This window comes from Salminus brasiliensis, chromosome 1 (genome assembly GCF_030463535.1).
Source record: "Salminus brasiliensis chromosome 1, fSalBra1.hap2, whole genome shotgun sequence".
NCBI classification, from domain to species: Eukaryota; Metazoa; Chordata; class Actinopteri; order Characiformes; family Bryconidae; genus Salminus; species Salminus brasiliensis.
Genome location: NC_132878.1, coordinates 13,327,680 through 13,399,768, shown reverse-complemented (window position 1 = coordinate 13,399,768; position 72,089 = coordinate 13,327,680). Strand labels below are relative to the sequence as shown.

Sequence of the window (72,089 nt, the reverse complement as noted above, 5' to 3'; positions counted from 1 at the left end):
GGCGTCAACACTGAAGAATAAGTGTTTGCGTACATTTATAAGACAAGAATTAATGGAACCATTGTAAAGCCTGAAATGCTGAATGGTGGTTCCATTAGTGCACATTAGTGGTGATGATGCACAGCTGCATTACAAATGGTCATACCATATGTGTGTGTGTGTGTGTGTGTGTGTGTGTGTGTGTGTGTGTGTGTGTTCTCACCACTTTGCACGCATTGGTCTCTGAGTCACACAGTGAAACGTCACAGTGCAGATGAACCTCATCATAGTCCCCAATAAACTTAAACACAGTGACATGAAAGCGGCAGGTCAGGGACACTCCGTTTTCGGCCATGCCGATAGTGTTATCTTTAATGTTTGGACACCTGAAACACACACAGAAGACCAGAGTAGTGACGCCTAATCACATAAGGCAATAAATATGTCTGATATATGAGCTTACAGTAACTTACAGTAACTCATTAAAAAAAACATTTGCATTTATAAAATAATGCTATCAGCCATAACATTAAAACCACCAGCCTAACATTGTGAATGTCCTCCTCATGCTACCAAACCAGCTCTGACCCATTGAAGCATAGACTGCACAAGACATCTGACGGCTTCTTGTGGTATCTGACACCAGGACGTTAGCAGCAGATCCTTTGAGTCCTGTACGTTGTAAGGTGGAGCCTCCATGGATCACATCAATGAGCCTTGGGTGTCAATGCCTTTCCTTGGAGCACATTTGGTAGATACTGACCACTGAATACCAGGAGCACTCCACAAGACCTGCCTGATGTTTTGGAGATGTTCTGACCCAGTCGTCGAGACATCACAATTTGTTGTTTGTCAAAGTGGCTCAGATTCTTATGCTTTGCCATTTTTCATCATCTTTAAGAACAGACTGTTCCCTTGCTGTCTAATATATCCAAAGTAACCAGACAATCAAAGTTATTTTCTTCATCTCTGAGTGGTTTTAATATTATGGCTGATCTGATAATCATTCAATTAAAAAATACAGACCGTTTTCATGTTACTGTTGGTCTTTATATATTCATAATATGAATATGTAACTTGATACTTTTTTAGGCCTTGCACTAGTGTCTGATTACCACTGGTTAGTTACTTTTTTTTTATTTTTTTACTGCTGACAGTTTCTATGACTGCAGTTGTGATATAGGTAGCTGTGTGTATTTGTATGGGTGAGGTTAGATTGATTACTTCCACATATCAAGCCAGGGATGCACAATTGTAATCATCATCTAGGATATTGTCACTGTGATATCCAGCAGCTTTCTCATTCATTTTCAGATGGAAAGGTATTTAGCCAAACGTGTCATGCCAATATTATTATTATTATTATTATTATTATTATTACTTACATAAAATGTAAATGGGGCATGTTATTATGTTATTATGCCCCCCCCCCCATACATATATTATTATTATTATTATTATTATTATTATATGTAATACATGGGGGGCACACATGACCTCATTTTCTGAGTGTATAAAACAGCGTACGTGTGTTTGATAGAAGAAGAAAAAAGAGATTGTGAATGTGTGTGTGTGTGTGTGTGTGTGTATGTGTGTGTGTGCTGTGATCTCCTCACCCTCTCTCTATGATAATGTAGCGGAGGCGGTCGCTGCTGTAGCGGGACGGCGTGGCCCAGCACATGTTTACTATGAGGATGAGCTGGCTGTCGTCAGCCCCTTCCACAAACACGCCCACAAACAGGACGTCCCGAGTGCTGAGCACCACCTCACCCTCGCGGTACGGCTGCCGGTAGGATGCATTCTTGTACAGGGCCATCTTAGTGATGAAGTTCCCCTCCTGGGTGGGGAGCGTCAGGTTTATAACACTGCAGAATGAGAGAGAACATGAGACATGTTTAGACAGGTTTAGGCATGTTTAATGACCTGTAATCTGCAGTGAATTGCTCTCCTAAGGACGTCATTAAGCATTCACAGGCATACAGCATTCTTCTATTCTCTCAATCATTCGTAGGATTTTTTTTTTTTCATTTAAAGGTACATTGAATTTTTTACATTTTAATTAAAGTTGGTGCTGTGTTTAAGCAGCACTTAATAGCAACAAGCAAATTAACAAAAGAAAACATTGTCTGTATATTAGAGGTTAAGGAAAACCTTCATCTGGTTGAAAATTAGTTCACCATGTCTACCCATTCATTTTACATACTGTACAAATGCTAGAACTGGTTTGGTTCTATGCTAAGAAAATGGATATTTGACTTTATATGATTGATTTATATGAACTGCTTGCCATATTTATTCTTTCATTCATTCTGCTTATCTGCTTCTTCCTGGTCAGGGCCCGGAGACTTCCCGGAATCACTGGCCACAAGCCAAGAATACCCCCAGGACGGGGCGTCAGTCCATTGCAGGTATTACACACACTCACATTCATGCACTCACAAACTGAAGTTTTTTTAATACTGAAGGTGCTGCAAAGGGTTATTTGAGCGATGCCACTGAAGAATCATTTTGTAAATGAGCTGTGAGGAACCTTTAAGTTGGTAAAGAACCTCTACATTTTTAAAAATCCTTGAACACAATGAACCTTAGATGTGTTATTCAGTTATTAATCCTAATGCATAAACCATTATGAATTATTTAGTAATCGTTTAGTTTCACAAATGTTATGGAGACCCACAGGGTTCTGTTGTAGGGTTTATAAGAAATGCATGCTATTTTTGGCAAGTCAAGAGTGAAGAACGGAAGTGTGGATATACGCACAGGGTTTAAGGTGTTAAAAAAAGTTCTATATATTTTTATATATATATATTTAGTAATCTATATATATTTATTTTACAAAAATAGTTCTTAAAGAAATTAGAAATGGTTCTTCTATGGCATTGCTTAAAAACACCTTTATTTTTAAGAGATAACTCCTGGTTAGGGTCATGGTGGGTACGGAGCCTACATGGAATTATTAAGTGCAAGGCAGGAACACCCCCTGGACAGGGTGTCAGTCCATCGCAGGCTACCTACCACACTCTCACAAACAGTGGGCAAGTTAGCCAGAGTGCCTATAGACAACTCACATGGACACAAGAGACGGAAGAACACACCAAACTCCCCTCACACAGCGACCGTCCTGAAACCACAAACCCCTGGAACTGTGCAGCACACCAACTACCTGCAACGGCACTGCGCTGCCCGCTGCCACATTTAAATAATGCAAATTTAAAGTTTATATAACCTAACTCATAAAGTATTCCTGTTGTATGGAATATACCAAGCATCCATCACTGTAATCTCTGCATTAGTCACTAAAACCTGTATTGACTGAATGACAGAATGAAAAATATTATTGGCACAAGTGCAGTATTAAAAATACAACAATAAGCACAAATTCCATTCAGCCCCTCAGAGATTGTGAACAGATTGCCTCTCCCGAGCAATGAAGCCCTCAGTATTGACGTCAGAACGCTGAATGAATAAGGACTTATATACTTCTATATGAATAAGGACCGTGTGCATTCATGGAGTCGCTGTAAGCCCTGGGATGTGGTTTAATGACACGCTCTAAATGGTAACTAGCTTGACCTCTGACCTCAGCATGGGCTTGAGCACGGTCTCCAGGGAGATCTTGATGTCCAGTTCATATGCACAGGAGAACTCCACGTTGATGGTCTTATCACGTGTCACCACGTTCCCCGTGTTGTTCACGCTCTCGATCCACACTGTGTTCTTGTACATGATGTGTGTTCCGTTCGACTAGATGTACAAAAACACACACACACACACACACACACACACACACAGTCTAAGTGGTTTTGAATTGAATTACTTTTGTTACAGTAGATGATTTGGCTCAGACAGACGCAGAATGAGAACACAATGAAGAGTGCATTATGAGCAACAGTCGCCCAAGTCATTACAGACAAAAAGCTGGAAAACAAATTACTGTCAAATCTGTAGGAAATGTACCGAGCAGACGTTATTCGCCAGATTTCCTGTCATCCTTTAGAGAACCTGATCATCGTAAGCCTACTAGTTTCACTACATTCAGATACGTTCAAATGTATCTCAGCTTCAGAAGTACAATTTTGCCCCTCATTCAGTACTGTGCAAAAGTCAAAGACCACCCCTTATTTATTAATTAAAAAAAGTCTCAACAAGTCAATATTTAAAGTTAAACAAGGTTCATCAGGAATATGCAAAATACTTAAGTAAACAGATTTTGCACACAGTGCTTTGACAGTGCTGTTAATCTAGACCAGTGAACCTAACATAGGTCTACGTGTCTGCCATTTCCCTCAGACCTGATAAAAAGTATTATATTCCGTTGCAGGTTTATCAATTGTTATCAATTAAATATTAAAGTTGTGTGTTATATAACAACAAATGATTAAGAAAAAGCTGAATTGCCCATTTACGTTCAATGTCTTGGAGAGCCTTAAGGCTGGAACCTTGGCACTGCTAAAAGAAAAAACAATGGCTAAATTAGCCCAGCTGACTGGCTATAATTTCCTTATAAAATTAACTTATAAAATTCACAGTAAACGTTGGATTTTCCATCATTTTGTCAGAAATTTATAATCACATAAGAACCACTTTGAATTTCATATTTAACTTTAGCTATTAGCATATAACTTACTGGTTTCATCAGGGTTACTAACGTATTTAAAAAGGTCACATAGTGTGTTGAAGAAAACTCCTATGACATATTAACCGAAATATTAATAATCCATCTTCTTATCTGCTTTCTCTACTCATGGTGGGTCTGGTGCCTGCCTGATATCACCAGACTAAGGCAGGAATACCCCCTTGATTAGTAGAACACACTCACCTAGGGGGCAGATTACAAGGGCCAGTTGGGATGTGTGAAGAAAATAAAGTACACAGAGGACACCTATGCAAAGAGGACACACCAAACTCCTCACAGACAGTGACTGGAGCAAGAATTGAGCCCACAACCTCAGGCTCCTGGAGCTGTATGGCACACACTACCTGCTGTGCTACTGTATCACCCAACTGAAATATCAGTTAATATTAAAAAGTGGTCTGCATGTGAGACATGGGCAGCTTACTCATTTAAGTCAAAGGGTAGAAGGTGCTTCACCTGCACTATGGAGCCACAGTGTCCCTTTGTGTTGTTGATGTGGAAGGAGATGAAATCTTCACCCTCAATGCCGGGACAGCGCTGGTCATTAATGCGCACGTCCTCCCTCTCAAAGCCCAGCTGGAAGAGACGACACTTAGAGATGGAGACCTCCATCTGCGCGTGTTTGCATGTCACCTCGGCCTGGATGATGTCATCCTCGCCTTGACGACAGAAAAGAAAAAGATGTGTCTAAATAAAAGACTATAGGAAGAAGAACTTGAGCAGCAGCTGTTATGTACCGTCACCTTTACTGGGTTTGTAAGTATTCTTAGTATCAGAGGGTGGACGTGTTTGCATCCTGACTCATTCATTCAGCATAATGACTAAAGCTTTTAATGTCTTGAGTATTTTCAAAGTCACAGCATGCTTTTTATTGGTCAAATATAGCCACAATGCCAACATTTAACTGCTGGAGATCAACACCCTCAATCCTTGAGACCCTAATTAAACAGAGCATCTCCACCGTTGCTGTATTGAGTGCATTTGTTTTCTTTGTCAAATCTCTTTTACTGTTACTGTTCGGACAGACATTATAAGGGACGTTTAAAAGGGTTGTATTGAGGGCTGTATCCAGTATTGAGGCTAGATAACTGTATATATAATGAAGTAAAATATATTATCAAAACGCATTTGGCACAAATTAATATGAGAGTAGGTCCTGCATTCCCTGACCTGTATGTCGTTTTGAAAGTTCCCAGCCTTTGCCAATCAGCACACATCTTAAAAAATAGACTATATAAAAATAGGCTTCATTTGTTCATTAATTTAGTAGTGTAGTGTCATTTTAGTCTGGATTTGGATATGATGGCAATAGCAGGAAGCGATTAGCCTACTAAGATTATAAGATTATTAAGATATTTTTACAGTGCTGGGTTTTTGGGTAGTTTCATGTGGCCCAGAAGCTAAGTACCTGACTATGGCACAGTAACAACCAGGCCAATGGGTCAGTTGTCAGCATTGACTAAAAGGACCGAGCAGTTGGGTAAACAGCTTTTAAGTAACTAAACCTTTTTAAAAATATAGACATTTTATTACGTACTACTTAATTAACCAATGTGTTTTATTTCAGGTGAAATTATAAACTGTATTTTCCAGGTTTTTAACAGTATGTGTTAATGTGGCACTAAAAAGATTTACAAATGGAGGAGCGGAGGGTCACTTGTGGTTAAAGCCCATTTTACTGTATTTTTCAAAGAAGTAACTAATATTTTGGGTAAACATTAATGTTATCTGTGTAATATGTAACATGTTAATGTAGTTGGCTAACATTAGCCTACTGGCTGTGTTTCTGAGCATTTTTGCAAGCTAATCAAACTAATCAAGCTAACCAAACAAACTAGACTTTGTAGGACTAGTCTTCACTTAATGTTTGGTATATTTTTTTGGGGTAAGGTGGTGGTTGAGTGTAATGTTGTCTAATGGTTTCTAATGTGTTTTGTTTTGAGTGTAAACACTTTATATTGTAGATCTAATGTATCTATCATACATTTCTACATTTATCTGTTTCAGGCTGTGGACATGTTTGCCAAAGGTGTAGCGGAGCGGCTGGACACATGAAAACACACAATTTGTCTTCTAACGACTTACTAATGTCTGTGTTGGGCAGTTCTGGGCAGCCACACAGGTCTCCTCCATTCTCCTGCTCACATGTGTTGTTTGTGCAGATCTCTCCTGCACAGGGGTCATAGATCCATTCTGCTAAAGACAGGTCCAGGCACAAAGTTAGCACACACACACATAACATATTTTGCTACAATTTCAGATGCACATGTGACATGCAGATACAGTACACTTACATTTAAAAGTATGGAAACCCTTGTTATATATACTGTTCTTTAGTAACTGATGTTCTAAAGGTATTTATTGATATTGGTCATTATTTATTGGTATTTATTTGGTAGTTTTATTCAGTATTTCAAGCATTTTGGGAACACTAAGATGTGACTGAATGATAGAAAGGACTGTTTTGATCCAATTTGATGCGCTTTGTAAATATTCTTGTGTTCGTATTTTATTAGATATTAGAGGTAGATGCTACAAATAAATTTTGTTATAAAAAAACATATTTCCAACTTTTAAATGGTTGCATATAGTCAACCCCCCTGTCTAAGCTTTAGACCCTTTCATCATTTTCTTTATCCCTTCTCACCCCTCCCTGCACTTGTTCTACACCTCCTGCCCTCTAGGTGGCAGCGTGCCCTTACAGCAGTTCTCCTGTGCAATCCACTTTGTGGTGAGTGTCCCGAAAGAGCGACAGGCCTCGGCGTAGGCGGCCATGGAGCCACACACTTGAGCCTTGCGGTGGTTATAGCAGCCGTCCAGGTAGCAGGACTGGTAGAAGGGCCCAGGGTCCAGCAGACCATGGCATGGTTGGAAGAAGCCCTTCAGCTGGGTGAGTTTCAGACAGCTGTCCTCCCCCTGCAGGTCCAGGACGGCCGTATTGTCGCAGGACTGGGCCAGGGCCACATACTGAGTCTCATCACAGCTAAAAGCAGGAGAAACAAGAATAACACAAAAAGAATAAGTGAGACTGAGGCAGTGGGAGAGAGACTGGCAGAAAAAGGCAGACCAGTAAAAACATGTTTCCTTACACACCTGTTCTGCATGCCATTAGTCTTCCAGCTCTGGGCAAGCTCCAGGGCGCTAACGGCCGGCTTGCCACGGGAGGTGATGTAATCGTCAGTGGGGTCGCCATTGAAATTCCCACACAGACCACACACCTTGTTCTGCAGTCGTGGCCCCATGGTGATGCTGAGTGTGTTGAAGCGGTTATACCGTACCTGTATGTCCTGTGGCGTGTCAATCACCAGAAAGCCTTCAGACGTGGAGACTCGGGTCATAAGACCCGTTACGAAGGGCACAGATACAGGTGTTCCATTTACCTGAAGAGAGGGCAAAGGAGAGTTCAGCAGCATAATGGACATAATGTGTCTAGTTGTTTTCCTGACGTAAGTGCAAAAGCAGTATCCTTTCTCTACCCTTTTATGTGACTGCAGTTATGACCTCTCAAAGCCAACCAGAGATCACCATAAATGGTCTTACATCATAGCCGAGAGTGTTAAGTGTAAGAGGATAGGTGTACATTTTTTTGCAGACCTTGACAGTGCTGCCGGAGATGAGGATGTTCTCTTCGTTTATGTAGAGGTAAGCGTGGGAGATAGTGGTGAGGTTGGGCGTGCTCCACTTGTCAAAGTTGGCAATAAGCTGGAAGGAGAGCTCAGGCAGCTTGTGGCAGATGGTAGACAGGACAAATGAGCAGGAAGCGGGCAGGCGGAGGGAGGCACCGTCAAAGGTGCGGAAAACCCCTCCGCCTGAGGCTACGCAGTGCTGGTTGCGTCGGGCAAAGCAGCCGCGGACACCGTGGCGCAGTGCACACTCTTCTTCGGCCTTGCAGCGGCGTGGGTCACACTGGATCAGGTTCCGGCCTATGCATTGGCAACGCTTGGTGCAGTCACTGTTCCAGAACAACTGCTTGGGCTTCGATGAAGAAAGAAATAAGGATAAGAAAGAGAGATGGAACTGCAGTACTTTACCTGGTATTTTTCATGTGTATTGAGCCTTCTTAGGGGAGGCAATGCTACACTGCTACACTGAGGTTGGGTAACACCAACACCGAGCTGCATCCACTATGCTGCTAGGCCACTCTGCCAAGACTACTGTTTTGTTAGGCAGCTAAACTGGGGCTATGCTGCTGCTAGGGCCCTACACTACTGGAAGGCTACTATCCTGAGGATATGGTGCTGCTACGCTTAGGCTCCACTGATGCCAACCCCCTTATACTGAAGCTATGCTGCTGGTAGACTGCTGCCCTGAAGCTACAGTGCTGCAAGTCAAAGGCACCGTGGATGTGCTTTTGCCAGCTAATTAGGCAGCCTATAGTCACAAGTTAGAATCATGCAAATGACATTTCTGAATTTGTACACTTGCCTCAATTCAAACCACAAGGAGATGCATCATACCAAGTAAGGCCTGCTTATGTGGTTTTTGATACTCTATGGAAACTGATATGCTGACCACCAGCAATCGTATGCTGGCCAACCAGCAGCCAACATGTCTTGGCCAGTTGACTATATGTAAGGTATGGAAAATCTGTAAATTGAATATTCTGCTTCAGTGGAATGTCTAATAAAGTGTGATCACAAGTCTTCCTTTAAATATGTCATGTGAAATTATGAAGACCTCTACAACCTCCATGTCCAAGACCTTCTCTCACCTCATAGTATTTGCCATCAGTGTAGCAGCCACAGTTCTGGTTAAGGATGCAGCTCTTGCCATTGAGCACGTAGCCTTGGTCACACTGGCAGCCCTCCACACATTGCTGGTTGCAGTCCCGCTGGCCCCTCGCTGGTGCACACTGGGGCTGGCAAGCCATCATACAGCTGGAATAGTGACTGTTCACTGGGCATGACAGCACTAGACACATATGCAGAGGGCAGGAGGGGTTTAGTGTATGGTCAAAGCCTTCCAGAGATGGGGGACAGATTGTTCGGTACAGCAAGCCCTTACACATGCATTGAATGTGAAGGAGGATTAAGAAAAGGTCAAGGAAAGTGCTTTGAAAGATTCAGCAGATGAATCATGCAAATCATGTTTTATTGCATATTTTAAAACGTGGTTTTGGATGGTAGGTCATAAAGTGACCAGTGAATGGAAGTACATGGCAGGTGGTTTTAGTAAAGCAGAGGTGTGTAGTCTGTAAACTGTGTTATGAGAGTAAGTAGATAATGTAACTCACCACAAGGAGTGGAGGTCCTCCAGCCAATCACAGGCACTCCCTGCGTCTGACACGTACTGGAGTAGATCTGCAACCAGTTACAGATAGTCTCTCGAGCCCCCTGGTCCACACACGTATCCTGCAGGCAGCTCTGGTAGAAGTACGCCGGAGCCACTTTGCTGTGACACCGGGCGAAGACACCTCCGCGATCAATAATAAGTCCACACAGCCTCACTGCCTCTGGTTCCACATAGACGTACAAGCCCTCGGCCAGGTGGAAACGGTTGCTTGGGTTACCGTTATCAACATCTGTACTGCCCACAGCTTCTATCGTCTGAGCAGGTGCAGGAACATCAGCTGCTAGGCCTCTTTCCACCAATCCACAACGAGGACAGGAGTCCCCACACCCCACCTGACAGAAAGTGTCACGGTCTGCCCAAGTCATACCCCATTCACTGACACTGAGTGCAGGGCCGGAGACGGGCATTCCTTGGCACAGCCCACAGGTGGCATTAAAGAGGCTCCTGGGCAGAGATAGCAGCAGTAGGGTATTCCAGTCAAAGGCCACCTAGGGAGGACAGGGGATTAGGTTTAAACTGTGATCACAGTAGCAAGACATGAAGTTGAACATCGACCCCCTGGGTATGACCATGTTTTGTAAGTTTGTGATACTACTCCACCTTCAGTCCAAAGTCAGTCTCCACGAGTAACTGCAATCCCAAGGTGTAAATGTTGACTTTGCCTGGGCCCAACTTCAGAGGAAGGTATAAACGCTCTTTATTTACCTTGAAGAAAGAGAGACAGAGGCAGACTTACATTTTACTTTATATTACTTTCATTTTCATTTCCTGGTTGTTAACATAAATGGGAAGTTGTCCTTTTCTCAGTTTCCAGCAGTGTTTGCTAAAAGGGCAGGGGTTTTCATACTGCATCTCAGTTTCTGCATCTCTTTCTTTCTCTCTCTCTCTCCATCTCCTTCTCTTTCCTCTGATCTTGCATTACAGAGAGGGTCCCAAAAACAGCCTTTTCCATCTTTCCACTCTTCTCTCTATCTTTATTTGATCTAAAGTTCTTCAGATCTTTAGATGTTGTTGTGAACCTTTTCCAACCATCACTCAAGTGTGTGCTTTTCTCTGACTCCACTCCAACTTGCTAACAGACAGGGACTGAAATCAGATATTCCTCATGTTCTCAAAGTGGAATGTGTTCATTTGTCTCCAGCCCCTGTCTGGTTGATTAAAAATAACTTTGTGTCATAAGCATGAAGTGCTTGACCTTCATAAAATGTGAATCATTTGTAAATGATAATTACAGATGAATTTTTGTGATTATGAAATATCTATCTCTCAGCAGAATCTGTCCCACAAACACTCAGTATTTCATCAGTGGCAATGTGTTCTTTCACAGGTGTGCGGGTTTGTAGTAACAAGGTTTTTTTTTTGTTTGCTAAAGTTACACTGAGTACTGAGTAAAGATTATAATTAGTGATTTTGGATAAAGATTAGAATTTAAATCCTGTCATAATACAAAGGCAACAAAGTACAAAAAGCATTGCATTGCATGTACAAAATATTTACATCAGCAGCCCTGCTTCCCCTCACCGTGACTGTATGTTTGAAGCTTCTAGACACCTCGATCTCATAACCATACACCTCCAATACGAAGCCTCGTACCCAGATGGCCTGCCCTGTGTCCCTCTCTTCATTTCTGACTGACAGCTGAAACCGAGGCAGGCCCCCTGGACCCATCTCCACACTGAAGCCCCCGTCAAACCCAACGTCTCCATCTCCTTCCTCCTCAAACCCCCCACACTCTGTGGTGACCAAGCGAAGTGTACAGCTGCTCTGGAGGTCAAATGGAACGCCTCCAAAAGGCAAGAAGTGACCATATCCAGCCACTACGCACATAGCCTCAGTCCGAGGCTGGCAGAAGAACAGACCCTCGTTTTCTTGGCAGTATTCCTCTGGTTGGCATGGAGAGAAGTTGCAGTACACAGTGTTGTCGGTCCCATTGCAGTAGCAGCGCTCTTGGCATTCCCAGTCAGTCCAGAAGGTCTCGTTTGTGGCCAGTTGTCGGCCTAGGTAAAAGCAGCCACAGTCACTGCGGGCCACGCAGAGCCCATCACGAAGGGCAAAGCCTTCTTCACATTGGCAGCCTTCAGAGCAAGGGAATGGGCACGGTTCCTCTGGCTCGTCCAGGTTCTCACAGGTCAGTGGGCACGCAGTGGTGCACTCGTCAAAGTGACTGTTGTCTGGGCATGGTAGAGCTAGAGAGGAGAGACAGAAAAGAATATCAGACTGAGAACATCGCTGAGACATCGCTGATCAATGAATGACTTTGTAGTTCTTACGGCAGTTGGTGGAACTCCTCCAGGGCCCCAGGTTGATCTGGGCATCTAGACACGCAGAAGCATAGGCCTGCAGTGAAGAACACAGGGCAGAACGATTGCCTTCCTTCACACACATATTATACAGACAGTTTCTGAAGAAGGGTGACGGGTTGACGGCAGAGTGGCAGGCAAGGAAAGAGCTGTTCCCGGGATCATTGATGTTGCCACAAAGCCAAGGGCTTTGGTACAACCGCAGATCCGTACACATGCGGTACAGGTCATCACAGTCACCATTGCATGTCAGGTCGTCAGCAATGGCCCTCCAGCCTTCAATGAACTGGTCAGCTGTGTCAGCCTGCCTGCCGCTTGGCAGACGGAAGTCATCAGAAGGGTCTCCATTGAAGAAGCCACAGAGGCCACAGGTGGAGTTGTAGAAGACAGTGGAGAGAGTGATGTTGATGAAGCCTTGGCGGGAGTAACGAGCACGAATTAGACCAGTCCACTCTACAACCGTAGCATTACCAGGCGCACGGAACACCATTAGAGGTTCTACTGGATGGACGTATGGAAGGACCACTGGCTCACCATTTAACTAAGGGAGAGAAGGGAGAGATGTCATTATTATGTAAACCAATGTGCAGAGCTAATTTAATGCATAAGGTCAAATTTATTAGACATGAGCTAAAGATAAAGGCTTCCAGAAATTCATATCTGACTCTTCATGATGTTGCTTATTGCTAATAGCTAAGAAGTTTGTTGTGTGTTTCAATGCTGTACAAACCTTTACAAGGTCAAAATCAGAGCCACCTATCTGTGCTTCCAGGTGTGCGACCCTGATGACCACAGGCCTCTTCCAGCTAGGACCCTTATTCACCAGCTTCCTGCCAATCTTCACCTCCACTGCTGATGTGTTGACTGGCAGTCGCCCGAAAGTCTTCACCAGGTAGAAAGAGCTCTCGTCTGGGAACAGCATGGATGAACCATCGAACGTAGCGAAGACGTGCGTCTGAGACAGTGAACACACAGCGTCCCTACGAGGGTAACACCCTAGCAGCCCTACTTCTGCTGTGCATACCTCGCCCTCTCGGCAGGAGTCATTAAAGCAGGTGACCTCGCCTGCTGGGCCACATACACAGCGCTGGAAACATTCACTGCCCACCTCTCCCCCCTCACCTGCCCAGAAAGTCTCATTGAGGGCATAGTAGAGGCCATCACGCTCACAGCCACATTCATAGCGGCGTACACATCGACTGCCACTCAGCACAAAGCCCTGGTCACATTGGCATCCCTCAGTGCACGGATGTGTGCAGTATAGATGAGCAGTCAGTTCTGAGCAGGAGGCCGGGCAAGCGCTGGTGCAGACCTGGTAGTGGCTGTTCTCTGGGCAGGTCAAAGCTGAGAACCAACAGAGGTGTAGAGAGTTTTCACAAATCTGGGGTATTGCTGTAGACAGACCAATATTAAAATCAAATTTCTATATCTACATGATACATAATGACTTACCACAGAAGGAACGTGACCTCCAGGGTCTGATGGTGACCCCCAGTGCCTGACAAGCGAGAGCATAGGCCTGTATTGCCTGACAGAGAGTCGTAATGTTGTCCCGATTGCTGCACATATCATACACGCAGCTGTAAACAAATGCAGTTGGGTCCACCACAGCTCGACAATCTCGGAAAGGACCGTCAGTCTTGTTAATGAGACCACAGTAGTCAGGCCGAAAGTAGAAGGCTTCAGCCGCGGGTTCACACAAGCTGCAGTTCTGGGCACAGCCGTCTGTACAGCGGAAATCAGTGTCCTCTGCTCGCCAGCTACCACCCAACTCCACAACACTCTCTGCTAGTGAACCATCTGGCAACACAGGGTCATCAGCAGGGTCATCATTGTAGTTACCACACAAGCCACAAGTGTTGTTGAAGTAGGAACTGGGAAGGGAGATGGAAGCGTAGTGCTGCCCATCATACGTTACTAAGAGACCAAAGTCAGTTTCCAAAGCAACCGCAACACCAGATTGGTACACCTTGATTGCACCTAGCTGGAGTTGGACAGGTAGAGTCTTCAAGAGGCTGTCCACCTGAAACCATGAAGATGAATGCAAGTCATGAACTCATGAGCTCTAAACATGACAGATTAAAGCTATTCTCAGGAGAATAAAGACACAATGCTCTGCTGTAAATGTCATCATTTTGTCAGCCTTTCCTATTGCAGCACATGCCAGGCATAGGAACAGGAAGGACCCTTACTTGTACAGTGCCCAGAGACCCTTTGGGCAGTGTGACCCGATGGCCATAGACCTCCACAGTAACATCTCTGAGCCAGGACACAGAAGCCATGCCTCGGTTTTCATTCTTGGCCTCAACACTGAAAGATGGGAGACCAGGCACCTCCCAGCATGGACGAGCCAATAGGTAAGAACATGTACCCTGTAAAATGAAAATGGTTGAGTAAAATAAAAATGGAGAGTAAATCAGAAACACTTTAGTTTATTATATAGACAGGCATACCAAAGAACAAGACATAAACTAAGACAATACTTGCATATTGTATGTGCAGGTTCTGGAAACAGAAAATCTATTAATTTCTATTATGTACAGTATATTACAGAATGAAATTAACATTTGTAGAATTGTGCATAGATGCATTTATAGAACAGAATACATATCTGGGCCATGATAAGGGTTTTTTATTTAAAGCGCGAGGGTGTCCATTGTAATTGATGATATCAGCTCACAATATGTGTGTATTCAAGATTGCAGATATAATCTGCCTCTGGTGTAGGGCTGGGCAATTGTTCGAAAATTAATCAAGTTCAGAACCTCTAATCTTGATCATGTTGACTATGTTGACTTTAGATTTTCTTTATTCTGTTAATATTTGCCACATTTTGTATGTTTGTGTAATCACGTCACACTATCCAGTCCGCAACATGGAAGCAACATATAATTTTCCAATTTTCAATTAATCGTAGTACTGGTTTGAGGTCATATCGCCCAGCCGTAGATTTGCCATGGAAAACAAGAATAGTGCTGATTTTCCTTTTGTATCAAGCTGCAAAATGTTGTAGCATGACATGACATTTTGATGGCGATTCAGAAACAATATTTTGTGCAGCCCTAATACATGCATATTTTATAATCATCATTATGTCTAACCACAAGTATCAAAAGATCAAGCCAGGACATGACAAACAGGAAAGGCCAGCAGTATTTAAATAGCTGTGTCACTCAATTAGTTGCTTTCGGCCTTACTTGGAAGTGGTAAAGGAAACCGTCAAAGGTGTGGTAATGGGGGTCTCCAAACACAACACAGGTGCTGGTTCGGGTGGGTTGGCAGTAGTAGGCACCCTCCTGCTGCTCACATGTCTCCAGCTGGCCACACGGAGCTTCGTGGCAGATGACCTCATTGTCCAAATCCAAACACCTACAGCGCTGAGAACATTGGTCTGACAGCCAGAACACCTCCCCACGTCGATAAAACCGCCCTACACATCAAAGAAGACTAGGTTCCATTATTTAAAGTACTTCAGGGTTATGGTTATGATTAGGACTAGAAGAAATAAGAAAAGGACAGAAGGAACTACAGTTTTCCACATCCAGGTCATCAGTACAGTAGATGTTTATAACAGTGAGACACTCAAGAATCAGAGGAAAAGAACATTCAATATTTAGACTTGTTTTCTGTACCATTATAGCTACAGCCGTTGGCTGGGTCTATCTGGTCCGTGTCAACACGGAAGAACCAGCGACCAGGCATGTTGACATTTGTTGTCTGCTCAATGTTGACCACCTCATTTGAGCGGGAGCCAGGCAGGTTAAAGAAGTGGCTGACATCTCCACCATTGAAACCTGACTACAGAGGTGAAAAACAGGCAAGATATCAGAGCCAAGAAACTGTATTATGGTTCATTAGAGGCCGCGAAATTACATGGGACACTGGGATACCTGTGCAGTTGTTCCGCCCAGGCCTGTAAGAGGGTCTCCCCCACTTGCCGTCCCTGTGCTCCATGTGATTTCTCCATAGTTGAACATGGCAAAGTATGACACACCATCTGAGATTAACACTGACTGGAATGTGTTCACCTGTGAAGAGAGCGGACATTATCAAATGTAATTTTGAATGAATCATAAAACGTCCATTAATGGAGAATCAGATCTACAGATCTCTCAATCAGTGCTTACTATCAGTACTATCAGGTAACAACGTGCTGTATCTGTGGACATCTTGTTTTATGGCACCAGATCTGTATCTAAGTGTCACTGTCAAACAAAAGGTTATGCAAAGACTCTTTTCTTTACCGGTGTTGTCTGGCTGCCTCCATAGAAGGTGACCTGGCTCCAGGTGGAGATGAAGACCCAGGTGGCAGTGAAGGATGCCATGCTCTTGAAATATTTCCTGACGTCCTGAGTGGATCTCTCCAAGATCTCTGGCTCTGTCGTCTCGCGGTAGTACACGTCCCCACGGATGCCATTGTGCACATCGGCCCATAAGGGTGCGATAAAGGAGCGGCTGTCACTGAGGGGGAACGCCTCAGGAGTGAATTGGCTCACCTGAATGTTGAAGGAGATCACTCCGTTGTTGTTTACCTGTGGGGACAGAGGCAGTGTTGGCTAGTGGGTTTCTTATACTATGTCGAAGTCAAGCTGAAGCGTGATAGAAAGTGGTAAACAGAGGATGTTTAAGTAGACTCACATATAGAGAACGGTAGGGGACATTGAAGAAGATAAATGGAATAAGTAGAGGAATTTCTGATGAACTGCCATCATCCATCTTTGGGGTTTCTAAGTCCCTAAAGGCTGGTCCGTAGGGGTAGAGGGTATCCTGAGCGAAAGCTATGCAGAGAGGACAGTGAACAGTTAGTCATGGCGTGCCTGACCTTAGTTTCTAGATCCGTTACAGACGGCAGGATCTATGGAAAATGTGAAGCTTTTCCTGGCTAATCTGTGAGAGCAGTTCAAGATTTCCATGTCTAAAATGAATAACAGTAGACTGTCTATTAAGCAGCTTGTTTTCCTCGGTGTTGACAATGAGGACATTAAAGGGTCCATATGTTGACTGGCTGGCTTTTATGGTGCTTTAAAATTCAAAGGGTCCAGGATGAAACACTACCTGGAACTTCTGCGTGAATGGACAGCACTAAACTTCTGTAGACTGAACAGGCCCATGTTAGGGTTGTTACAGTGTTAGATAGTCATGGTGTATAGTTAGACTGTTGCTTACTGATGACCAAAGTAGACTTTAATGTATTAGTAACTGATAATGAGCTAATCATCATACAATATATGGGCAAAAGTATTGGGACACTCATTCGTACTCATTCATTCTTTCTTCAAAAGGATCGTGGGTATTAAAGGAAGGCTTTCTACTACATTTACATTTATAGCATTTAGCTGACGCTCTTATCCAGAGCGACTTACAAAGTTACTCGTATTACAGAGGTGGGCCAATGCAGTGTTAGGAGTCTTGCCCAAGGACTCGTATTGGTGTAGCACACCCAGACTGGGAATTGAACCCCGTCTCCCACATGATGTAATAGCTCACTGGCAGGTAGTGGTGTTAATTGTTGCACCACATCAACCACTGACTAATTTTGGACATTTGGGAGCATTGCTGTGAGGATTTGATTGCATTCAGCGACAAAAGCGTTAGTTAGATCAGGATGTTAGATGATCACCACTCCAACTCATCCTAAAAGTATTGGATGGAGCACCATCATTCCAGAGAACACAGTTGCACTGGTCTACAGCTCAATGCTGGGAGGCCTTATACCTCTCTAGCCCATGCCTGGTATTAGGCATGGTGCCAATAGGTTCAAGTTTTTCTGCTCCAGAGAGTTTGTTTCTATTGGCAGTACTTCTCTACAGTGACTAGACAAAATGTGTGTGTGTCAAAGGGTTTCCACAAATATTTGGACATATAGTATATCATACAAATGTGTATAAAGTTATCAAAGGTAATGGCTTACCTCAGAGCTGTATGCTGCCTGCTAGCAGTGCCGGAAGAAGGCAATATTTTTGCTCAGTGTGAGCATGCTTTCACCCAGGCACTCTCTGTTTAGCTTATAATGACAGTGGGATAGCATGAGCCTCTAGTATCTGTGATGTGTTGTTTTTTGTGAAGTCACAAAAACATTATATTTAAAAATTCCTAAATGTGATGTGAAGACAGAATGGACTAGGAGTTGAACTGTATGTTTTGAAAGTTTACTTATATTTACCGCACCAAATTCCTGAGCCTGAACTTTTAGAGCTAGCTTTATCCAATTACGCAGCTACACATAGATCTTTTGCTTTCTACACACATTATGACAGCACTAATGTTGTCAGTAAATGGTGCTAAGTAGTTCATTTATTAACAGTTAGTGGCATGACTATGATGACTTACCTCCTCCAGGAGCAAGAGTGCTGAGAAGCTGGAGTAGAGAGACTAAAGTGCTTGTTTTGACCATCCTAAAGACCTAGAGCACAGAAACATGAAATTTAGAGTAGTCTTAACCACAATGCCAACAGTAAACCCCTACATGAACACAGCCCGTGCTATACATGTAAACTGACCTATCAGACACTTATAAAAGGACATTAAAATTTTAAATGGACCAAGTACAACCCCCCTCAATCTTCCCTGGTTTTAAGAGCAGTCTCCCAGGTCTCCCATGGGGCTTTCTCCCTCACCATGGTGGGCCTGTTGGACCTTTCCTGAAAAGGTCCCATTATGTGATAGGGAACAATGTGTGGGGATCACATTCACCAGCACTACTGTGTGAGTGGGCTATGGCGGAGCAGTACTAGGCCTCTACAGTGAGCCGGTGGCTGGAGCTCAAACCGCCTGCTCTACATCATCTGGAGGGGTCCATTACCATGTGTTTGTGTGCAATGTCTCGTTGGCTTCAGAGAAGGGGCGTGAGCAGTTCAGCTAATGGGTCTAATTGAGAAGGCTTGAGTTGCTTGAGTCTTTTTGGCAACCCTGAGGGGCTGTAGTTTGAGTTTCACTCCCCTTGAATTCGCTTTCCCTAAAACTACCATTTTCCACATTTCCATCAGTCCTTTGATGAAGTTGCTTTTTAGGACTGAATGTAAAGCAGTAACCACATTTCTGGTGCACACAGAGTTGGTGGAGAGCTGCTGTAGAGAGCTAAATGCCTAAAAAGGAAATAGCTAGGATAATTGTAAACTACACTCATGTCTCAGGTGTTGATGAATATTACACCACTATTACACTCACTATTATTTTACCACCTAGACAGTAGAAAGTTAGAGGTGATCTCCACAAAAAAGCACCCTTCACCTTCACCTTTAACCCCGTGATGAACATATGGAGAGCATCACAACTGCAATCTACAGTTAAAATGAATGTGCATTTTCACCATATTAGTATATGCATTAGGCTATCCTGTTTTTAGGCTACCCTGATTTTATTGTAGCTTTCCGGAAATTATTCTTTTATTCTTAAAGCTTTCAGCAGCCATCTCCGTAAACAACTGTAGTTATACCATAATATGAAATGTGAAATCTTGTTCAACATCTTTTCCACTCTAAGAAATATAAAATATTAAATGTAGATGTAGAAAAGATTAGACACCTCTGTTTAAATAACATGTTCCGTTGATTTTGATAAGTGCATTAAGTTCACATTTCCTACAGTAAAAAAAATAAGGTGGCATTTTCTGCTCATTTTAGATTTAAATTGATGAATCGATGTATTTGATGAATTTATGGTGTTAAAAAACAGACAACACAACAAATTCACCCTAAACCCTTGTAGGTGTCCGCCCAGTACGTTTAATGAAGCAATTAAACATTAGTAGTGCATTAAAATATGCAAATATTTAGGATTGTGTTCTCTGTTTGTGACTTATCACTTAAAAAATCAACAAATAAAAACATTTCACTGTATATATAAATATACGTATGTGCAATATAAAAAAAAATACCTCTCATCAGAAACTTGTGTCATTTAGTTGTATATCATCACTGTAATGCAAACACTTTGTGTCTCCAAAATAGTAATTTCTTAACTTTCAATGGACGTCAGTGTAAAAAGAGTTAATCCCAAGTCATTTTGGAGCATTTCTATTGATCCGTTAATCATGAACGTTTGCCACAGTATAAAGATTTTTTTCAAATTTAATTGTCAAAAAGTAGAAAATGGCAAAAATGGAGAGACAAGGTTTTTGCATGCCACAGACGATACATGCAACAACGCCATTGTATTTATATTCAATTATGTATCTAAAACATTTATAGATTATTATAGTCGCCTCTTCTAAAGATCACTTTTAAAGGTAGATTGCTCAACACAATCATTTAACAATCATTGCTGATGTTTTTTTCTTTCACCCACCCTGCTGTTCACTGTCTTGCTTACTGTCCTGTACTTGTTTATGCACTTTATTGTTATATAGTTTATTGTATTGCCTGCTTTTTGTATTACCTGACTAGTTTAGCTATATTTCACTCAGCACCTGAGCAATAATGCCATAATGTGGACTTTGACTTTTACCCAAAACCATATTGTGACGCATGTTGCAGTACTAATCGAGAAAGACAACAGTCCAAATGCCCTCAACACATTACTGAGCATTTGAAAGACTGAAACTCTTGTATGTTTTACTATTCTATTCAAGTTGCCATTATATAAATAATGCTCTCATCATTACACTAGAGATTGGCATCATCGTCATAAAGTGTTACTGTTAGTGAGTTAAATAATTATGTCTCTAAGAGTGTGCACATTTATTCCAGTATTGATATAAATATATATTCTGCAGCACACTGAATTTGAAATGAAATGTGATGTGAAGTCTAAAGATTGACATCTTTAGTTCATGGGTAATTGCCTCTGATTTGGTTGAAGCTTGTAAGAATCACAGCCTTTTATATTCAGTTCTCCAGGTTCATGAGACCAGAAGTAGCTGAACAAATTAACGTAATCCTAAATGAAATGGTCAGTATTTCAGTGGTTAAGTCTTTCTACTTCTCTCCAGTGACTAAAACACATGTGATTGACTCTAACCAGTTTTGCCCTGAAAACTGCAGATTTTCTCCAGAAAGATGATGAGGGTGATGAAGTGCATTTGTGTTGGAAGTAAAATATTCAAACACTTCTAAACATTGCAATTTCCTGCATCTGTCTTCAGCAGGTTCACCATCCCGAGTGTGGTGCTGAGACCACATGCCTATGCTCTGCTATGTCTTCAGCAGTCATCATCAGCAGACTGGTTCATCATCCACATGGGTACATACCCATGTTTGTGGTAAACTTAAAGGTTTAAGTTGAAGGTACCAAGCAGTCCAATTTGACCATTCTGGAATCTTGGCTATGCCTTAAAGTAGAGGTGCTTCAGACTTTTAAGGAACCATGTTTGTAACAGAGATGTGTGAATCTTCAAATTGGTAAAACAAACTGAAAAGTGATGGTTTTTTAAACCTTTAAAATGTTCTTCACTTACAAACATGGTTCTTAAAGAAATCAAAAGTGGTTCTTTTGTGGTATCGCTTAAAGAACCATTTGAAGTACCACCGTTTTTGAGAATGTAGGATTGAACGTATTCTGCTTTTTTCACAGCCATGTCTAAAGGCCTGCTCTACTAACATTAACGCCTCTGAAGGTCCTTCAAGCTGACATTCTGAATTTTACAGCAGTTGGATGTGCTGGTTGTCCAGTGTGTCCAGTCTGCTGGAGTACAGAGCCGAAACAATCTCAACAAAGCAACTTAAATCACATACTGTGTTTCTGAACTTGCCTTTATTTGGTTGGTTATCAATAACATGCTATCAAATTTAGATTTTGTGAGGATTAAACCAATTCTTAAGTTAAGATAAAGATGATGCCTTTCAAATGCTGAATATTGAATAGCATCCCTAGAGCTCTGCTGAACTACTGTTTGGACAGACAGGCCCTTAAATAATTGTTGCATAAACCTCAGAAAATGATCAGATATTGCTGATTTTATATTGATGCCGGTGTTCCTCAAGAAACCAGCAAAGCTAATCTTTTCTCCTTACAAGTTGAGTACAAGTCCCAGCCTTCCAGCATAACTGAAACCTAGTCTTCCAGAGAGAGTGTGTGGTGCTTAGACCACATGCCCATGCTCTGCTGTCCTCTGTGATGAAACCGAGTGCGGTCAAAATTGGTGTTTGATGGCAATCCCAAGTGCACCACGAGAGAGTGTGAGAGATGCCAGAGGGGTAAATCCATCTCTTTTCACATCACATTAACATGGGCTGATGGGGTTCAGTTGGCTAACCCCATGAGAAACTGATCTCAACCAAGTTGTCTTCTTGATGACACGTTGAGGCTGACATTAATGCCCATGTTAGATGTTATCGAAAACGCTAGGCTACTTTTTGGCAGATAAAACTGATGATTTACATATTCACACATTGCGTGTGATTCCAGACAGAGGAGAGAAAAGGGGGAGAAAGAGAAAGCGAGAACCTGAACATCAGCAATTAGAGATAGGAGAGTAGGTGAAGGAAAGACAGGCAATGCTCTCGTACAGACTTGTCTTCAAAGACTACAGGATCATCAGCCTATTGCTCGCAAATCGACCAGTTGAGAGACTGCACTAGGGGTGATAGGACAAAGGTAAGTGTCCACTCACCTGCCTTCAAAGGACGGAAGCTCAGCACCTCACCTGTGGCATCAGCCTTCCAGTCCCATCCAACTGGGTACCATCCACACAGCTTCAGGAGTGGAGGGGTTCTGTGCTGGGACAGGGGGAAAGGGAAGGGGAGGGGGAGCGTTCCCAAGAAAGCCCTCCTAAATCCCCCTCACACAAGAGCGCTCTGCTGGTCCACGTCCACAGGATTACCGGAGAGAGCAAGAGTGGTAAACCTAGCCCGGTCCGAGCCCGCAGCGCCTGTTTGATTTTCGAGGAGGCGAGAGCCTGAAGAAAGTGATCCCAGGATGAGAGAAGAGGGAAGGGAGTGTTTGTGCGAGTTCCTTTACTGCCGTGCTGGAAGGACAAGCTACTGTGGCAGGCGCTACCTTTTGCACCACTGATAGTGTTAAAGTTAATCTGTGATGCGTTTTTTTTGGGGGGTTTTTTGGGAGGGGGGGCAGAAGGGGCAGATGGAAAAGGGAGGGGTGGTGGTGATGGAGAAAAGAGGTAAGACTTTGAAAAAGGGAGGGAGACCAACAGAGAGAGAGAGAGAAAGAGGGGAGCAAGAGAGGAGTGGTGAAGGTTGAAAAGGAGGGTAAAGAATGACAGAAAGTTGACCAATGATGGTTAGTTGTAGGTAAGTAAGTAAGGGGAAATATTGAAGCAGGTCTGGTCAGAACAAAGAGGATTTCTGAAGGAAATGTCAGACCCTTGGAGCAGGCCCCAGTTTCCTAGACAACGGCCCTTTCCATAGGCACTGTACTGTCCACCTCGAGCGGGCGTAAAGCTCTTCTGCCCACCCTTGGGGCATTTATTTACAAAAGAAAACAAGACGGAAAAATAGTCTCTTTGTTTGTAAATATAAAGAAGGGGTGGTTAGAGTTACAGCATTAACATGAGTCAGTCAGGACACTCAATATGTATGTGTGTGCGTCAACGACTGTTTGTGTGGGAGTGCTCCCCCTCCTGTTCTGCATGGTTCCCTACACTAATTAAGGACAGTCTCATTTGCAATGGCACACATAAGGCCAGGTCAGTCTCTGAGGGAGTTGATTTCCATAGATCTGGTGCTGAGATAGAACCCGAAAGGCGGGGAAATTGCTGGTGAATCCGTGGCGATAGGGTCTGGGAAGGAGATGGAGAGAGATGGGAGTCAGACACAGCTTTGTTCAGAGAGGGACAGTGGAGGTAACCAGAGACCAGAGGGGGGCTGGACGTGTGAAAACCCGCTGGACACAACGCCAAACCTGGATTCCCTATGACCAACGTGGGAGTCCCAGAGGAGGATTCTTTTACACCTTGTCGCCTTGTTGTGTAAAGGCACCCATATTCTTAAATCAATCTGCTGTGCGAGACGCCAGAAAAGATGATAAAGAGCACAGAGAGCCGGTTCAACTCTTGACTTATCCTGAGCCGGCGTGGACAGATGAACTAAGGATGGGAGAAGAAGAAAGAGCACGAGAGAGCAAGCTGTGATTCCTATCTTCTCACCATCTTGCCTTCCTGACGATGTAATGAGTTTTCTAATAAGGCGTCTTTTCTCTTCATCTTCCACCCTTTCCAGAACAGCAGCTTGGTGCTTGCGCAAAAGGTCAGCTGACTGAAATGGCTCTGCGTTGTCTGAACCAGTTTCTGTCCCACAAAGAACAGGCTGAGACGTGCTTAGCGATAAGCACGAACCCTAGTGTTTGGGTGTAGGAGTCAAGTGTCCGATTAAACGCAGCCACAAATCATCAGCCCCATCAACCACCTGCCAACCAAACCTGGTAGATCAAAATCAGGCTGACTGAGTTACCATAATGTCAGCAAGCACAACAAAGAACTGTGGAGGCAAGGAACCGTTTCCGTGGGAAAGGGGTCAAATGTATTCTGGAGCACTGACGCTGTCACAGCGTTCTGGTAGGTCTGCTAGTCCTGACCCTGGAAGGGGGAGAAGGTCCTGGCCAGGAACCCAGTTGGGTCATCCAATATCTCCATTTCCATCCTGTCCCCCCATCTATTGCTTAAGAGTTGGTCCTCCTTTTCTTTCCTTTCGCCCACAATGTCAACCCCCCATCAGGTAACCCAAACCTCCCCCAAAAATTACTCCCTCTCCTGGCCACACAATGAGTCTCCTTCAGCCCTTCTTGCCCTCTCCCCAGCTTCGTGGTGCTCTGGGTGGATCAGGCTACCAGCAGCCCAGCCAGAACACGGTTACTGTTGGTACTAGGGAAGGTATAAAAAGCTTTCTTAAAACCCCCACCATTCCAAAACGCACCACCTCCCTCAGCCACCCCTTCCATGACCTTTCTTTTGTAGTCTGCCCCTGCTTTTGGGGCCTGGTAACCCTCTTGTCCGACTCTCACTTTCGCTCTCCCTCCAGATCACCATGTTACTTGGTCTTGCCAAGCTGATGGTGAACTCTGACTCCTGCTTCACTCGGGAAGGCTTTTGCTTTGCAGCCACTGCAGAGGTGGGAGTTCTTTTAATCTGTGATGACAAAGTGCTGTAGGTGTGTTGGTGTGAGTGTGTGTGTGTGTGTGTGTTAAGAGTTGCCAGATTTGGCACGTGTGGCTCTCACCTGTAGGCGTGACAGGGTTAGCCCAGCCCCTCTTAGCACCTGAGGCCTTGGTTACACAAATTAAACCTGATTATTTTTTCAGCCAAGCTGCTGCACTGATCCAGGATGCAGGCATGTGGCTAGCTGGAAGACTGGACGGTCTCCAGTTGGATGGTGGTGTTTGCATGGGGTCTTCACTGTGGCTGGTCCCTGGTGTCTGAGGGCTAAGACTGCTTGAACGGCTAAAACCATCTACACAGCTGAGAACAAACTTTCAAAACCCAAGGCTAAGACAACTGCTGAGACAGCTGGTCTTTAAAATACTAGATTTCGACAGCATACCTGTCTATGAAGGCAAGCTGAACTGGTTGAAGTACTCCCTATTTTCTTAGTCATAATGTGTTTTTCTTTTTTTCTTTAGTCTATACTTGTGCAGGCAGCACTTTTTGGGATGAAGTAAAATCCTTCTATACACAGAAAAAAGTGGTCTTTGACAAAACTATTGTATAAACCATTTTTGTTTTCCAGAAAGAGGTTTTCCTTGTGTTATGAAGAGGTTCTACTATAAAAAGTATTAACCCCCTTGGAATGTTGCCTCCTTTTATTGCCTATATAAAAGAAACTATGGTCAATATATATTTTTAAATTTAAATCTAAATGAAAACAGATTTCTACAAAGGAATATCTGATGTCCAAACAATTAATACTAGTAGTATCTCACTGTGAAATCAAGATCATCTGAGTGCAGTGAATGTGTCTCAAGTGATTGTAGAGTAAAGACACCTGTCTGGAAGGTCCAGTGACCAGTTAATCAGCACTCCTGGCTACAAATATACCATGCAGACAAAAAACACTCTATTGAAGATTATAAGTAAAAAAAAAAAGACCAAGCCACTGAAAAAAATCCCTAGAGTTCAGTTAAATCCTATATGGCACGTGTAAATCTGCCTAGAGCAGGCCATTGTCCTTACAAACTGAATGATCATCCAAGAAGGAGACTAGTGAGGAAGGCCAACAACACACCTGTGACTACTCTGAAGGAGTTAAAAGCTTCAGCAGCTGATATTAGAGAGACTCTGCATTTGACAACAGTTTCCAAGGTTCTGCAAAAGTCAAAGCTTCATGGGAGAGCAGGAAAAAGATTTCAATCTTGAATACAATTCACCCAAAGGAAACTCCCAGGTCAACTGGAACTGGAAGCTCTTCGGTCTGAGCTTTCTGGCCATCAGACTAGACGCTGGGTTTGGCGGACATCAAGTACTGCCCATCACCACAAACACAGCACCCCTGTGAAGCATGGTGGTGGCAGCAGCTTAACTCCTTCAGAGAAGTCATAGGTATCTTAGTGTCTTGGACAATATCCAAGAGAGTGAATGCTTTTTATGAGTCTTCTTCACAGAACCACTGCATATCCTAATGAACCCTTGAGGAGCACTCTTACAGGAGAACTATTGAGACAAGTCCTAGACAGACCTAGACGTTTTCAATCTGCACCTTTTAAAATAACAAATAATTATTGTCACTGGTACACTTTGTATCTCCATTTTTATTGTTTTACACTTTTTAACATACTTTGATCTTGTTGTTATTTACATTGTGGCAATATTTCATGACGAATGTTCCAATAGAAATGCTCAAAAATGACTTTAAATAAAATGTTTTTGCATTGACATTCATTAAAAGATAAGGTTTTTTCCACCTCTTGTAAAAATTGTAAAAGATACACGTTTTTTGTCCAAAAGTGCCAATCTTTTATTTTCATTTTGCTTAGCATCAAACCTCATAAACAAGAGGTGGATACGTCCAGTTAAGATCATTGAGGAGCAGGAAAGCCCACGGATAAAGCTTTATTTATTAAGTATCTTTCGATCAGACATTCTACAGGGTATCAAAGAAGCGTACAATAGCATTCGATTACCTACTGATATCACACACAACGTCAAAACAAAAACCCCAATATGACCATCAACATATTCATAGACATGGCAATTGCCTTACTGTTGTGACAGCCCTGGGACCCACAGTCTCAGAAACATGGCCTGACCAGAAAGACCCAGCAGTGACAGATTACACAGTAGCGCTTGCTCCCTTTTCACCAGCTAATCAACACTTTGGTTTCGGAGCATGGGAGAAAGGCCTTTTGGGAGTTGCTCTGAAAAGGCTTAGTATCAACACCATATCTAGAGTGAAACACAAACAACGAACCACTGTAAAAGAAGTACAGAGGCGAAAGGCAGGCAGGCTCAGAGATGGAAAGCTCTGGAGAAAGCGAATAGACAACACTGATTAAACCAAGGCAGTACATGCAGCGGTGGTGACACATCAACGAAAGGACCGTGAGTAGGTATCAGCGGGATTCCCAGAGTAACATGAGACAGGAATAAGACTGATCTAATTAGATACCAAGTAAAGTGACAAAGGTGAATCAACATTAGCATGGTATAATCAAAGGATTAGAGGCGAAAAATGATTTTAGATGAAACTCAAATGGCATCAAATGGACGTCGATGAGACAAGAGTGAGGTGGAACAGTGGTTGGTCCATTTGTTGTTTTTTTGTACTGAGCAAAAGTGGCTGTTTAATTCAAACTGACACAGATGGAGGGCTAATTTGCGACATCATATGGGTCAGGAATACGACTAGAATGACTCATCAGTGTGACAAATGAAGGTACACAAAGACAAAGTGTGCTCTTCCCCCATCAACAGAGATAACACATACTCCTAATGGGTCTTGAGCTCTCTGTTAACACTCTTGTCTAGTGTAGGGTTGCATAGGGTTCCCTGTAACCAGAGAGGGGGCTGTACCCCATATCACCAAGACCAGGATTAGAACCACTTTGCTGGGAAATAACACAGGAGCAGAGGGGTCAAGGTCTGGTAATTCAAAACCTATAACATATAGTGTGCAGTGATTGTGTTAAAAAGAGACTCAATAGATACATGGAACATAAGGATTAGCCAAGCTACGCTATCTCCTAAGGGAACAGCAATCCTTTGTTGTTGGTAATTGTTATTGAAATTAAGGTCAAAGGTCTCACAAGCTCATACATGGCAAATCATTCCCCTAAAAATCAAAAACAAGTACAATTCCTGATGTAAAAAAACAGGGATTATCTGAAGGTGCCAAATTATGCCAAATCTGTCTTGTGCCTCCTTAAAGATCAGATTTGGAAGATATTGTTGCTGTCATGCAAAAACCTTATAGCTCCAATATGGCAACTTCACAAGAGAAGGAAAAAATTCTTTCATTGGAAGTCGTAAAAGATTGTATCCCCTGTAATTCCTAGTAATCATCTTTCTGCCAAGACATCCAGGACATTCTGGACATTCTGGACTTTATCCTGCCAGCCCTCTAGTACAAAGTCTGGGTAATGTCCAGGTAAGCCTATGCATGAACGGAGCAGGCCATTTTTTTTTAGTGGATAATGCTGTACCTCATCCACACGCTACACAGGGCGACGCCCCTCGCCTAAACCACACGTAACATTTCCTGTAGTTACAACACCTCTGACATGGAAAACGTCTGGTTATATGCTAAATATTTGAAAGAGTAACACTGTATAATAATGTCCAAACCTGATTCTCTAGAGTTCATATGTAAAAACACAACTTTACAACTAGACGTTAATATTTTGCAGATGTTGGGACACTTCCACTATGCCTGAGTTCCTGCATCTATGAGCTAGCACTGATATTACATGTAGAGGAAGCTTTAATAAATAGTAAGATTAAGTCTGAAGGATTTCTTAGCCTTGCTCAGAGCAAATCACAGGAAGGTAGTGAAGGGAACACAGCAGTGGAGTGACAAGGATGAAATTTGGAAGACTAAACACAAGTCATATTTTTGCAATCAGGATCAGTTGGGATAAGTAGGATAAGTAGAGAGCTTCTGTAGTCAAGTCTCACTATGACTAGAGATTGAATAGGGACAGGGTCATCTACCTAGAGAACATGCTCCTCACAATGTTGTGGAGCAGAAATTTGCATGACTGAGTCAGACTTGAGCTAAACATGAGCTGAGAAAACTAACTGGTAATCCAACCAGTGAGATGCCAATGTAATGTAACCTTCTTCACATTGTTCTCAAGTGGCTTGGTCACTTCTATTTGTCCATTCAGCACAACGTTTAGACACAATGTGGAGAACAAACGGCGGGTTCACATTATGTTAAAATGCTAAAAACAGCAAAAATTTTAACTGGGAAGTTTTTTCACGACGACAGCGACGATATGGAATTACAATGGGTGGAAATTTTCAGAGTCCAAACAAAAGAAAAAAGAACAACTGAAAAATGAAATCTTTACGTCTGTCAGACAAGATCTTTGTTTTTATTATTTAGCATCCATAGTATTATGAAACCTATTATACACATAAAACTATACCAAACCCATAAAAAGCTTTGAATAAAATGAGCTTAGAATAAACTCTTCTCTTTTTGACATACAACTCACACACACACACACACACACACACCCACACACACTTGTTGTGCCCACAACCTAATATATTGTGAATATTGTGATTAAATCAGAGCTAAACAAACAAGAATCTATATCTGGAGAAGCACATTAGGTATGGCTGCCAGACAATGGCATGGTCATTAGCATCACTCTCTTTCACACTGGTCCCTTTTGTTTCCAATGTAGGCCAAACACTGCAAGCAAATGTAGGACTAGGCATATCAAGAAGGGTCAGGACATGTAAACTCATCTATGCACCAGGTCAAGTAAAATTGATCTAGAGGACCAGAAGTGGCAAGAACTTCTTCAGTGGTCTAATTAATAGGAGCCGGGCAAGTGTACTGGATGAGTCCAGAGAGCTTTCAGTGTGGTGAGCTACTAAATGTAATCAATGCAGGGAAGAAGCCACCCTGATATTTTACTAATGTCAGCCAATCCAAAGCTGCTGTGCTTTGCTAATTGTCTGAAGCATTTATAAGAGCTTATTACTGAATAATAAAAAAGGGTGTTTGTTATAACATGACACTCAGTGATGTAGGTTCTGTAGAATGAAATGAGTATGTGTGAGACTTGGAACCTAAAGGTCAGTTAATTTGAAGGTATTACACCATAATCTGTAGAAAAACGTTTTTTGCTACTGAGAAATTTGTGGAATTAATCCCCATTCCTGAGAAGCAGTCTCACACACTTACATGTATGCACAATTTGAGCAACAACCAATCAATTAAAACATCTTAAAAAAATGCACCAGTGTCTGAACATCACTTCTCTTCAAAAGAGTGTCAGGAGAGCTGGGGAAAGGTCACGTCCCAATCCAGAGTGTCTTTTAGGGTACTACTATATCTGATGAAAAGGTTTGGGACTCCCAACAAGTCACTTTTCGGAATAAGCAGAACTATCTCTTTCCCCGATTCCCAACAGCAACTAACTGCTCGTCTAAATTACACATTATTTCAGAACTCATAGTTCACAATGGCTTTATTAGGAGACCTCATTCCTTTTGCTTCTGCGCTGAAGATCAGCCATATCAAGTGCTTCCTTTTTCCGAGTAGCATTCTCATTACAGTATCCCATGAATCACTGAGATTTGGGCACCACTAGGATCTCGTCTCCGTCCCGTATGCTGTAGGAGTGGAGGGCCCTGGCTCCATACCTCAGCTCCTGAGGTTCTAGAGCGTAGCCCAGCTGCCGATCAATGTAGTACACGCGCATCTTGTTAACCGGCAGCTGCACCACGGGCCTGAGCTGTTTCTTGAAGTCGGCCACTGTCTGATCCAGACGAAGCTCCAGCTGCTCGCTGTGGTCCGCAAAGCGTAGCTCCACCTGGGCGGAGCTCAGCGGACGCAGGTCCACTTCAGCCAGCGGTGCCAGGCGTCCATAACGAGCTACCAGAGTGTGAAACCTGGGGGAGACAAAAAGACCATCTTGTCAACAAATGCACGTCCTCAGTTGTCCATGTCAAAAACATATATTTCCACTTACATGTCCAAATGTTTGTGGACACCCCTTCTGATAAATGCATTCAGCTACTTTAAGTTGCACCCACTGCTGACACAGACGTGCAGATGCGCACACACGGCTTGTCTAGTCCCTATGGAAAAGTGCTGCCAATAGAATAGGACTCTCTGGAGCATATAAACATGAATCTATTGGCACCATGCCAAATTCCCAAGTATAGGCTAGAGGAGTAGAAAGTCCCCCAGCACTGAGCTAAGGTGCTAACTAAGGTGCTCCATCCAATACTTTTGGGATTGGTTGGGGAGCTGGGGATGAGGTGCGGTGGAGATGATCCTACATCCTGACCTCACTAACACTTTGGTCCCTGAATACAATCAAATCCTCACAGCAACAAGGATCTCAAAAATCTACTAGAAAGCCTTCTACTCTGGACAGTAGAGACAGTAGTTACTTCAACAAAAGCGTGATACACTTTTTTTTTAATACTCTTGATTTTGGAAGACACAATGAATGAGCAGGTGTCCCAATACTTTTGTCCAAACAGTGTATGTAAATTTAAATGGTGCTGCAAGGCCAAACACTAAAACTTCCCAAATCATGCATGCATTCAAAGCGGAATTGGAATATGGCACTGCAGAGACAGTTTTAATTAATTGTTCATTTTTGCAGTTCACAGTAGGTCATACTGAAAAGAAAAAGATTTTGGGTAACTACTGACTTTTATCTGCTTTTTTAGCAACATTAGCCTTGTGGCTTCAGTTTGCACACCAAACCTGTCTTGGACAATCAAATGAAGCTGGGATAAAAGCTGGGGTGAATTGTGTGGATTTGATTTTTTGCCTAGGTATTTGCCTAGATCATCTCAAGACTTGCCTACGCAGCTCCTGACTCTGTAAAACATTGTAATCTATGAAAATGGAGCATAGAGTAATCTATGAAAATGGAGCAACTGCAGATGAAAGTCATTTTTATTTAAAGACCCACAGCTGGATTGTCTGTGATTAGGCACCGTTAGTCAGTATTTTAAGTGTGCTTATTTCTGTACATACCACAAGTAGTGTACTTGTGTAGTAGCTTGTGTCTGTAAAGTGCAACGAGTTTTCTTGCCGTGAGAAAGCTCTCACCCCCCCCCCCCTCCAAACTTAGTGAAGGATTGTGGGAACGATAAGAGCGCAACGAGCAGGAATCATTCAATAAAATCTAGCAAGGGGCTTTAGGGTGGGTTTTTTTAAGTGCTACAGTACAGGCCGAGCCAATCAAAGTAATTTCCCTCCCAGCCTGCCGAGAAAAGTGTCCCCACAAAGCGGAGGCTGAGCGTGGGTAGGTGCCTGCGGCTCTGAGCCTTCGCCATGGGAATACTGCTCCGTCCATACAAAGTGCCACTCTGTCTGACAGGGAAAAAAGCGAGTCTTGCTCAAAGGTCTCATTTAGCCAGGACTAAGCTCTCTTAAATGCAGGGGAAATCGCACTGGCGGTGATAACACGGCTGCCCTGAATTCCACCCACAGACCGTTCTCTGATCAGCCCAAGAGATGAGACTGGACAATAGGTAGTGGAGAGTACAGCGGGTTCATACCAGGAGATATACAGTGAGTCTACTGTAGGTACTGTAATACGGTAACCGATGGAGCTTACAGACAGAGAAAGAGCCATAAAGAGAAAAGATACAGTGACTTGTCTCCTTTAGTGAGGACAGAAAGATGACACAAATGATGGGGTTGGTTTTCACTTAGATAGCTTGTCCTGGAGACTGCTTGTGTGTCACCTGTTCAAAATGTAAATTTTTGTATATATATAAAGACATCCAAGTTTTATTTAGGATGATACATCTTGATTACAATATCCTAAGGACTTATTTTGGTCAATTATTGTTGTATAATTATTAAAGCAGGGTCCAGCTCCGGCTCCAGTCCTGAATGACCTCAATCCAAGGCACCCACTAGACTAAGTGCTGGTGTGTCTGATAAGGAAAATCACCAACTTGTGCTGGACTAAGACCCTTTAGAACCAGAGCTAGTCACGTACACGTACACAAACCCGTCTGCCATCCTGGAAAACATCTACATCGCAGGTTTCTAATCCCAGTCAGGACCTCACACTATGTTCATCCAATTCTTATTTAGACCATTAACTCATTTACAGACAATGTCAAGTGTGTAAGTAAGGAGAATACCCAGAATAAAACCCAGAGGAAAAGAAAAATCCAAAAGGAGATCTCCTTAATATCTCTGTAGTTTCGTCTAGACAACAGTGAGATCAGGTGGAAAGACCAAGACTTTAGCATAAAGCCCCAGCTGCTCAAATGCCTCCTATAATAAAGACTTCAGTAATATCACATGCGTCTACTCTTGCCAAAATAAAACCACTCATTACTGAAGACAGGAATCTTTATATAAACGGGTGCTTTATATATGAATTTCTCATTCAGATCTTTTTAGAGACTTTTCAGTGTTGATGCTGTAAATTGCTATTTTATTTGGACCATTTCATTTACCTAGGGTTAAGAAATTGTATAAGAAATATTTTAATTCACTCTTATTTGAATAAACCAGTAATTAGTACTGTTATCACGGTGCCATTTTTTCAGATTGCACACTCCTGCATCAGTAAAGATTAAGTTCAAGTGCTGCAAATCGACAATTGCGGGTAAATATTCTATCATAAAAAGAATGTATCCATTCCATTGTACTGAGCGTACAGTGTGTTTCTAATTTCATTGATCTTAATTGCTGTTTTTGCTGCAATTGCCAGTCCAAGGCCATGGTTACACAGCAACACATGGGCTCTAAACCTCTCATTCCCAACACACACTCTGCTCCTCTCATCTTTTTCTTTAATCTTTCATCCCTTTCAATGCCCCTCTTATACTCTTCCCAGATCTTGCTGTGGTGCCCATGCCCTCAGCTGTGGTTTTAGGTTCTCAAAGGCTGATGGACTTATGCAGCGCTTTATATTCACCCCCTCATTCACCCCACATTCACTCACTCTACTGTCCCTTCTTGCCTCTATTACTTCAACAGTCTTTACAGTGCTAGAAAGAACAGGTTAGGGCCATCTTATACAACATATGGCCACTCTCTGTCATAAACTCTCAAGAGAGTCTCTCAGCACAGAGAGATCATCAGGCTGCAGTCCGCCAGGTCATATATCAAATCTCCTCTCCATTGCTTCTTTCACTCTTCTGTTGCTCTTTTTCATTCAGTTCTCTTCTTATTTTTCCTTCAAACAGTACCTACACCCAATTCTCTTTATGCTTGGTTGGAGAAGGCCATAGGCCAAAGGCATGGTCTGTGCTACCAAGGCAAGCAACCAAGCAGTACATGGTTAGAATTACTCGAGAGTGCCCCACTCCCTATATCCCCTCACCTCCATGGAGATAACAGTACCATGGCTACTTGGGCCCTCAGCTAAGCACCCATGGCAGAGCTTGGCATTACATAACCTTTTAAGTTCTCTCCAGTTTTCCACAGTAAACTGTACTGCATGAAATTAAACCCTACTGAGTTCAGAAAACCTGTTCTCAAATGGACATGGAAGGAGTTTAGTCAATACTGTATGTTTTACAATGTCCCAAGCTGCTTTTCATCTCCTATGGTCCAACACTGGTCCTGTAGTATGCCCTACCCAGTACATTCTAGCATTTTCCCTGCTCCCAGTACCCCTGATCCAACTGATTAGCAAGCCCTTCCAGTGTTAAGGGGACAGATGTGTCAATGGAAAGGAAAACACAGAAATGTCAAGCCAGGGGTATTGCAGGACCTGGGTTGGACCATAGATAATGGAAAGAGCAGCTTGGAAAACTGAACTCAGTAGGAACTTCTTTAATGCTGTGGAGTTTACTATAGAGGAATTTAAGAGAAGTTAAAAGGCTATGTAAAGCCACACTGTGCCATGGTTGCTAAGGCTGTCCATAAATTCAATTCAATTCATTTCAAATTTATTGTCATTAAATTAATACAGAGTTATACAGTACAACTAAACTGTTAGGGTACGTCTCCCGTGCATAATAGGTAGGGCATGATACAATAGTAAGAGGTCAACAGAGTGCATAGACAATAAGTACAAAGACAATAAATACAAAAATACATAAATATGTGCAAATTTGTGTATTAAGGCGGGGTGATTAAGGTCTAGACTAAATTACTATACTAACAGTAAAATGGAATAAATATGCAGAGCAGAGCAGTGATGTGCTGTGCATGTAAATGAAGAGTAAAACAGGGGGTTTAGAGTGTATGGTGAGGTAGATTGTAAACAGCATCACATATCTAAATGTAGAGTGTACAGTGCAGGGATAAGTAAAGCAGCTAGTGTTCAGGTAGAGTTCATGTAAAGGTACAAGCTTTCCACAAAAGGTTAGGCGATGCGTGATATAAAGCATTCATCTTTACTAAAAAAAAAAAAACGGAACAGGAACACTATGAACATTACACACATTTATATCTTCAAGGAACAGTTCTGCGATATTTTACAAAATGTTCCACTTTCCACCCCAGATACAGCCGAACAGCCAAGACATATTTGGCTGTAAATTAGCAAATAAATCAAACGTTTCTAAGAAACACTCAAAACACTACAGATCAACAGTCACCCACTCATCATTTTTCCATAAAAACAATTATACCTTTCTCATTTTTCCATTTTTTATACACAGAAACAGCAGAAATATAAAAAAAAGACTTGTGGCCTGCAAAATTCATCACATCTGTTGTTCAAAGGGTCCACCCAGGTGCTCAGCTAAACGACCTTTATGAAGGCCTGGCTGCAGTTTGAGAAGTGTTAAGAGACATGTCTGGGCATGTACACAATATGTCCAAACGTTTGTGTATACCCCTTCTAATGAATACATTCAGCTACTTTAAGCTGCACCCACTGCTGATACAGATGTGCAAATGCACACACACACAGCTTGTCTAGTCCATGTAGAAAAGTACTGACAATAGAATAGGACTGGAGCATATGTCTAATGCCAGGCGTGGGCTAGAGGGGTATTAAGCTGTGGAGCAGTGGAACTGTATTCTCAAGAATGATGGTGTTGCATCCAATACCTTTGGGGAGGTATTGGGGATGAGGTGGGTTGGTAATCATCCAACGTCCTGACCTCAGTAACATTGTTGTCGCTAACATGTGTAAAGGCAGACTACACCTGTGGCAATGGGACTGAATAAAGCACCATGAATTAAATGATTAAGAGCTGTGGCCCAATACTTTTGTCCATATAGAGTACTACAGACTACTATAACAAAAGTAGTCATGTTTTCTCATTTGTTGCTTAAAACAAGGAGTGAAATTCTGTCCAAAGAGACCATTCTACACTTCCAGTAGCACATATTTAGTAGATTAGTAGTTATTATGCTTTTCATTTCATAATTCAATGCAATTCTATTCAACTTTATTGTTATTATACTAATACAGAATTGTACACTAATACAGAGTTGTACAGTACTACAAAATACTGTTGAATTACTGTTGAATGTAAGTCTCCGGTGCAGAATGGGTAGGACATTCAGAGAAAACACAAGTCTCCGGTGCAGAATGGGTAGGGCACTCAGAGAAAACACAAGACAGGGTGCATAGACAATAAGTACAAAGATAATAAATACAATAATATTCAAAAAATATACACAAATATATAAATCTGTACAAATGTGTGCATGAAGGTTGGGTGATTAAGCTCCTGACCAAGTTACTGTACTAACAGTAAAATGAATAAATATGCAGTGATGTGCTGTGCATGTAAATGAAGAGTAAAACACGGAGTTCAGGAGTGTATGCTGAGGGAGGCCAGTCTGGTGTTGTAAACAGCATGTCGTAAGTAAACAGAGTGTCCAGTGCAGGAGTAAGTATAGCAGCTAGAGTTCAGGTAGAGAGAATAGTACACAGCTTATGTCTTGAGAGTAGTTCAGTTAAAGTGCAATTTGCATACAGTCTCTGAGCTGGTGGAGCTCAGTGTGGACATGGTGACTGAACTGGAAGGATCAGCGTAAACAGTGTGTGTGTGTTTAGGTTGAGCACATGGGAAGAAACTGTTCTTGAATCTGATGGTGCTGGCTCTGATGTTCCTGAACCTCTTTCCAGATGGCAAATAATAACAAATATTGTTGTGCATATAGTCTCGTTCCTTTGAATTGTGCTACAATAATTACATGATTATATGATTTGAAACAGTCTAGAAAAAAAAGTTTGGACGTCTTTAAGGTTAAAGGTCAATTCCAGACTTTTTCATGTTACTCTCTGCTTCTCTCTCATGGGAAGAACACATAGCTGCTTCAGCACAAAGCCCAGAGGGGAGGGCAAGCTGTCTGGGTCAGAAAAGGGGCAACCTTAACTCACCCCTAGTGTTTACCCTACACCAGTGCTACCCACTCAGCACCTGCCCTCCCACGCCCCTCTTCTGCCAAGCCTGATCTCAAACGCACTCTCCTGGGAAACCTCCTGATGCTGTGGAATGGGGAGCGAAAGAGAACAAGAGAAAGACAGAGAAGAGGTGGAGGGCTGACTGAAGCCTAGAGCAGTGGACTGTTGAATCTCACAGACTGAAAGGATATGTGAGGAGAATTCCTTTGTCAGATGTTACGGCAGATAGGGACTGAATATAGAAGTTGTATTAACCTTTAGAAGCTGAGACTATTTGAGGCAACAGTGTGTAGCATTTTTACCCTAAAATAACATCTTCAAAATCACTGTTATGCTTTACTGACCTGTAAAAGGGAGAGTAGCATGTCTATTGTTGCTACTCTGGGCTGCTAGGGATGCTGCTAACTGCACTATGCAACTCTGGTGGAGTGAGCAGGATAACGATTGAATGCTGTGTAACACTGTTATTCCCTCGCTTTCAGTGACGGCTCTGTATCTCTTAGCTTATCCAGAAATGCACAAAGCACAAATGACACCTTCTGACTGCAGGGGGAGCCCAGGAGCAAGATAAGACAATTTTTGCATAATGATGCTTTTAAATGTAATCATGCATTTTATCCATTTGACTCAATGCCAAACAATGCCAAACTCAAACTCAGGTCACAGTCAAATATCTGCTCCTCTATTCACAAAAATAATAGTGGTTTGATGGTTTTGGAAGTTCAGAATGTGTATGTTGTGAGTTAGCGTAGCATAATGGATGGTACAGTGTAATGGGTAACAACACCACTTTCCCTGTGGCAGACTGGTCTGAGAACTCCTCACAGCACACCAATAAGAGACCTTGGGCAAGACTCTGAACTCTGTATTCACTTATCTGTGCAACATAATTCAAATATACACTAAAAATAAGGTGCTTCAAATGGTTCTTTAAGCAACGCCTTAGAAGAAGCACTTTCTAAGCACACATTAAAAAAGATAAATCATTGATGAAGAACCTTTACATCAGTTGAACCTTGAACGACCTTGAACGGTTCTTCACATTCACACACCTCAATTACAAACAGCTGATTATGGAACCAAAAGAGGTTCATCTATGGCATTCCTCAAAGAACCCCTTCTAGCTTATTTATTTTTAAGAGTGTAAGTTGCTCTGGATCAGTGTATCAGCAAAATCCTATAAATGTAAATGTCTGTATTATCTAATGTAGGAGATTAGTGGACACCCCTCCTAATGAATGCATTAAGCTACTTTAAGTTGCACACACTGCTGACAGAGATGTCTAGTCCCTGTACAGAAGAACTGCCAATAGAATAGGACTCTCTGGAGCAGATAAACATGAACCTATTAGCACCATGCCTAATGCCAGCCCTTGGCTAAAAGGTTATAAATCCCCCCTCCCCCCAAGCACTGAGCTGTGGAGCAGTAGAACCGTGATCTCTGGAATTATTTACATTTACATTTACATTTACGGCATTTAGCAGACGCTCTTATCCAGAGCGACTTACAAAGTGCTTTGCTATTTACCCAAGAAAAGCCTTAGCTAGTTAGAATAGACTAATAATACAAAAGATACCTCCAAGCTTAGACATTACTAGAATTATGGTGCTCTATCTAGTTGGGGATGAGGTGGAGTGGCGATCATCCAACATCCTAATCTCACTAACGTTCTTGTCTCTGAATGCAAACAAATCCTTACAGCAATGCTCCAAAATCTATCAGAAAGCCTTCCCTAGACAGTACAGACAGTTACTCCAACAAAAGCAGGATAATACTTCCCAATATTTTTGTCCAAATAATGCAATATGATTGATGGTCAGTGGCAGCAATCGCACTAGTACAGCTGAGCCTTTGCTTTGTTCTGCTGTCGAACCAGCTTTAGAAAGCCTAGTCCACTTACTGTAAGTGGTCTGATACACACTTATTACTCATTAGCTCTTAGGGGAAAGCCATTCATGATTCCACATTAACTTTAACATACAGGAAATGCTGTGTCATTACTGCTCACACAACTTCATCAATTCATAAAGTGTGTGAGGCATAAGGGAGAGAACAAGAGAGAGGGAGGAAAACAGGAAGAGAGAGAGATATTCAACATCCCATCTTGTTTTAAAAAAAATCCACCTGCCACCTCCGTTCCCTTAAAGCAAAAGAAAAGACATGAGAGAAGAAAGAGGTGGAGAGAGGGATATAAAGAAGAAGAAGGGGAAAAAAAAGAAAGAATCGAGCTGCCACCTTGTATATCGGTTTCCCAGCCGGAGTATTCCAGCACAAAGGCGTCTTTGAGGAGCCACAGACTGGCCACATTGTCTCCGAAAGGTTAGGCTTCTCTAGCCCGAAAAAACGGACTCCCCCGTACTCTCCCAGGTTAAAACGCAACGCGGTGGGCTAAAGAACGCGGGTGATCCCTCTTCCTCCGGCTGCCGGAAAACACCCCCCCCACCCCAACAAAGAGAAGGACAGAGGGAAGTACAGAGACTACGAGAGAGAGTGAGAGAGTGACAGGAAGGTGTGAGGGACGAGTGCAGGACATCAGCCAGATGGCTGGAAGACCATGATGGAGAATGCAAGTGAGACGTTAATGAAGAAAAATCAGCGGAAGGTCCTGGATGACGGCCATAACAAACAGCTATCTGTTTTTTTTCAGACACAGTCAAAGAAAGACAAGCCAACATCAGTCAGCGTGGTAACACACTGCGTATGTGTGTGTGTGTGTTACTGATCTCAGGCCTGTTCTGAATGGATCAGTGCACACACAAAGTGCTATGCTGAACAATAGCTCTTAAAGCTTTCTCATTTAAAGAGATGCGGGCAACTGATAAGGACGGATCTGCCCTCAGTCCCACTCCACAAATATACAGTAATTGTACATCAGACTTACAATCTAACAAATAAAGGTAATTAAAAAAGATTCCTAATTGGTTCTATGGGAAACACTAACTGTTACTTTAACTTTATGTGGAGGTTTTTTGATAAACTTTTAAACTTTAAAAAGTTTCTTCACAGTGCAAGGAACCAAAAGTGATGGTTCAAAAACACTGAGCCAGATTCATTTCAGCTTGCCACCAACATCAATAGACATCATAATCTGGCTCAATATAGGATGTAGGCCCATGTCAGGACAAGGTCTAATACCAACATCAATTTGACGTAGAGTAGTGATGATAGCTGACGTTAATATTTTGTTGTGATTTTAAATAACCAAAATCCAACACCTTCCAAATGCCACATGCCAGCGTTATATAGACGAAAAATACTGACCTACATTTAGCTGTGACCAAAAGTATGGTGACCATAATCCAGCGTCTGCTAAACGCTAAGAGCCACACAATGTAAATACTAATGTTGTAAGACACTGTTATGTTGTTCCTCTTAAGTAACCAAAATGTCTAATATTAGAGCGTGAAGTCAATGCAGTGTTGTTTTTTTGCATATGACTTTGATTTCCATCCACAGTTAAAATTTAAAATATGTCCGATGTGTAGAGTCAAACTGACACCCAGTGCCTACCTGCCAAGTTTATATGTCTATGTTTGGTCACTAGGGCTGGACTTTCGACAATATTCTACAATTTCTGTATAATTATTGGGTAGATATTTGTGTGTTTTTTAATTTTGGGATTCAGATATTCTTAAGTAAACCGAGCCAAGACGAAGTCGGCATCGAAACCACACCCATGTGCAAGCACTTCTGCTAGGGCTTTAATACCTTAATATCTTGCATTACTGAGATTTTGCATTATTGAGAATGTCTTAATATGTTAATTGTAATTAACAGAAGTAACAGCTTACTCTTGCTGGACTAGAGCCTGCTTTCTTCCTCCACTATCACAGCACCACTTTATGGACACTTTACCAACTAGGCGTGGTATGAATTCCTGAGTGCACTCAGAAACATACTTTTCTCAAAGGGGTTTAAGCAAGTGTGTGTACATGATGCTGATCACTGACTAATATGTTTCCTGTAGCTGGTATCTACAATAGCCTTGTATCTCCATTTAATTAGCATTTAGGGAGGAGCAGTGTTCCCAGCATGCAACATACCTCTGTGGTAACTCATCCTCGGGGCAATCCAGGTGGTAGCGAATGTAGAAGCGCTCTGCGTCCTCTCTCTCTCCGTCTGTCACCACACTCCCATTCAGAACGGTCACGGAAGGCAAACTGCAGCCACAAAGAAAATATGCACCTATTATTATGCCTTTTACACAAAACACTAAATGTTGGCAAAGGTGCAAGTTGGCATTCTGTTCATGTAAGCACAGATTTTTTTTTTCAATGCAGCATTAAGTAAGCTTTATCTTCAAAGGAGGCTGGTGTCTGTTGAATGCAACAGAGTGTGTCTATATTGCCTAAGATTATAAAACTAGAATGCAGCTAGTAGCATGTTGCACTTTTAGATAAATAAAGGTAAATAAAGCCAATACAAAAATAAAAAATAAAGGGTCAGGTGGCACACATTTGATTATTCCCGTGCTTAGCAATGTGACAAGTTTCTCAGGTACAAGTACTAAATTAAAAGCTGAGTACAAAACTGCCAAGCTAAGCACTGAGTAACTTTGGTACAAAATAAAAGGATAAACCTGAATGTGAGAGGTGTTGTCAACTGTAAGCAGTACAGATGCAGTAACCAAGGTAACAGAGTAAAGCAGCACAATAATATCAGAGCCACAGTGGTATTTGCAGAACAGGTGCTGCCATATATATTATTGGATATTTAACTATGTTGACTTTGTCCCAAAGATCTAAGCTGAAAATGCTGTGGAGAGGGATATACCAGGGATATACCAGGTATACCAGGTTGTGCACAGTTGTAAGGAATCATCTTTGAACACCAGTTCACAGTTCATGTACTGCATCTGTGTGTGTGTGTGTGTTTGTACTTACTGTGCTACCATGAGGTAGCGCCTCTCCTGGTCAGTGTAGGGTTGCAGTAAGGGGATACCCATCAGACGCACTTCCTGAAGCTTTGGGAAAGAATTCAGCTTTTCAATGTCCTCCCAGCTGTTCAGGCCTTTAACACATCAAGGACAAGCATATTTGTCATCTGTCTTTTTCCACATTATAAATATGTAAAGAATAATGGTTTATCATTTATCTGCCATGGTCAAGCAAAATATATTCCAAAAAGTTCAGACTGAGAGTGCATGTCATGTTTACCAATGAGTGTTTCTTGTTATAAACCAAACAAGACTCTACAAGCCAGAAGCTAATAAGTGGAAAAACAGGTACCGCAGTACACAGCGTAACGTTGGTGGTGTGTGCAACTGTATTACGTACACACGGCGGAGTTAAGAGCTTTATGACATTAGAACTTGTACCCCTCTGAATGCAAGTCAAAATCCTCAACGCAGCAGTTCTTTTCAGTGAATCACTTAAACTGATCTATCTACATTTTCTGTAGGGATAAGCCAATATGGGAACTGTGGTAATGAGCCAACGTGCAATATTCATCAACTACATGTCTGCTGATACCAATGCCTAGATACATGAACATTTATTAAACTGAAAAGTTGGGACTATATCTACTCTGTCCAATGTCCAAATTTGTTTTTGTGGACATCCCTTCTAATGAATGCATTCAGCTACTTTCAGTTGCACCCCTTGCTGATACAGATGTGCAAACGCACACACTAACACAACTTGTCTAGTCCATGTAGAGAAGTCCTGCCAATAGAATAAAACCCTCTGGAGCAGATAAACATGAGTCTATTGGCACCATGCCTAATGCCAGGTGTGGGCTAGAGATGTAATGACAGTTATGACAGTTATTTCAACAAAAGCAGGATAAAGTCTTTTTTGATGCCCAAGAAATGAGAAGGTATCCCAATACTTTTGTCCATATAGTATATAGTATTTATTTATGAAGGGTTAGAAATGCAGTGAAATTAATAAAATGCTGGTAATTTTGTGGCCCACCATTATCTATGCATTCTGCTCTGTCAAAGTACAATAAACGCTTTATCAAACACCGGTCTGCCAACATATGATTTCTGTAGCGTTTGCAGTGTTTCTTTCTGTGATACAGACCAAACATTTCTAATATAATTCCAATGATAAACTTAGAAACACACAATACCAAATAACCTCTCTGAACCTGGCTCTATTTCTCTCTGTATTTTGTAGCCAGACACTTTATAGGGCCTGTACTGCATGCATGCAACCACTAGGGGCTAATTCTGAGATTCAGAGAGCCACTGGGAAGGTTCCTGACTGAGCTGAGCCTCACTGGTTCTCAAACATGTTTGACATGTTTAAGTGTGTAATCCACTCACTCAGTCAAAATGCACTGAATTTCTGCTACGTTTGCCTAAAAATGAGCTAAACGCTTCCATCCAGTCCTACGTACGCTATAAGGGCAAAAGTATTCTGACACCTTCTTATTCATTGATTTATCTGAAATAAACAGAATTGAAAAAGAGTTTATCCTGCTTTTGTTACTGGTAACTGGCTCTACTACTTAGGGAAGGCTTTCTACTAAATTAGTAAGGCCCGGATATAGGGTGATCACCATCCCACCCCACCTCATCCCTAACTCCCCAACTCATCCCAAACTCCCCAACTCATCCCAAAAATACTGGATAGAGCACCACATTCCAGAGAACACAGTTCCACTACTACACAGCTCAGTGCTGGGGGGCTTTATACCCCTCTAGCCCAAGCCTGGCATTAGGCGTGGTGCCAATAGGTTAATGTTTATCTATGCCACAGAGTCATATTCTATTGGCAATACTTCTCTAACGAGAAATAAAAAAAGCTGTGTGTGTGTGCATTTGCACATCGCTGTCAGCAATTGGTTCATCTTAAAGTAACAGAATGCATTCATTAGAAGGGGTCTCCACAAACATTTGGACATTTGCACTGTCATGTTTTAGCTTGCTGTACTCCTGTGTTATAACCGAATTGGCTTCTACTGCGTCAGTCTGCTCCACACCAAGAAAATGAATAGATTCATCTAATTCATTTTGATTCAATTTGTAAAAGTTTTGTTCCCATAAAAAGAATCATCAAAGGATAGCATATTTTCACGGATTGATATTAAGCCAGATAAAATTCCAGTGTGTAGTTTTGCTTAATGTTCTCTGTGTGCTCTATGACTGGGAAGAAACCATTAATAGATCTTATCCATAACTCTTTTTTCTTTAACAGAGGAAACTGAAAACAGCCCAGCATCCAAATCCTGAGTGCCAACTGTGGTTAAGCTATTGACCTTTCTATCTGTGATAATGAATATGTATGTGAATGGCTATTACGCATTTAAACATAACATTAGAGTTGTTTTAAAAGGCGTGCAAATGATCAAGCTACTTTATGGACATTATGAATATAAAGATAATGTATTCAGCACACTATAAATATTATCAAACAATCAAAAAAACAATTAAAACACACTATCTAGTCTGAATGTCACATTATGTAAATACTGATGATGTAATTAATGATTTTACTGAAGCTGACTGTATCTAAACTGAATTGATTCAACTAAATGTAATGTAGACTGTAAAATGTGCACTATCCAGTTGTATTACCGTCAAAAATACAAATATTGCAATGGCTTTCAGTACTGGCAGATATTTAATATTGAAGTTAAGTCATCTCAGACAGACACGCTTACAGTGCTTCTGAAACTGTATGCCATATGGTTTTCTAAAACAATGAACAAAACTACAGAGAAAATCAGGATTCAAGGTAGAGCCTACTATTAGTTTAGCTATAGTGTACTTTTGTTCATTTATTTTTGTCCAAAGCAATGTTACAAATTATATAAGCAAGTCTATCTTTACAAATGAGCTTTACAATTCTTTACAATTCTGCCAGCTTGCTGAAAGTGTGTGCTGATTTAGGGCACACAGTTCGCATGTTGCTAACGGATAGCGCTCTGTAGTTGTTAATTAGTGTCTTACACCACTGTAAGGAAATGTACAGTTTATGCTCAAAGGCCTACAAATGTCAGTGGGCTGAAGCAGTTCTGCAAGAAGGGATGGGACAAAAGGCCTTTACAGGTTATTAGATATTAAATAATAATTACAGAAAGTGTTTGGTTGCAGTTATTGCTACTAATAAATGTAACCAGCAGTTGAAGAAAGGGGGCAAATCACTTCTTTAAAAAACAGGGGTTTTGGATGCTGGATAATATATTATAATGCTACATAATGAATATATATATATATATATATTAATATAAAAAAAAATATATATATATATCTAGAGTTTTATAAATATATAATGTTGACTATCTTTACCCAATAAATATGAATATATTTAATTACATGTATATCACATTGTTGTTTTTTGTTTGTTTTCTCTGGGTCCTTTTCATTCATTTTTATTAGGCCACGGATAACATATGGGCTTTAGCAGACCTGAGTTGTGCAGGTTGATGCTGTTCAGGTTGGGGAAGAGGCGCTGCAGCGAGTCTTCAGGCTCGTGGATGGACGAGAGAGAATTGTTGGCCAGGATGAGCGAGGCCAGGCCAGGGTACATGAGGCCCAGCTTGCGCACCTCGCCCCAGTGCTGCAGCTGATTATCGGTGATGTGCAGAAGGCGCAGGGATGAGCAGGCCACTGGAGACAAGCTCACACGCTCGTACTCATTCAAACACAGGAAGAGCTCCTCGAGCCTGCGGCAGAGATAAAGGCGTGAACAGGAAAGAAACACACTGTCGCGCTAACCCACACACACACACACTTGTGTACGCACGTGTGCTTGTGTACGTCCACAAGTCTGAAAAAGAGAGATATGCATTGCTTGACGCAGAATACAAAGACTCTCATACTTTCAACATCGTAAGTAGACAGCTCAAGCAGCACATGTACTAAAGAATAAACTCTTATTCATATACATATTCATTCATGCACCCACACACACAAACCAACACACTGCTGTGTGGAGGGGGTAGTAAATTAGGCAGGCTTTACATGGTGAAACTCGAGTGCAACACACAAAATTTCACTCAAGTTGCATAATGTAACAACTGCTTGAACTTGGTTGAAGCTCAGACGCAGCAGTTACAACCAATGCTTGTAGAAAACATAGACCATGGACATGGAAGTGGTTCCATTCCTTTGCATTCTATTAAAATGAAGCCAAAACTGTCCACCATGTTGTCAAATTTGCAACCGGGAGCTGTGTCCGAGACTGTGCCCTATTCACTGTATAGTGCACTTCTTTGAGGTCACAAAAAACAAAAACATAGTGCACATTTCAGAGCAATGTAACGGCCCCAAAATGCATTGCAATAAATAGTTTACAAACAATGTATACTAGCAGACATGGATTACCCATAATTCATTGCATTTTAAATGCCATATTTTGCTGACGAACTGTGTGATAATCTCACACACATAATGAGCTGTCGCTCACTACCTCGTCTAATTCTGTTCCCCATAGTGCTCTATATAGTGGTCTGGATTTTCACATGTAAGGGGCTATGTAGCGAATAGGGCATAGTTTTGAACTGCACAGTAAAGAACAGATGCAGAGCGAGAAACGCCTACCCATTTGTTAGGCTGCCCCTTCTCCCAGCCCAGGTCTCAGAGTGCCTTTATTGATCTTACAGCGCACTTCTTGTTTTGAAGTGAGTGAGAAATTAATAGGTGTTTCAAGGTGATCTAGGAGGGTTAATCTTATTGGCTTGTAAGTCTGAATGTCTACACACACGTATACACACTAGGGATAATCCTATCTCATCCAGGCATGTTATAATTAATCAGGTACTGCCTATGTTAAGAACAATCCACATCCAAGCCTTTGTTTTGGCCTTAGTGTTGTGTTCAGTATTCCTCCAGAGGATTGGTTTTCAGAGGGTAACAAAGTGGTTCAGATGTCTGCAGTGTGAAACTGTTTTACAGTGGAATAAACAAATACCTGCTGTTGTGATGGCTTGGATGTGTTTGACTGTGACATGGCAGGTAGTCTTTTTTTTGCAGTTTAAGAACAAAACTGTAATGGAAACACTCCAGTACTACACATTATGCACATATGAAAAATAAGGTGGTTTCACTGCAAACTTGTACAGTAACCAGTTGCCAGATGAGTTTCAGATTGAGTTTCAGATTGAGATCAGATTGTGTTAATACATTATATGGACAAAAGTATTAGGACACCTGCTCTTTCATTGTTTCCTCCAAATCAAGGGTATTAAAAAAGGTTCATCTTGCTTTTGTTGTTTTGTTTTGTTTTGTTTTGTTATTATTAATCCTTATCCTTGTCGCCATTTTTGCTGTTTTTCACTTTTTAACATAACTGAATCTGGCAGTTATTTATTTATATATACATATATACGTATATATACAATATAAATTACATGGAATAAAATCTTTTTTACACTGACTTCCACTGAAAAGCTTTTTCCTCCTCTTTTTTGAAGATAGAAGGGTTTATAGTGACATGATATGCATATAGACTTACTCAGGGATCTCTTGCGTGAGTGTGTGCACCATGTCCCAGGAGACGTGTGTGTTGTTGAGGACGAGGCGGCGGAGGCCTGAGAAAGCTTCAGCGGCCAAAGTGTCCAGGCAAGATTCTTTCAGAGGATTCATACTGAGATTCAGAAAGTCCAGGTGAGGGATGTTAGACAGGATCTTGCTGATCTACAGAAACACCCACACAAAATCACCAATATATCAAGAAACTTTTTAGAAACAACCAAATATGTGCACAGGACACAAATCCCTGAACTGTCTCAATAGAGAACAATGCAGAGTATCTTAAAAAGAGCACCATATTATGTAGAGAAATAGTGAACACTTTGCATGATTCCACTCAGTCACTCAATGTAATGTGTACATAGTATGGCTGCCTGATATACTGTAACTCAATAGAGTTTTGACAACATATTGTGATACCAAAGCATAGTATATGTATATTTAAAGCATGCTGGTGAAGTCTGCTTATAAATTGCTTAAATGTTACCTTGCATTATGTTAAATGAAATAGCATATGTTTGAATCATGTGAGCTTAAAGAAAGGATGTGTTTTGGAGAGAAGGGGTTACTTGCTTTAATTTTACTGTAACAAAAGTTTTAAAAAATCTGAAAAAAAAGTACCAAACTCACAGTGGAGTAGTCCTTTAGGATGGAGAACATACTGCGAGTGTACCATTTTCACCAGGATTTTAATTTAGGATTCTATGTTAAGTCTATTTTAAAAGGTTATGATAAGAAAAGGTATGAATGCATTTTTCTTATGTGAAAATGAATGTATTGTGCTTTAATGTAAACAACTAGACCTTATTGACCTTGTTGTACCTCTAAGGGGACATTGTTAGAACCCTAGTGAACAAAAATGTACCTCTACATTTTTTCTCTCTGTGTAAAAAATATCCCACATTCAAATACCACACACACATTTAACCTGGGAAAGTGACAGTCGTGGCATGTATTCATATTCTGGAGGGGACCCTGATAAGGCATTCAGTACTCTACCTCAAGCCTGGACCTAGTCACACCCTTGCAAGGAGGCCATGTTGTTTAAAAGACTGAATTTCCACATGCTTTGCAGATACATGCTGTAGCTTTTCAACTGTATAGCAGCTACAATTCACTTTTATACTTAGTGTGATGAAGGGATTAACAAATATGCTATCTGTAGTGAAAGAAGAGCACCATGGTGAGAAATGTGATCTAAAATGTAGGACAGTCACCCCAACTCTTCCAGAAAGCCATGATTTTTAATAGCAAAGTCATGACCTCAATTTCACATCTCATCAGAAGCAAGGCCCCGTTTTATGGCATAGTGCCCTGTTACCGAACTGGGACATTAGAACACCCGCAGAGTGAGCACCCCCCAGTGGCCCTTTAGCACATCCTCCAAGAACAACCTGAACTTTCCCACAGGGTCATGCATCTACGTCTAAAACATCTAAAAGCCGTCCAAAATAAGGGTTCTGCCGTCTGTGAATTAAGCATATTTATCCTGCCCTCACCTCTCCCCAGTCACTGAACTGGTTGTGAGAAAGGTCCAGCTCCACCACATGAGAGCAGAATGTGGCCACCTCCTCTTCATCTCCCGCATGAGTGATTCCACAGCCGTCCAGAACCAGCACGCTGGGCAGATTCAGGCGATCTGACACACAGGAATGGACAGATAAGGACACTCCTCAACATCAAGTATCTTCACCAATCACCATCCAAACTATAAAGCTTCTGACTGATACTCCCACATTCTGCTTATTATAGAAGCTTTGCCAGAAAAGTGAAGTTAATGAGTTTAAAATAGAGATGGCTTATCAGTATCAATGGATATTGACCAAATAGTGCTGGATGAGATATCAGGAAAAAGAATTAATCTGACCCAATCCTGTAACAAATCTAACCTGAAACAGCACACACACGGTGTGATGCCAGGTCGTTTTTTACTGTGGCATAGTCGAGTGTTAGTAGTTTGAGAACTGACCAGAGAACAGGGCCACAACTTTGTCAACTTTTTAAAATTCAGGCTTGTAAAGATGCTGCTGCTGTTATTAGCTATATGATGTACCTTTGTCCATTTTTATAGATAACAGTAAGTCATAGAGTATCAAGAAGCATATTTTAGCTTATTTGTTGCCAATGTTGTTAGCTGTCAGTGTGTGATAACTGGTTGGATATACTATACATTTCCATTGCTTGTTGTCTCCATTAGCTTTGGAGCTCCAGTGTAAAACTAAGGAAGCAACCTTGATTAGATTTGGACCTCATTCTCTTTGGACCTCGACTGTTTGTTGAGGTCCAACTTTCTTCAGAAGAAACGTCTTAAAACCCACTTACACAGTTTTCATTATTATTCTGATATGGACCAATGTTCTCTTATTTGGGATTTGTTCAATTTACAAGGACAATGGGATTCGTCATTATAAGAGCAGAGCTGTGAAACATTCTGCAGATATTTGTCAATTTTGTAAAAACATATCCTAAATCTGATGTAGACTTTTTATTTCTTCAGAACAAATAAAAAACAACCAGAACATCAAGAACATCATGTGTGCTTTTGTCAGAAATTGATTATTTAATAGAATATCAATATCTTAAATCCCTCACCTTTGACAGGTGAACCCTGAGGACTGGTGCGGATCACAACCCCGACGCCAGGCCCTCTGCAGTACGGGAAGTTGTCTGGGCTGTACTTCTCACTGATGACCTGCACCAGAGTGCGTCCACTTTCGTCCTCTGAATCCATTTGTCCTCCCTTCTCTGACTCTTCCAACTGGACAAACAGCAACACAGCACTAACCACAAACAGTGGTAGCGTTGAGCATTTTACAATGGACACTGGTTTGTTTCACAGTGATTTGCCTGACATTTGGAGAGGGAATGTATTTTAAGATACTGAGTCTATTGTAAGAGGCCTTTTTATCACAAGGGTTCAAAGGTCAAGAGTGGATGACCCCAGAATAGTGAGGCGGCGTAACGACAGGTGTGGCATAAAGAGCCTATTTATGGCATTATGGTTAGTCTGGGTAATACTTGATGAGGAATATGAGGAGAAAAAATGATTTCACATGGCAAAACAAAGCAGTAATATTCTTGTATTGTGTAAATGATACAATATTAGTCCAGATATATGATTATTAAAGTTATTTGCTTATGGACCTGTAGGAGGGTCTACACCATCACTTTAAACTATTCAAAAGTTTATACATTTTGAGTCTTTAAAAGCCTATGCACATTTCTCATTCTTTTTTTAAACAAACCGACCAATTAATCATCAAAATACTCTGCAAATGATTGATTTACAAATCAAATTGATAATGACAACTTTACTAAATGGTTATCTTAGGGTTGAAAGGCTTAAAAGCAGCTAACTAAACATAATTACCTCACAGTTGAAGGTCCTGCTGCAGTTCAGCTCTGGACGCCACACGGCTACACACCACTGCAGTGCTGTGTTAGAGCCTTCAGTTGTCCAGATGGTGGTGGCACTCAGGCATCCACACAGGGATGAAGCCTAAATTCAGTCCCGAGGCCTTCCGGCCCCCCCACACAAGCCCACCACTCTGCAACAAAGCAGAAAAGAGGAGGAATAGAAAGAGGAAGAGGGAGATAAAGAAAAAGAGAGGGACTGAGCATGTGACACGGGACGCTATGAGAGACAGAATGGCCATTCTTTCCTCTCCTCTATTGTGACATCAGCACAATGAGGTAACATTAGCGTCGGGAAGAAACGGACTGGCCTTGAAATCAGATCCTGCAACACTTTCGCCGACTCCCATATGCTGCTGGAGATGCAATATCTAGCCCCGTGGCTATCAGTGAAAAAGTAATGTACTAAATTGACTTGATTCAAATGTGTTTCCACATCTTTAAGATACATGATCTTCAATGTATTATCTTATTTTTTCTGTGTAAAAAAACAAGAACATCAAAAACAAGTATGCATGATATATATGTGCACAACCTGGTACTTTTATCTCATTTACCACATTACTTTGAAATGACTACAGTGCAAATTTAGGCAGAAGTTTAATTTGGGCACTGTGCTCTTTTCTGTGTGCATGGGCGTCTGTCCTGACAAAAGAGCCCGAAATAAATCAGTCTAGCTTGAAATGTCAGCAGCAGTAATTAAATCCATGAAAGGGAACCCTGACTGTTAAGATATTTGTGACTTTAAATATTGTACATATTCAATACTAATAACCCCTTATACCCTATATTTATTATTCAGTTATTAGTCCTAATGCAGAAACTATTGTGAATTATTTGGTAACTATTTGGTTTAGCATGTTTTGTGAAGTCCCACACGGTTCTATTTTGGGACCTATTAAACTGATGTTAATTACAAGACAAGACAACCATTTGTAACATTTGTGTTGGACACAGGCGGAATATGACCTTCGCCTTTAACCTATCCGTGCAGTGAACACACACATACAAACTAGTGAGCAAACACACACAGTGACAGCAGTGCCTGGGGCCTTGCTCAAGTGGCAGCTTGAACAGGTATCGCGGGTATCGAACCCACAACCCCGTCATCAATAGCCCGGTGCTTTAACCGCTGAGCCCTAACGTAGTTATGAGAGTAACGTCATGTGGGCTTCAATGCAAGGTCTAAGGGGTTAAAATATGATGCATAAACCAAGTACAAATGTTTTGTTTAATATCAAAAAATATACACAAGCAAATCCTTGCCACACCATATATGATGATATTATACTGGACTCACTTCTAACGGAAAATAAGACAGGCAGCACAGTGTTTCTCTGGGTAATGTCATGCTCTGACAGACTGAATGACATTTTCAAATTAAATTAGATATTTAGCTTACTGTTCCTCACTTGGTGAGTTGGAAAAAGAGAGGGTGAGCAACCATTTGCTGCTGCCACGAAAATGCAAGTAGTACAAAGTAGTACTTTGTCTATTTTAATAATAGTAAGTAATAATATTTTAATAAAAAGTAAAGTGTTCAATGCTTCTAAAGTTAACATCAAAGATCCAAGTAAATTGTCTCTAAAAATCATTTTACATCAGAAATCACACTTAATGACTTTGTTTCCGTCTCAGGGACTGGACTAAAAAATCAGTGAAGTTCCTCTTTAATACTTTGGTACATAATACTGAGGCTTGCATATCTTTAACAGCCAAGATGAGATGATCTTCAGTGTAACAGTAAGCATTTTTATTTACTTTAAAGGTCTGGAGTCCAGAGTTTGATGATTTTCCTGCTCCTACACCTGGTTATTAACTGATGGGTTGGATTGTGTGTGTCAGAGCAGGGAAATCACCAAACTGTGCTGGGCATTAGCTCTCCATGACCATGTTCTAGGTATCAGGGGAACACAGTGACTACTACAGATTCTTACAGGGTAGGGAGAGTCCTACATCTTGTGTCTTATTCACCACCTGCTCCACCTGCTCCAATGCCCTGATTGAATCTGAAATGAAGGAACGTGTTTTACTAATCTCTGTGTGATGATTAAGGGGTGTGGAGTGAGAACATGCAAACAGTGGCTCACTGTTGAGTGGCAGCTTGGTGTGTATACATGCTACATGTTCAAAGGTATTCATGCACCCCTTTTAATGACCAAATGTAGGTACTCCACAGTGCACAGATTTTCACACACAGCTCGTTTAATCTTAAAATTAGAATAGAATTAGGTACTCTGGAGCAGCTGTGCATGAGGGTAAGACCATCATGCCAAGTGTTAACCTTTGGCTAAAGGGGCGTAATGTCCCCCAAGAATTGCTCTGTAGAGCAGTGGAACTGCATTCGCTGGATTGATGGACCTCTACTGAATATCTTCAAGGAGAGAAGGAATGACAGAACTAATCATCCAATCAGATCAACATCAACCTCACTACCTAACTAATCTTGTGGCTGAAAACAATCTAATCCCCACAGCAATGTTCCAACAATAGGTGTAAGCCCTCCCCTTTAGAAGAATGGAGACATGGGGACAAATTGATTTGACTGATTGATTTTAGAAACAGCTTAATATTCATAAACAACCATAACATAAAATAAACAAATCAAAATCATTAGTGTGGCCTGTGCAAAAGTTTGGAAACCTTACAGAGTCAGGACTTAGTAACACATCCTTTAGCAGAAATCCCAGCTTGCAAACACCTTTCATAGCCAATTCAACCTCAAAGTCTTCGAGGTCTGGTAATATGAATTTTTGCCCACTCTTCTTTCCAGAAGGCCTCTAGTCCTGAGATAATCTTGGGTCCTCTTGCTAGACAGCATGTTTAAGGATTATCCACAAATGTTCTAAGAGGTTTAGGTCAAGGGACAGTGAGGGCCTTTCCAAAAGTTTGGGAGGATTTTTTTTAATGGAGGTATGTTTTTAGATGAGTATCCTGTTGTAGAAGCCATCCTCTTTTTAGCTTTATCCTTTTAACAGATGGTTTGACACTTACAGCCAGGATTTGCTGGTAAATCCTCCCCAATAGATCCACCCCCATGGTTTACAGCTGGCAAGGTGTTCTTTTCATGAAATGACTTTATCTCTCCACAGCACTTGCCTGCTTCTCCGGATGATCTGTAGCATACTTTAGACACTGAGTTGTGTGACGAGTTCACAGTCAATGTTTTCTTTCTTATGACTCTTCTATGAAAATAATGTTTGTGCAAGCAGCGCTGCACAGTGGAACAGTGCACCACTTTCTTGACTCAATAGACTAGGCAGTCATATGGGGCTCTTGGTTTGCCTGTTTTCCCAGCATATGGGCAGTTGTAGAAAGAGCAATGTAGAAACCACAGGCTAAATAATGCTTGAATAAATGTTTTGACAGTTGCTCACCCTTGATGACTGTTAGTACGTATGGTATAAAGCTTGGACATTTAATTCATCTCACAGTTTAGAATTAGAAGTGGATGCACGCTTTAGGCCTAATTTGGTAATCAAGAGACCTTGATGAAAACGTGAAAAAGTGCCTTTGCCAATGCTAAGGGAGGCCTAAAGTTTGCATATGCCACACTGATTTTTCTTCTTTATTTGAGGAAAGACTAAATAACTGTGATAGGATTTGCTGGATTTATATTTGAATAGCTACACAGGCTGTCTTCTCAAGTAAAAGATAAATGACTTTTACATGACTTTTGCATAAGACTGTAAATGCATGCATGCATATGTATGTGCTGGCAGTGGGACTTGTCTGCAGCACACTGCAAAACAGCCAGATCTAGAGTAAAGTGAGTGACATTAAAGACTAGACTTTAAACGTGTGAAGTAATTTGACTGGATCGCCATCAGTTTACATCGTTTAAAAGTGCCTGCTGGCTCAGAGGTCCAGCTGCAGTGCTTCTGTAACTCGATTTTCTTACAGAAACAGTGACATGCTGACACGAGCAAGGCTCTGGGTGTCTGTAAATAGCCTCCATGTTCAGGGTGAACCGAGCGTCCTGACAACAGCTGCGGAATGCTGTTGAATTACAAACGCATGGCTGCCATGGCAACACAGGCGGCGAGCAGCAGCTTCGATTAAACCGATTTACAAAGCGAATTAAACAGCGAATTCGGTCTAAAAAAGCAGATTGTAGTCCGACGGATACTTGTTGTGTTGCTCCCTTTTTGTGGCAAAGCTCAGGCTTCAGAGTACAGCAGCCGAGCTAACCTAAACCAACAACTACAAATAGTGATAGAAACGTTCACTACTGTCTACTGCTAAACTCTATATTAACAGGATTACGGTACTAACAGCAGTAGAGTATAACATAAACTCTATATTAACAGAATTACGGTATTAACAAAAAGTACTGTATAACAGTAACTCTGTATTAACATAATCACGGTATTGACAAAAGAAGAGTATTACAGTAACTCTATATTAACAGAATTACGGTATTGACAAAAGAAGAACATTACAGTAACTCTATATTAACATAATTACGGTATTAACAAAAGTAGAGTATAACATAAACTCTATATTAACATAATTACGGTATTAACAAAAAGTACTGTATAACAGAAACTCTATATTAACAGAATTACGGTATTAACAAAAGTAGAGTACACCATAAACTCTATATTAACAGAATTACGGTATTAACAAAAAGTACTGTATAACAGAAACTCTATATTAACAAAATTACGGTATTAACAAAAGTAGAGTACACCATAAACTCTATATTAACAGAATTACGGTATTAACAAAAAGTACTGTATAACAGAAACTCTATATTAACAAAATTACGGTATTAACAAAAGTAGAGTACGCCATAAACTCTCTATATTAACAGAATTACGGTATTAACAAAAAGTACTGTATAACAAACTCTATTTTACCAAAAAAAATACGTTATTAACAAAACGTACAGTACAACAGAAATTATATTAAAAGAAATACAGTATTAACAAAAAGTACTGTATATCAGAAACCCTATATTACCAAAAATTACGGTACGGTAAAGTACTGTTTTAACAGAAATATTGTATTAACAGGAACTATTTTAACAAAACTATGGGGGAAACAGCAAACCATCAAAAATCCATTATCAGAAATACTGCATACCTCTATATTAACACAAACGCTGTATTCACTCGGCTCAGTAACGGCGGTGTTCATAAACGATACAGGCTGACTGTGAAATACCGAGCGCTAGATATCTCTGCCTCGACCTTCGTCCTCACCACACACATCCACGAGCCGTTTACTGCTGAGTGCTGTGTCGGTGCTGCACTGTCCTGTCTGGTTTTTCGGGCCAGTTGTCCTTCTCAGTGATCATATGTATAGTATTGCTTCTTTGCACTCTGCTTTACACAGTTGCACTGGTGCAGTCTCGTGTGGGGTTGCGTTGCCGTGCTGCTGCAGCACGGTCCTGGAGGAACGCTATTCCGCTCCACCGTGTACTCACACACTGTTACAGCGACCGATAAAGCGTATTGACCGGGCAGCCTACTTCCTACATCGTACAAGAAGCAGGGAAAACAGAAAACAACGATATAAAGAAGCGATATAGTGCATATTGACAACAGTCCCAATGCACAACGCGTAATTCGTAACACGCGACGGCGAGGCGAGCCAATGGGCGCTCGAGGGGTTGTTTATTTTGCTGTGGCAGGAAGCGAGCGTAAGACCCTGCAGAACCACGGTTCACTTCAGCTAGCTACCATCTCTAAAGCTGCACGATAACATGTACTATAGCGCATAAAGCCGTGTTTTATTGACTCAAAATCGTCGGCCATTAATTAAATGCTGACATTTTGCAGATTAAAAAAAATAATAATGCGAATTACAGTGTCAGCAAGCTCGTTTATTTTGCATATGGCACTTACCAACTCGGACTGACACCACACAACTGAAAAGCGTGTAAAAGTGTGAAAGTATGTGAATGTTGTTGCTGTTCCTACCGAGCTGTCCGGGTCTCTCCGCTTGTTGTTGTTGCTGGTCGGTGTACAGTAGCCAATCACAGCGCCCGTCTGCTTGGGAAGTGACGTGGTACAAAAGTCAAAAGACTCACAACAAGAGGGGCTTTTAAAAATGGAGCTGGTGGGATTAACCCTGTAAAGCCAGCTGTATCATATGTGGTGCATATGAGAGTTTTGGAGAACCCCTGCAACATCAGTGTGATAAATAAAATCATTTATCTTAATAAATTATTGATTGATGTGTAAAGTACACTTTTATGTCCCTAAAATACATCATAACATAAAGAAAATAATCAAAACAAATACACGTGTTCTGCTCCCTGCTGGATTATTTGTGCACTGCATGCTTCTGAAGGGTACATCCAGATTTCTAAATTACTTTGGCCAAATATGAAAGGCAGCTCCGACCATCAGGGGTTAAACAATGTTTTGTGTTGGATATGTTGTAGTTTGTTTGTGGGCAGTGAATTATCATCAGCATGATACAAAATAATAATTTATGCAAAGTGTTGTTTAGTTTTTTTGTTAGAAGGTCAAATAAACAGTCCGGTTTTAAAGAATTGTAAAGAATTTTCTGGCAATTAATACTTTATTGATGGTTCAGGCTTTATTAAAGGGGTTAAAACATCACACTCTGTCCTCTACCCAATCCCCTCTTGATACACTGAAATGAAGCCTAAAATAACAATAAAAACTGCATTAAAGGTTTACAGTGGACAGGACAGTGGCCCAGTTCTCTTTGATTACTTGTTGATGTTGTTTCCTCTATAAAACGTACTATAATTACTAATTACTATTTCTAAATTACTCTCGTTTTACAGTTAAGACCGGTTTTACCCTCTCCTGTAAAGTCGCCATTTTGGCTTAGATGTTTTTCACTGGAAAGCAACAATGTGCAAATCATTGAGAGAAAATGCAAGCAGTCTTCATTACACACAAACACTGCAAGACTGGAGACTGCTCCCTTCCATAGTGAGTCCACTGCAAGCAGGTGGGTGGTATCAATGTAAACAAGTCAGTCCAGCTTTCAGCTGAACTTTGGCCTTCACACACACACACACACACACACACTGTCACCTGATCCACTGACTAAATCTGGAAAAACAGGGCAATAAGAGTGGAATCTGAGGGTGATATTTCCTGTTGGCAGTATTATAATACTGCCTATAGTAAGATTAAATAATTATGTAATTATATGGGTAGAGTTGTCTTTGCTGATGAATTGTGATGTTTTCAGTATCAATAATAACAATGTATACCGTAATTTGGTATAAATATCAAATACTCACCCAATGCATTAGAGTTAAACTAAATATGCAGTGGTGGCTCAGTGGTTCGGGCACTGGGTTCTGGATCACATGGTTGTGGGTTTAATACCTGTGATCACTAAGCTGGCAGTGGATAGTAGTTGAATGTTATTATACATGTGGGACATTTTAGGGGCTTTATAAGGCTAGACTGTAAAGTATATAAATGTATTATGAACTAAGGACGCACAGATATGGGGATTATGGTTGGATGACAATATTTTTACTGTACAGTTCTGATCCTGATATAGATCCATTACTTTCATACCACTGATAGGTGATGTAAAAAAAACAAAACACTGATTGTCTTCATCTACATTGGCATCTGTCAATAAGTGAATATATTTGGCAACAAGCGACCAGTCAGTTCTTGAAGGTGATGTTCAAGTATAAGAATCTGAGCCACTCGTACAGGGGTTGTAAAGGGTCAAACTGTGATGTTCTAGACGACTAGGTCAGAACATCTCCAAAACATTAGGCTGGTCTTGTGGGGGTTTTCGGGTATGCAGTGGTCAGTATCTACCAAAAGTGGCCCAAAAAAGGATAACTGGTGATTTGACGACAGGGTCATGGGCATATAAGGCACACTGATGCAACCCATGTAGGCCCCACCTCACAAATAACAAAACTTTAAGGATCTGCAGCTAACGTCTTGGTGCCAGATTCCACAGGGCGCCTTCAGAGATTTGTTGTGGCGGCACAAGGGGGACCTACTCAGTATCAGGTGGTGATCAGTGTATAAGTTGGACGTACAGCTGCCTGTATTAGCATCATGGAAGAACATAACATAACATTTTTATAAATTAATAAAAGGCAGATTTTTTAAAGTGCAAAACAGTCACACATCCCTACTATACAATGCATATATAGTCATTGCCATCCAAAAACCTTGACAATAACAAAAAGGAAAGGAAATATTGCTCGTCATTTGGAGCATTTCTATTGGCCCATTTATCAATTTTGACACAATGTACAAAACAACTGCCAGACTGTGTGTAAAGGTGAAAAATGGCAAGAATAAGACCATAACATATAATTACAACTGAATGAATGAGTAATTACACTTACGTTTTCAATTTATTGAAAAATAATTAATGTATCTTTAAGTAACTAAAATAAAATATTGCTCATACAATACATTCTTATACATGCTTATACATACAATACATGCTTTCTGAATGCTTGGTTGACAGTTTTCTAATAGACACCCAACTACACTCTGTTTCCTGTTTTACATTGTAAAATCATATTTGTCTGACTCTATCAATACAGAGTACAATGCCAAATTGTAGTTCCTCACATATCTATGCTTAAAAGAAACCTTGCCTTAAAATAGTGCACCTGTCCAGGATTATTCAAACATGATGTTTAAACCAAACTGAGATGTGATGTTTACTAAAACATTACCAATAAGCAGAATCCCTGTATTAGAGGTCCCCATTGCCATACCACATGTGAAGAAGGTGTCATGGCTGCACTGTTCTTCAGAAAATAACACAATTAAAAGATAAAGGTAAAAGTAAAAGTTAAAAGTAAATTAGTAAATAACACTATTAATGTACATTTTGGCAGCCTACTAGTAGAGGGATTTTGTCTATTTATTAACCCCTATGGGCCGCCGGCAAGCCAAAAGTGCTCACCAGCCTCACTTTTGTACAGAAGTTAGAATAATACGCCTAAGTGTGTAATGAGCCTTTCTGCGTTAGAAGGTTCATAATAATGTATTCAGTTTGGATTACACCACATTTCTGTATATGTATTAAACCATATGTGGGCACGTCTTAACAGTCAGAGTTTCCTGTTCAGTTTACTTAAATAATTGGACAGAAACAACACATTTTACTTTCCAAATATCATTATAAAAAAAAAAAGACTCAACCTTGCTGAGATTTAATGTTATCTACATGTTCCCACATAAAGAGACTTTCTATTAAATTGTAGACCACATAAATATTTACATATGGTCACTGTCATGTAAAAACTTTGTATCTCCATTTTCACTTTCTAACATAATTTAGATCTGGCATTGTATCAAATGTTTCATGATGAATATACCAATAGAAATCCTCCAAAATGACCTGGAATAATATATTTTACATCTTCCATTGAAAGTTAGGATGTATTCCTTTCACCTGTAAAGCCGTTATTTTGGAGATATACTGGTTTTGTGTGACAGTGATAATATGTGTGTGTTCTTTCCTGTAGCTGGTATAGACAAATACACCCTGACTTAGCTCATAACCAGCTCACCAGCTTGTATTTTCTCTGCTGGTCAGCATTGTGACTGGCCTGTAGCGTCCTCTGCTGGCAAGTAACTATGATAACTTTGGTGGGTTTGGTCAAGGAGTCTAAAACTGATTTAACTTAAATAGCATTGATGTGCTTGATGTTTTGTGTGTCTGTGTGTATTTTTTCTCAAAAGTTTTTGCTTTTATTTGATGCCTATATTTATAACATTTTTCAGGTGTTATTTTTAATATTATTTGCATAATCCATCCCATAATCCATATATATAGAACTTAACTGACAGTAACTGGAGTATCTCATAATATTTACTTAACATAAAACAAAACAAAGCAAAACAGGAACCAATAAACATTAACTGGAGAACAAAACTAAAAAGAAACAAACACACAGAAACTAAACAGGCCGAGCAACCAGACCTTGAACTGCCATGAACACACATGCACAATATCACCTTATACACAGACCAACAAGCAACACCTGAGACTAACAAGAGGGCAGGGCTGCAGAGGAGCACTAATGATGGGAAAGAAGGCGGGGCTAGAACATAAACAGAGCCATGTGCTGATGTGTACATGGCAGGGCATAGCAGAGACACAGACCAGGAAGGGAAAACACAAGGGCAACCAAAGACACCAGTTCCACCTGTTACACACTGGCAGATTAAAGGATTGCTCGTCCACTGATGTTTAGCACTTGTTTTGGATGCGTTTGAAGGGGTCTATAACTTCTTCATTGGAGGATAACCAAAAAGACTTTATATGCCAGCAAGAGAATATAAGCTGTCACTTCAGTAATCAGGGGATGCAGTGGGTTGTGCATTGAGGAAGTTCAGGTGATGTCATGAAGAACACCACACTGAGAACTTGTGGGACTGTGTTGCAAAACGTGTGGAGAAGAGAAAGAGACACTACAGGAGCTGTGTGGACCGCAGTGAAGAATGTGTGGGAAGTAAACTGAGAACATTTTAAAGCAGCATTATGCAAGAATTGGCCCAGGTGGCTCCTGAGCTCCCCCTACAGTCAGGAAATGTAATTCATGTAAAAATTCATAACACACAGTTTACAAGCTGGGAGAGTGCAATCCTGCCCACTTTACCAAAGTTACCGTACCAAGTTCGGAGTATGATAGAGACACTATTCTCCCTATTACCGATCAGTGAAGCATCAACATATCACTTCTGATGTTGTCTTTGCAAGTTCTGCATCCTTCAGCTTGTCAACAAATGCACACGCACAGTGGGGTGAGGTGGAGCTCAAAGTGCAACTTGTATTTAGACCAGTGGTGTAAAACTGAATTACACTCTTTGACAAGACTCACATTCTCACATTCATGAGAGTATTGTTTAATGTTTACATAGCCAATTTTTCCATTCTTCATTTTAATTATTTAAATAAAATCTGTAAAATCTCACCTAAAAACTTTTTCAGATGCTGTGATATTCCCTTTGTTTCTGAAGATAGCCCATATATTTATATAAACACTCTAAAGAACTTTGTTCATCTTAATGATTTAAATATGCAAATGTTCTTATTTAAATATCTGTGAAATCTCACATTAATTGCAAAATATTTACAGAACCTTTTTTTACCAGGTTCTGTAGTGTTTCCATTTTCCTAAGGATATCCCATAATATTTACATAATCACTCTGAAGGATGTTGTTAATCTTAATGATTTAAAAATGCTAATTCTTTATTTAAATTAAATTAAATCTCACTTTAATTGTACAACTTTTTTGTAAGTTTTTAAAAACGTTTTCAGATGCTGTGGTATTCCCACTTTATCTGAAGCCATTCCATAATATGTACATAACCACTCTAAACGACACTGTTAATCTAAATGATTTAAATATGCTAATTCTTTATTTAAAGTAAGTGAAATCTCACTTTAATTACAAGTTTTTTACAGAACCTTTTAAAAAAAATAAATAAAAAGATTATGTGGAATTCCCATGTTCCTGAGAATATTCCATAATGTTTACATGGCCACTCTGAAGGACCTTGTTCATCTTAATGATTTAAATATGGAAATTATTTCTTTAAAATAAGTGAAATCTCACATTATTTGTATGTTTTTTAATGGCGCTTTTAATCCAGATTCTGTGGCATTGCCTTTTTTCTGAAGACATCCTATAATGTTTACATGAGCACTCTGAACCACTTTGTTTATTTTAATATATATAAATATAAATATGCTAAAAAATAGTCCAAATTGGTAAAATCTCACTTAAAATGATCAAGTTTTTAATGATTTTTTTTTTTTAACAGAAGTTATGGTATTTACATTTTTCTGAGGACATCCCATAATGTTTACATGACCACTCTGAACCACTTTGTTTATTTTAATATATATAAATATAAATATGCTAAAAAATAGTCCAAATTGGTAAAATCTCACTTAAAATGATCAAGTTTTTAATGATTTTTTTTTTTTAACAGAAGTTATGGTATTTACATTTTTCTGAGGACATCCCATAATGTTTACATGACCACTCTGAACCACTTTGTTTATCTTAATATATATAAATATAGATCTGCTCAGAAAATAGTAAAAATTGGTAAAAATCTAAATTTAAATGATCAAGTTTTTAATTACTTTATTATTACTATTATTTTATTTTATTTTATTTTTTTACCAATGGTATTCCCATTTTCCTGAGGACATCCCATAATGTTTACATAAAAGCAGATTGAGAACTATATGAGAAATAAGACATTGCTGTCTGAGCCTGCTGTCCTGACCTCTGATCAGGTGGATCAGTGCTCTAACTGCGCTCCTCAGGCTGAGCAGATCTCCAGCAGGAGGGCGGTTGTGCAATCCCTGCCTCGTCGCTTCAGGAGCATCATCCCTCCTCACGACCTGAAGGAGACAAACGCACTGGACCAGACGGACATCGCGCTTTCCCGTGCTGAGGTAAAAGCCACCCTTTTGCTTTTCCTGAGTGGTCGACATTCAGCCTGTTCGTCCTCTTACAGGACAGACTAGCGTCCCACCTTTGCTGGTGTGCTCGTTCACGCAGCTGCGCGCTCCCGCATCCTTCCCTGCACTGTGCTAAGGTACGGTTAAGTTAGCGATGCTGCTCATATCTCTGGTCCACAGATGAGCAAATCGACCACAAGGGCGACGTTCAGGGCAGAGAAATGTTTAAAAGTGACCCCTCTGTTGAGTTTGAGCAGCTTTAGTGTAAAAGTGCTGGTGAAAAACAGCCCTCTCGGGTCATTTAACAAGACTGGATGTTAGCTAGTATGCCTTTAAGAGAAGCTTATTATTAAAAAGCATGAGCATGTTACAGTTAATGGCATTAATACGGACAGACTAGATGACAATAGTGCTTATCTTTCCTTATTTTCCACAGATAGGCGGTCTGTGTGCCTGTACCATTGCTGCTAGACCAGCAGGGTGTGTGCTCATCCCCTCGGCAGTCCACCGCCATGATGCTGCAGTCTTCATTAGCTGCTGGCATCCTTTTGGGTAAGTTAGCTTTACAGCACTGCTGGCACTGACTTTGCTTTTCAGTCATTTTAACACACATTAAGCAATGAAAAGAAGGCAGATCAACACATGTGTTATTAAAAAGACTAATATTCTTCATCTCATACACTATTTTCTCCATGATGTCCACTAGTAATGTTTGAGTGTGTGGTTTTATGTACCAACAACAGTCACAAATGCTTTACAATACTTTTACAGGCCTGTTTCCAACCTCTATTCATCTCTTACATTATACAGAGCCCATCATTGTAACTGGCGGAAAGTGTTCAGTTTGCTTACCATGTAAATATGCCAAAGAATAAACTTATTAAGTTTGTTTAGGTCTATTTACAACCCTATTATTTTGCCTTCAAATGAAATACGCTGATGGTGCCAAAGAATACACGTATTGAATTGATTTAAACCAATTTACCACCCTGTTATTTTGCCTAATAATTAAATATGCTGAAGGTGTCAAATAGTACATGTATTGGGGTTGTTTACGCCAATTTACCACCCTGTTATTTTGCCTAATAATTAAATATGCTGAAGGTGTCAAACAGTACATGTATTGGGGTTGTTTACGCCAATTTACAACCCTGTTATTTTGCCTCCAAATGAAATACGATGAAAAAAGGCAAGCTCTGCTTTTATTGGCTGATTTACAACATGGTGACGGTTCACAGGAGCTGCATATTATTGCATAGTTTTTACACTGTAAACAAATTATTCTCATACGAGAATTATTCTCTCGTAATTATTCCTGCAATGTAATAGAGGGTATGCATTGGCGCCAAATGTTCAACAATTCAACCAAATTACCAAAGAACCAACAGCCAATGTACACTGATGTGTAGTCAGGAACGTCCAGCTAACTGAGGCTCAAAGCCAAGAACGGACCAGCCCCTCCATACTTGATGGCAATGGTCAAAAGCCGATCCGCACCTAGAGCCCTTCGAGCTTCAAGTACGGCTCGGCTCGACCCGCCATCCCTCAAAATCCGCGGAAGACAAGCGTCCAGGCTCTTTTCTGTCCTGGCACCAAAGTGGTGGAACGAGCTTCCACTGGGTGTCCGAACGGCCGAGTCGCTCGCTGTCTTCAAACCCAGACTGAAGACCCACCTCTTCTGAGAGTACTTGGACGATTAGAGTACTATGGTCACCTTATTGTATTGTGTTTAGTAATGTCTAAAGCTTAGAGGTTTCTTTGAATTATTAGTCTATTCTAACTAGCTAAGGTTTTCTTGGGTAAATAGCAAAGCACTTTGTAAGTCGCTCTGGATAAGAGCGTCTGCTAAATGCTGTAAATGTAAATGTAAATGTAAATCACACACGCTTAGAGGATAAAATCTAATTTCTCATAGCACAAAGTCAAGTCACTGACCTTAGGAGTGTTTTCGACTGTTTTTTCGACGGGCATGTTTTTTCCATCTGCTTTCAGAGCGTGACTTCACCAATCAGTGAGCTCCCACATATGTCGGTGCCTGGATTCCAGAATTGCATTAATCCATGTGTTTCCCTTTTCTTGAGCTTTTGGAACTTTGTAAAAGGAGAGCTCTGAATTCCTGCTGAATCTGTTTGTACAGTCAGTCACACAACAGCTCTTTTCGTTTCTGTGTTAGTGGCATTCACACTGAACGCTAACATACACACAGTCAGTCTTTTTGCCACTTAGTGGGCTTGTTTGCAGTGACTTCTGCAGTCGGTGACGTCATGTGCATACCCTCTACTATTCCCTAACCTTACCAGACAGTGTTGCTGTCCTTTTGTTGGACTCTCTCAAAGCACTACACAATTTGCAAGTTGGAGAAATTGTAGCTATTGAGCTTTTAGCCTAGCACACCATTTGCTTCCTCAGGTATGGCTTCTCAAGTTTTACCAGGAAAAACAAACCATTGTTTTCACTTCTGATATGTTTCGCTCCAGGATGGTAGTCAGTTGAGGTAGTCCAGTTTGTTTTTGAGGAAGTATAATAGAATGATAAATAGAAACGGTCATAAAAGGCTAATGTTAGCTTTTAGCATTGCCTGGTTCCCCCGGCTTTTGCTTTTTTGTGAGATGAGTTTGATTATAATTCATTTAGAGCTAATTGTAATTCTGATAATTCTGATTAATTCTGAATTATCTGGCAGATTTTTCAATTTGTATTACCCCTTTTTTAGACTGAAACTCACACTGTGGAGACTAAATTAATACACTCACACTTTCCCAGTACTTTCTATTAGGAAATTGTTTGGGTCTCTTTAATGAGCCAAACTGACATTGCAAATTGTTCAAACAAATTACAAACATTGAACTTCAAATCTAGAAATAATATGAAAGCTAATGTGTTCTGTGTAGGTGTCTACTGGATCCACCTACTTCCCAAAAACACAAGATAGGTGAATTGGCCCCTAGGTGTAAGTGTGTGAGTGAATAGGCGTGTGTGGGACTGGCGCCCTGTCCAGAGGGGATTCTTGCTTTGCACTCACTTTTTCTGGGTAGGCTCTGGACCCACCATGACTATGATCAGGAAGATGTGGGTTAAAAGATGAAACAGTGAATGAATGAAAGCAAATAAAGAACTACATCGAAAGTAGCTGGCAACTGCTACACAGATCTGCCAAAATCAATACAACAGGTTGGCCAATTGCTTGTTTGAGGCAAAAATTGGCTACATCTTTGAAGAAGACAGTGTGATCAGAAGCTAGTATACAATAGGTAGAGTATTTGGATAATAGGCCTACTTCATGTATAGATGTACTACATGTACGGACCCACAAGTTGATAAGTTCCATATTAATAAAGTCAACCCATTGTATTTACTTTTATTTCAATTTTATTTAATTACCCATTATTATAAGACCTTATAGGCCTATTATAAGAACTACAGGCCTGTCATTTAGTTATAATCTAAAGGCTCACATTTTAGTAACTGCTGTCAAGCTAATACAGAAGACTGTGTTTCCACCTTGGGCTTTATGGCATTTTATAGCAGTTAATAAACCATCACTTGTTATTGTCCTAAATCTTGTAGTAATCATTTCAAGCTGTGTAACATTGTGCTTTCTTGGCTACTGAGTCTACCCAACATTTCTTTCATTAGTGATTTCATCATGTATGATTGGATTGACTGCTGCATCATCAAGTTACCTGAAACCCAGCTTCCTAGATTTTTACTCCTGGTGGTGGAACACTCCAAGAGGCCCTCAGATATTCTCCTGCATGACCTACATGGAGAAGAATGTGCGGGTCGATTGTGAATTCCCTGTGACTGACAAGATCCCTGGGCCATTCTGCGAGTTTAAACAGGACGGACGTCTCATGGGCACCACCTACCCCAACAACCCTGTCCACCTCATCCCACCCATAGAAACACGGCGGAGGGCCAATGTCACACTGGTATCCCCCAACATCTGCCGCCTCACCTGGATGCCTATGTCGGACGACCGGGCATACACCTACACCTGCAGGGTCTACCAGGGGAGCACCTGGAAGGAGAATAGTATGGCCTTCAATCAGAGTGAGTATAGTGCATATACAGCACAAGTACTGGCAGGACCGTACATATGTTTGTGTATTTGTGAGGGGTAAGTCTTTCAAATCACCAGGCTTTGGTTTTATCTATATATCTATAGCTTGCGTCGTTCTTGTGAAACACCAGAATGTAGTACTAATAGCTCCCCCTTGTGGAGAGTCTTTACCCTGGTAAACGTGAGTAAGTGAGTTAAAAGCCAGGTTAATGAGATGCTTATCATCTAAGAAACTACTCTTAATGTCCAAAGGTTTGTAGACATCTGCTCCTCAATGTTTCTTCTGGAATCGTATGGTATGAATGTGGATCTTGTTGATAAAGACAACATCCCAACTGATTAACTGCACAAATACATACTTTGAACACCACTTAGAAAGATTATAATGTAGATTTCATAATAATAGTAGCAAAGACGTAATATTAAAAGCTTGCCCAGGTGTTTTTACATAGACATTTCAGGAGTAAGTGCAAGCTATAGGTATAGGGCAATGCTCATGCAATATGTTGTAACTGAGCTGGGATCACTATAAAATCTTTCATTGCAGTAATTGTGGTAATAATTTGCTTAAATTTACATTATGGTCCTGGCTTATTTTACACTAGATGTTGGACCATATTTAAATTGAGGCCTGACTGATGTAAGAGATAATGTTTTTTAGAAACTGAAAATCAGACAATATTGGCCAATATAATTTGAGGTTTATATTTTACATTTTCTTTTATACTCAGTTCACCTAACAGTGCTTCATTCACCAATATAATTGTCGAGTGTATAAAATATGACTGTCAGGGTCTTCAAGTGGTCCAGCGGACCAAGGCACTGCCACCATGACCCGAGGATTGCTGGTTTGAATCCTGGGTCATGCTGCCTGCCGTCAGCAGCTAGAGCTCTAGAGAGAGCACAACTGGTCTTGCTCTCTCAGGGTAGGTAGATGGCTCTCTTTCCTTGCATCTGCTAGCTGGCAGCAGTTTGAAAAGAGGTGGTGGCTGGTTGTGCACATGTCAGAGGAGGCATGTGTCAGTTCTCACCCTCCCAGTGTTGGGAGTGTTACGTGTTAGAGGGGAAGAGTAAAATTTGGTAAACAACAAAAAATAAATATGAATTCTTAATTGTCATGCTTGTTTAAATTAAATAAATAGCAGAAACCCAAGGTCTTAAAAAATATATATTCTGTAGCACTTTAAGGGGTGGGGTTACTCAGAATGTATTGGGGGTTTTCTGTAAATTCCCACTGTTTTACATTGTCTTCTTGTGCGTTATGTTATCCTTATGCTGAAGTTTAGATTTGGATGTATTTTCTGTGTTTTTATTCGTTTTAATACATACTGTTGGAATTAAAACTGGATGGTATAATGTTTGTTTAATTAACGTATAATTAACATTTCTTTTTGTCTGGTCTTTCTTCTCTCTTAGGAAACCTGCTGGTGTGCTCTGCTTTGAGTGTAGTAGCTCACACAGCACCCTGGATCCTTATGGTTGCGATGTCGTTCGCTGTCTCTCTAGGGCTTCTGTCAGCATGACCAACAGTGGCTGCCCATGTTTGGCACAATATCCCTCTAGCATCACCATTTCACAGGAGTCAGTTTGCAAACTCATCACATGATTAGAATAATGCTCACATACACAATAATTGGCTGTTGCGAATTGTGGTGACCCACTGTGATGCAACAGTCCCATGCTTCCATTAGACTCAGTCAAAACAGCTATTTCTGGCCGATTTTAAGATCCTCTGTGACATGCTTTAAAGGCTGTTTTGAGCTGTAGGTCCAGACACTCTTAAAAATAAAGGTGCTACAGAAGGTTTTTTAAGTGATGCCATAGAAGAACCACTTTTGGTTCCATAAAGAACCATGTACCAAAGAACCTTTAAATATCCAAGAAACGTTCTCTTGATGTAAAGGTTCTTGGTCAATTCAAAGGTCACTTGTCAATTACAAAAATGGTTCTTCTATGCCATTGCTTAAATGACCTATTGTAGCATATTTATTTTTTAGTGTACAAACACAAGTACAAGTTTCACCCATTGTGCACAAGACCAACCCATGTATTGTGTTAACACGTGTATTACACATATGACACATCTGCTCAGTGTATACTGCTATTTAAATAGCTGTTTGTCCTTGCATTTAAATGTAGACACATTTTAAAGGAACACTCCAGTGTTTTACAACCGATCCTGCCTCGTCTGAAGCAAACCGTCTGTTACCATGGACAGTAATTTTAATGCATTCCCCAGGGCACTGGAAAAAATAACACATTGCCTTTATGTGATTTAAATGTGGCAAGTGGTTGCAAATGAATAAAATGTGTTACATCCACAGAATCACTAGGTAACTAGTTGTGGCAAGAATTGTGTTCATGTAACAAATTTTGTTCATTTGCAACCACTTAAATCAAACCACATTTAAATCATGCAAATTAAAGTCCATTTTTTCCATGTTCTTAATGAAGTAACAGAATGTCTTTTGACTTGAGATTACGGCCTATTGCATTGAGCGAGAGAGAGAAAAATTATGTCCATGGTAATAGGCCTGTTAGACTACATTCACACAGTCCTATTTTTTTTTTCAATCATACGTGACAAATTGAATCTTAACATTTTTAATTCCGGTTTGGGCTATTTTTATATGTGGTATTGAAATCCAATGCATATGTGATGCGCAGCAATGTGACTCATTCTGATCAGCCAGATCAGAATCGATGCAACTTTTACATCAGTTTGGCTCGACATTCGCTGAGAAGTAAGGAAAAATAGACGACAGACAGCAGTGGGGGAGGTTTTCAGTGATGGGGTAGTAAGGTAACAGACCTCAAAAGTATGTGGGTGATGTCTGTGTTCAAACAAAATTTGAAAAAAAGATATCGCAACCGCTTCATCTTTAAAGAAACTTCTAAAGAAATGTCTAAATGCACCACAGCTGCTGCAGAGTCAAGGGAAAATAAAAAGATAATAAGAGAAGTTTAAAGAAAACAAGGATGCAGACCAAAAAAGTATCTGAATAACGCACCCTTTTTAAAGCATTTAAATCAGTAGGTATCAAATATAGGTCTTCTAGGTTCAAAAATAACGAATAGGTCGTACAGATGCGGCAAATGGAGGTCAGAATGAAAAACACTGGAGTATTCCCATAACACTAAACCTGGGCTTTGACTGTCTTCTTCGAAAACACCAACCTTCAGTACCTTATTTCCAAAGAGTAAGTAGTATATACTCAAATTTTTTACTGCTTTTGTGTCAGATTACAACTAACATCTGATTTTATTTCAGATATCTATAAGAAAGTAATCAGAAAACATCCAACCAATTCTACAGTTAGAACTCCATCACCATACAGTTGTGCTTTTATTGTTACCTTTTGATACATTAATATTTATAGAAATAACAGCGTGATAATCATTTTAGGAGTGGACTATTAATCTCAGTGATTGGTTCTAGTGATCCTTGCCATTCATTCACAGCAGAATGCATTATAGTGCTTAATAATGCTATTAACAGTACATGCTAATATGTCTTCTGAGCTAATTCACTACTATGTACACAGTACTTTCTAGGACATACCTGTGAGAAGGACACCTTCGCAGCACTGCTATATTGTATTGCAACACTAATAGAAAGGTAGGCCACATGATGCAGTATTGGACTATCGGATTCAAACGAAGCAGTCAAGGACTTTTTAGGTGAGGATCACCTCAAAGAGAGAGGGGGATGTCTTCCTTTATGGAAAGTAGCTAATTGTAAATATTAGTTGCACAAAACAAAAATAATTAGCACTTTTTATTGCACTTGTACTGTCGTGAAAAAATGGGTATACCAAATGAAAACCTGTCTTTCTAGCATTTTTAAATTTACATAGATTTGATCTTTATTTTAAGAATATTGAGAGATTGTTTTCATTTTATCGCCTGTAGCCCCATCTGAGACATGTGTTGCCAACAAATACTCTCCAGCCATGTCCTCAGGTGTGGCCTGTTCATGTATGCCTCCAGATCATGGCATCGTATATTCTTGGTCAACCCTTCCCCTGAGGTTTCTAAATAAGGGTTTGCCTTGTGGTGCTGCATTCCAGCTTGGGATGCGTGTGGCCTATCCACGGTCAGTATCTTTTGAGGATCTCTGCTTCCGCTGGCTGCTGTCTTGCTCGCTGCCACAATTCTTCATTAGTAATTCTGTCTGGCCAGCGAATTCTAATCATTCTT

At 40.8% G+C, this 72,089-nt stretch overlaps 3 protein-coding genes across 5 annotated transcripts in view; 1 reads left to right on the top strand and 2 right to left on the bottom strand.

The window, feature by feature from the left end:
- The window catches only part of tecta (tectorin alpha), a 21,927-nt gene extending 3,326 nt beyond the window's left edge, over positions 1 to 18,601 (bottom strand). Inside the window, exons 1-22 of the mRNA XM_072671542.1 lie at positions 18,538 to 18,601; positions 16,846 to 16,985; positions 16,452 to 16,739; positions 16,098 to 16,235; positions 15,840 to 16,005; positions 15,405 to 15,637; positions 14,400 to 14,579; positions 13,660 to 14,230; positions 12,938 to 13,551; positions 12,178 to 12,748; positions 11,429 to 12,093; positions 10,508 to 10,612; positions 9,849 to 10,395; positions 9,327 to 9,526; positions 8,210 to 8,590; positions 7,709 to 7,995; positions 7,318 to 7,598; positions 6,701 to 6,811; positions 5,072 to 5,274; positions 3,560 to 3,723; positions 1,596 to 1,844; positions 203 to 365 (exon numbers count right to left, since the gene is read on the bottom strand). Coding sequence (XP_072527643.1) covers positions 203 to 365; positions 1,596 to 1,844; positions 3,560 to 3,723; positions 5,072 to 5,274; positions 6,701 to 6,811; positions 7,318 to 7,598; positions 7,709 to 7,995; positions 8,210 to 8,590; positions 9,327 to 9,526; positions 9,849 to 10,395; positions 10,508 to 10,612; positions 11,429 to 12,093; positions 12,178 to 12,748; positions 12,938 to 13,551; positions 13,660 to 14,230; positions 14,400 to 14,579; positions 15,405 to 15,637; positions 15,840 to 16,005; positions 16,098 to 16,235; positions 16,452 to 16,739; positions 16,846 to 16,985; positions 18,538 to 18,601 — 6,321 coding nt within the window. The remainder of the gene's footprint in view (positions 1 to 202; positions 366 to 1,595; positions 1,845 to 3,559; positions 3,724 to 5,071; positions 5,275 to 6,700; positions 6,812 to 7,317; positions 7,599 to 7,708; positions 7,996 to 8,209; positions 8,591 to 9,326; positions 9,527 to 9,848; positions 10,396 to 10,507; positions 10,613 to 11,428; positions 12,094 to 12,177; positions 12,749 to 12,937; positions 13,552 to 13,659; positions 14,231 to 14,399; positions 14,580 to 15,404; positions 15,638 to 15,839; positions 16,006 to 16,097; positions 16,236 to 16,451; positions 16,740 to 16,845; positions 16,986 to 18,537) is intronic.
- Positions 18,602 to 26,838: 8,237 nt separating this feature from the next.
- tbcelb (tubulin folding cofactor E-like b) lies at positions 26,839 to 57,379 on the bottom strand. 2 transcript variants are annotated; one of them, XM_072671822.1, is made up of 9 exons: positions 57,338 to 57,379; positions 51,367 to 51,544; positions 50,589 to 50,776; positions 49,496 to 49,635; positions 47,980 to 48,161; positions 45,933 to 46,189; positions 42,457 to 42,583; positions 41,617 to 41,733; positions 26,839 to 31,159 (listed from the first exon to the last, which is right to left on the bottom strand). In XM_072671822.1, the coding sequence occupies exons 3-9, from the start codon at positions 50,725 to 50,727 to the stop codon at positions 30,835 to 30,837; spliced, it is 1,287 nt and encodes a 428-aa protein (XP_072527923.1). In that variant the 5' UTR covers positions 50,728 to 50,776; positions 51,367 to 51,544; positions 57,338 to 57,379; the 3' UTR covers positions 26,839 to 30,834. The 2 variants fall into 2 exon arrangements, with proteins under 2 accessions (XP_072527923.1, XP_072527933.1); XM_072671832.1 differs by lacking the exon at positions 26,839 to 31,159 and adding an exon at positions 35,307 to 36,762.
- Positions 57,380 to 63,700: 6,321 nt separating this feature from the next.
- LOC140573108 (uncharacterized) overlaps positions 63,701 to 72,089 on the top strand; it is a 9,683-nt gene continuing 1,294 nt past the window's right edge. The window contains exons 1-4 of one of the 2 annotated variants that reach the window (XM_072692799.1): positions 63,701 to 63,820; positions 64,263 to 64,378; positions 67,463 to 67,879; positions 69,306 to 72,089. The exon at positions 69,306 to 72,089 is cut by the window's right edge and continues 1,294 nt beyond it. In XM_072692799.1, coding sequence (XP_072548900.1) covers positions 64,339 to 64,378; positions 67,463 to 67,879; positions 69,306 to 69,412 — 564 coding nt within the window. In that variant the 5' untranslated portion in view covers positions 63,701 to 63,820; positions 64,263 to 64,338 and the 3' untranslated portion in view covers positions 69,413 to 72,089. The other variant, XM_072692800.1, reaches the window with a different exon arrangement.

What these genes read in the sequence shown, in the direction of transcription:
- tbcelb (XM_072671822.1), bottom strand. Translation starts at nt 50,727, where the DNA reads ATGGATTCAGAGGACGAAAGTGGACGCACTCTGGTGCAGGTCATCAGT. An exon ending in CGCTACCTCATGGTAGCACA is followed by an intron (nt 41,734 to 42,456) that starts GTAAGTACAAAC and finishes TTGTGGCTGCAG; the next exon opens with TTTGCCTTCCGTGACCGTTC. An exon ending in GAGGATGAGTTACCACAGAG is followed by an intron (nt 31,160 to 41,616) that starts GTATGTTGCATG and finishes TGTCTCCCCCAG; the next exon opens with GTTTCACACTCTGGTAGCTC.